Below are 67,058 nucleotides of genomic sequence, written 5' to 3'. Positions count from 1 at the left end.
AGGATTTAGGCTTTGGTTAAATTTATCTGGAGAAGGGACGGAAGGCTTGAAAGATCTTTATGCTTCACATATCCAAAACCCCGCCATCCGCTATTTCCATCGCATTCTAGCAAATACCATCTTTGGACGAACAAATAACCACAAAGTAAATCAAACCGACATGTTCTTTCTAATGTGTGCCCTTTCAAACACACGAGTCAACGCCGCTCCATTCTTCCTTGACCACCTGCAAACTACTGCGCAGACGAAAGGATCCATTCCTTTCATATTTGGTGGTTTAATCACTTCAATAGCTATTGTCTTGGGTCTGAATTACGAGCTAGCAACCATTTCCCACCTAGCCCTACCCGCACAAACTCTCGACCTCGCCTATTGCCGAGACTCTCACTTAGTCTCCCCAAGACCAGATGGTAGGTTTAATTTGGTTGTGAATAAGCGAAAAATTGAAAGTATCATTCTCCCTTGTCCTGAAAAGATTGATGTGAGACAAATGGTCCGCTGGCGTTTTAACCTCGATGCACCTGCCCCTCCTGAAGGACGGGAACAAACTCCTGAAAACCCTCGTCCCTTCCCTCCTCCCCCGCTTAGACCGCTAATTACCATGAACTCCCTTTACGATGCCATCTTAGATCAAAATGTCTTAGCTATGCAAAGGCATAACGAGATGATGCAAATGTTTCAACGGTTGGAGAATCAGAATCGCCAAGACCACCAACTGATGTCTACCCGCATAGGAAGACTAAATTCCGATATACAAGCTTTGTCTGTTCGTATGGATGATGCTCACAACTACGCCCAACAAATTGACGAACAAACTAGCTCTGGTAGGCGTAGGAGGGTTAGAGCAAGAGGGTGAGGAAGGACCAATGAACAAAATGAGGAGTAGAGTTTTTTTTTCCTTTCTACCTTATTGCATTGAGGACAATGCATGTTTTAAGTATAGGGGAAGATCTTTCCTTCTTTTTATTTTTATTTCTTATTTTATCTTCCATGTTGAAAAAAAAATTCCATTTCAATAAAATAACTATGTTAATTAAATCGTACATTTATAGTTTTCATACGCTTATTTAAATTCTCCAAAATCTTGAGCCATAACAAAAAATTTTCACGAAATTAGATGCTTAACTCTACACGCCCGATAGTACGAAGGTTACTTGTTTTTAAGAAATATTAGGCACAAGAGAAGAAATTGAGACAATATTACTACTGTCTCGACACTCTAGAACTTCCGAGTATGCAAAGACCGATTTGGGTACCTGTTATACCAAAACCAAACTTTAGCTTCAAGTAACCTTGAGTAGTTTATCTAACAGTCGGCACCGTCTTGAACACAAACTACGTAGAGGGTCGATGAATATAAGTGAATGATCCTTATAATATGTGAAAATAATATTATAGTAAATGTACTGACTAAGTTAGGTGATCCTTACTCGGTCATTTAGCCCAAAGGGTACAAAGCTTAAAAATATTTATAAACTTATTGTTGGTTGGTTCGGAGTTATCTGGTACTGAACTTGGTAAGGCAAGCTAAGGTTTGATCCCCCACGACCCGCAATTGAGTAAAGAAAAGGAGTATACCACGTAATTGTGCCAGAACTCTATGGTAAAGGATCATAGTCACTAACCGACTACTCTACTATGTGCGTGTTAAGATAATGGGCTTAATGTGATTGCGCGCGAATGAAAATGGGTGAACTAAGCAAAAAGGATAAGGTTGAGCTATGATAGCATGACTCGGATTGGCATGCATATAAGGAAGTTGTCTAGTGTCGTTACCGTATTTTTAGTGTTGAAATTGATCTCATAGTGTCTTGATGAAAAACTTGCCGTAACCGAGTATGACTCGAGTAATGAGTTTGCATTTAATTTATACTGTCCTACTGTTTTAAATGATTATTTGCTTGAGGACAAGCAAAGGTTTAAGTATAGGGGAGTTTGATAACGTGAAAATATAACGTATATTTGATTCGATTAACATAGATTATATCTGCATTTTAGATCATTTATATTATATTATTTCGATATTACGCTGGTATTTTCTCACTTTATTTCAGGTATTAAAATTATCCTGAGTTCGACTAAAAGAAGAAAATCATGACAATTTTCGAGGAATTGTCTGAAGAAGTGAAGAAAAATAAAAAGCCCGCATTGGAAGCCCAAGACCAAAGACCAAAGAAAGAAAAAAAAATGAAAAAAAAAAGAAATAAATATATATGTGAGGGGGCGCCCATCCCCTATTTGGGGCCCCCATTTCCACTCACACGTTCATAAAAGAAAGAAGTTTAGGGGGTGCCCATACCCAGTTTGGGGCCCTCACCCCCACTCACTTATTTTCAACGTGAGAAAATAAGGAAAAATGAGAAAGAAAGCAAAGGGGGGTGCCCATACCAACATTGGGGCCCCCATCCCCACTCACTAGCTTCTCAACGTGGAGAAAAAGAGAAAGAAACAAAGGGGGCGCCCATACCCCTTTCTGGGCCCCCGCCCCGAGTCTTCATCAATGGCCCAAATAGAATTTAGTCTGTAGCTGCAGATGAAAGATGAAGATTCCACTCACCCAGAATTATCTCCACTCCGCAATTTTCTCCTTCAACCGTCCAAGTCGTCCAAGTCCCCGATTCTTCAGCAAAGAAGTGGACTGCTCCGCAATCTCTTCCTTCAACCGTCCAAGGCCTCTACTATATAAAGAAAAAGAAGAACAGAAAGAGGGGTTCGGAAAATTTTACCCATTCAAGAGTTCAGAGTATTGAGTTTCTATTTATTTTTCTCAGCAATCTTGCCATTCCTGTTTCGAATTCCGACACCATTTAAGTACTTAATTTCTACACCGGAAATTAAGTGCATTTGATTTTTATTTTAAGCTTCAGAATTTAGTATTAGATTTAGGGATTTACTGTTCATTTCAAGTTTTCCAGATTCTGCATTTGGCTTGTATCCGAGAAGAACAAGTTTCTGCTACTTCAAGTTTAATTTTAATTCCAGGTTCTTTTATTTATATGCTATTTGGTATTTGTTAGTCCGATATGCATGCTATATTTCTGTACTGGTATTTGCCTGCTGTTTTGATTGTTAGAAATATGTCAAGCTAAATACTACGTACCGGTGTGCTAACCATTAACCGGACGATTTAATAATCATTATTGCATAAGATTATACTGAAATTATTTTCTGGTTCTGATTTCTAAATTAACTGTTAAAAGGATTTTTATTAAAGATAATAGAAATTTAGTTAAGGTACAAAATTAAGATAACGAAAGTTTGAGGTTTTTACCGGATAGTGGAAATCAAACATCAGCTCTAAAAACAGCGAAAGCGCTTTAGAGTCGATTGTATTTTATTTAAATTTCAAAAAGTATTTTCGGTTTGTGATAATTTAGCGAAAGCAAATGTATTAGATCTGTCAGTATAATTAGAGTCAATAGACGCGAAAGCGTGAGGCAAAGATTTTTAATTTAAATAACTTATTCTGAAAATATTTTATGATTCGAACTATGCATAAGATTATTAACTCGATGGTCGATGAAAGCACACCGGTATATTAATTCCCATTACTTAATTAAAACTAAAATTTAATATCCCGTTTCCTAATTAAAACAAATCGATAGCCTTAGCTGACATTAGCAACGAAAACCCGCATTATTTGACCCTCTGTCCTTGTGGGTTCGATAATCTTTTAAAACTTAACGACTAAGCTGTATACTTGCAGTGAAATCCCGATTGACTTATACAAAATCCCGATCAGGTTTCGAAAAAACGGTAGTTTGAAAAACTTTTATCATTATTTTTCAGAGTTTAAAAACATTTTTCTCGTATTCACAAGGAATAAGAGATGCATGAATTGCACCAAAATGTTCTTTTTTCCCGTATAACATTGTGTATGGTTTCTTATGCACCTTTAACTCTTTTAGAATTTGTTGGAGGAAAAATGCATGTTTCTTCTCTCCTATATCAAGCAAAGCTGAAGCAATATGATAACCTTAGTTATCGTCACCCTTAACATATACAATCCTTTCAATGTATTTGCGCATAAAAATTGACATCTCTTCAATGTGTTTGATTTTTCGTAAAGGTGGTAAAGGAGAATGTTTTCTAATGCGAGCACCTTTGAAAACACTTTTTTGAGATTTTGAAGTTGGAGAATATGGAAAATGTGTGTCAACATGTTCGAAATAGGAAGGAGACAACTTTGTTGAATTGTCAATATGTGTTGGTTTGACCTTCTTAGGAGCACCATTTGTTTTTACCAGTTCTTATGATAGTTGTGGTTTCTAGATATGCAATCTTTCTCATCTTCTCTTTGGTGTACAGTTTCATGTTGTCATCAACTTTCAAAAATATCTCTTGAATCACTTCCCCTTCAGCCATGATATATATTCGATTTATCGTCTTTCATCACACCATTATCATCAAACTGAAGTCGTTTCTAGTGTATGTAAACCTCGTCCGTTGGTATGGGTTTATCAAGTTTCATCTTCTTTGAAATTAAACTAGCACACAGAAGACCATACGTCTTCCTAAGTGCACAACCATATTTTGAGTTAATTGAACCTATTTTCGCTGTTCGCTTAGCTCCATGATAAATAAAATTCAATCTCACTCGAGATATATTGCTCACCAACCGTGAATGAAAATTTTTGTCTCTGAATTTATGTTCTAATATTGTAATATTACAACCTAATGATGTTTGTATCTTATTATGCTGATTTTTTATCATTCGGTTCACTAAGTCTCAACCTCTGCATAAATCACTTTTACTATTCATAAACCAATTATTCAATGTTTTGTGGTTTATAGTGATTATCGAAACATAATGATTATCATCTAAAAGCTTCAGCAGTTGTTGCATTTCAGGTCTTGAACCTCTTATTGCCTTGTTGTTTCAGGCATTAACATTATATATTTGCTTAATATTTGTGAGGTATTTTTTGTTTCAAGGTTGCAAGTATGTTTTTGGGTTATACCATGTTCAATGTCATGCTAGAAATAAGATCCTTCTCTTTATAATTAAAGTGACATACAATGGGATGATCGGCTAACTTGCAACACAAATCATGATTATGTATATCACAAACCACATTAAATGTCCATGTATTATTCGCCTTAAGGTACTCACACAACTTAAAAGGACATTCACATTTCCTCAAATCGGTGTCATCCCATTTCAACTTCCAGATAAGTTTTCTTTACTTGTCACTTCTTTCACATCTTATTGTCACAAACGTCAGTCTTATATTAGAATCAAAATCTGACCTCCTGATTACAATGTCAAACCCCAATTTTTGCAGCTTTTGTGCAGATCTATTGGAGCACATGTTCACGAATAACAAACTCCTATTTATTTGTAAATTGTGTACCAACATTTACCCGACATCAACTGTTTAACATACATAGACACAATAGCTTTGGGTACAGCGTCAGGGTGCACCATAGCTACAACCAATTATTATAAAATTAAAAATTAAAAATTAAAATTCAACATAAAACAGTCCAAAATTAAACTTTCGGAAAAACATGCAACATAATCCTGAAGTTATAATCCATATGCAATGTTCATTTTTAATCAGCTCAACCAAATTCTTACAAGCAATGAGGAAGAAAATATTTGTGCATTGCCTTAAATTTCATTTTCTTTTGCTCCTTTTGATGTGAAAAAACAAAAGAATATGGTTTTGAAGTACAAAACTTAATTGAGAATGGATGGCGAGTTTTGTAGGATTTTGGAAGTATGGTGGTATTATATTCATTTTCCCGCTTGGTAATTCCGGAAGTTAACTTACGTAGTATCCACTAATAATGGAAAAATAAACATACTATCATGAGTTCTAAATGTATCCATGGAGTAGTCTGGAACTTAACCTACAAACTCACCATCCACTAATAATGGAAAAATAAACATACTATCATGAGTTCTAAATGTATCCATGGAGTAGTCTGAAACTTAACCTACAAACTCACCTTCATCAGTACCGGAGTTAACTTCAATATTTTTTGGCAAAACAGGAGAGAAAGGGAGGCTCACTTATGAAGTATATTGGTGTGCATGGAGACGTCTGAAAATTAACTTCCATATTATTTCAAAGGCATTTTTGAATTTCATAAGGGTGACTCTTCACCACTAAAGGTGAGAAGAACAACCCCTAAAACTTTGCAAGACTTGTTAAGTGTCGGTTGGTTTTGATCCCACAAGTTCAACTCTTGTAAAAAAAAAAATATGAAAGCTGAGTTGAATGATATTGGATAATATATAAGTAATTATTTAAATCCACTATAAACGGTAGGATTTTCTATGACTAGTGAATCTTATTCATCTAAACTTTTTGGTTAAAAAAAACTTCACAAAACATCAGTGACATTTTACACAGACATTGTACACATACCTATTATACACAGTTCGATTTTTGTTTTCTTCTCTTAAAACCAATTAATTAACTGACATTTTTGTATTTGTGTGTAAGTCATGGTGTTTCAACTGATTATATGAAAACATAACGAGACTACTTACTCAAAAATTGTCTGAACAAAGAAACTTGGACAAGGGGTTATCAGCCTAATAATGCTTTGCCAGCTTATGCCAAACTACAGAATGCTATTGTAGTTACAAATTAAATAATGTAAATGCAAAATCATCATGCTGTTCACTGAGTCAATAAAATCCAGCATGTTAGGCTACAAACATTTCAGTGTAAGTAATCTTTGGACATCCTGTTTTTCGGGCGTAAATGGACTACACCACCGCTCTCATTTGAATATAGGCTCTTGTGCCAACCTTAGTAAAGAAAGATTCTTCTCACAAAACATTGTTGAAGACATAAATAATTGCCCCGTATCATCTCGACTTTGTGTGTAACGAAAACCTGTAATCATCGACCTTTATCCACGTTGAAAGACTGATGATGCCCTTCTGACCTTCCTCTTTCTAAGTAAGTTGGATGTTGATCCCATCCTTCTGAGTGGTAGCCTGGCTGACTGTCTGACTTTCTTAGTTTCTCTGAACTTTGATGAGATTTACCTTTGCTCGACCCTTTTTCGAGTGACTTGGAACTGTCCATGACTCTACCTTTTTCTGGGTTCTGTCTCGGGGAAGGAAGTGCTTGGTGACGTTCAGATCCTTTTCCTTTATCTTGGTTGCGCGAAGAGTGACTCGAGTCTCGGCCTCTATCCGCGTTTTGTAGTTCATTTACAGCTTGACTTCGGCCCACCTTCAAAAAGTTCAGCCTGGATGTCAGTTTTGTGAGTGCAGAAGTATTTGCTCCCTGTTGTGAAAGCATTTAAATAAATAAGTCTATCTACTCCACTAGTCCTATTAAGTTGCATTATGACTTATTAGATTTCTCTTATTGAACTTCGCATAAGTAATTTGATTACTTCATCCCATTACTAAGCAATATTATAAAAGTAAAACTAATGCAACAAGGTTCTGGTTTTTACGTAGATTCATAGCCGAGTTTATGATGCCTACCTCACCCCTTGAAGTAGATCTCTTGGATGTTGGTGGCTGTTTGTTTTGTAAGGGTGTCGACTCTGCCTTTCTCTCAGAATCACTTTCCCCTCCACTAAGATAAGAGTCCTGTCGTGACATTGCCAAATATCCATGGTTTAAGAAAAGTTAGATTGCATGTTACTAATAACCTTTGGTTTTTAACCACGCAAAGCTTGAGAAATTATGATATTTGTTTTCTATCGGCGAGTATAAACCACAGAAATAAACTTGGGAGAGAAAAAGTTTTATCGGATTCTTATAACATTGACACTAAGGAACAAATCCTTATGGGACTTACCTTACTCATTGACCTTTCATATTGTGATGTCGCAGAAACATCAGCATCTCCCTTATGTTTCCTGTCATAAAGATTCCCCAGGAAGAGTCAAATTTAATTACCATAGAAAGAAACAGGAAAAATAAAAGACGCCGAAAGAGGTAATAGAAACGGTAAAAGTTCCAAATGGACTAGTGCATAGATACAGGATGAAACAAAAACAATGTAAGCAATAAAAATCATGAAAACTGATACAATAAACATACATTTTTCTTTCCTGATTTGATAATTGCCGCGATGTCTTCCTGACATTTGAAGTAGATCGATATTTATGCTCGAGTTTAACATTAAGCCGCTGCCCAAGCTCCTCAACCATCCGCTCTAAGTTGGAAAGATCCACTTCTACCAGAGCTAATTCCTGAAGTTCTACCCTGGTCTGTATAACATGTAGAGATTGTGAATTAGTTGAATGATCAAGACACAATATTAACCACCTTTGACTGAATTTGACGACACTTCTCACTCTCGTTGACATTTGCTAAATCAGAAACTCAAGTTTTACCTCAGTTGCCCGAGAACTCTTCTCCTTGTGTAACTGTTCTTGTAGTTTAGCCACCTGTGGAAAGAAAATCTTAGTGACAGAATCTCAAATTTATTTATACGGAGAAAGAGGGAATAACTCATTTCACAATGAACATACATCTTGCTCAAGTGCCAAACGCCGCTCTTGCAAGTCTTTCTTTCGGTCATCTATCTTTGATTGCATCTTTTCGTTTTCCTTCACCTACAACAGAAAGTAAAACTATCTATTGACTTCGAAGAAAATAATTCCAACATATAAACAAAGTTGTTCATAATGGAAATCGACAGATACCTCGTCTGCAATTTGGTTTTGTAGTTCTGTCTTAGCAACTTCAAGTCTTTCGATTTCATCACTATAGTTAAACATAAAATTAGTGGACAGAGAAACATGAAGAAACTAGTATCAGCATTGTACACATAAACGTCAATTACTTACTCCTCTTCAAGAGGAAAGTCAATGGATTCCATAGATAAGTTCTTCCTTGCCTATACAAAATACGAAAGACATAAAACCGCAAACTGTTTAGTACATAGTCAATTGAGCTCTCAAAGAAAAGTAAGAATAACAAACTAATGGCATAAGCTTGAACCAGTTTATGGTAAGTGACAAAGACATAACTGGCAATATAAAAAGTTGCATCGTTAATTTTGAAAAGATGTACTCACAGAGGTGCGCCCCAACATGTTTCGGTGGCGAGGTGCTGGGCCATTGGACATGGTAGCAGATTTTTTCATATGGGATTGGCTAGGGGAATATGAATTATGCATACCGGATAGATCAGGGGAAGTTTCAACAGGCTTATTGGGTATAACTGTATTAGCTGCATTCTTTGGACTCGTGAGATTTTCAATACTTTTGGTATTTTCATGTTCAGTCGGTGAGCCTTCACGTGACTTTGTTATCATTTGATTGACTTTAGCATCATCACTCGCATCTGAGGATTTTGAACTTGAATGAGAATGATCATGATCCTGTCCATCACAAAAATTTAGGATTAGATAGTTTACTCTTCCCCTCTCCTCTCATTCCCGCCCCCAAGTGGCAGTGATTGCAACCTTTAATTCAAATTTAAAATTGCTATTAGAACATCTTTCATTAAACATTTTTTCATCAAAAACCCTGAGTATAATTGTTCATAATTGACAGGAAATAAATATATCTAGTATTAACCTTGTCATCGTAATCATCAGCCTCAGAATCTCCAGTTTCAGTGTAGGATTCGCTGACAAGATCATCTTCATCAGATTCGTGCACTGATTCATCGTCATAATCATCATCATCATCATCATAGGATAGATCATCGTCAGTACCTTCCTCACTCTCAGATCCACTCTCTTCTGAGTCGGTGTATATATCAGGGGACACGGAACCTTCCTGCTACAACACTATCAAGTTAGGTCTCTAAAGAGATAATTATAAAATAACAATAATAGAAAATAATCTCATTCAGATGCATGCAAGATTCTAACAGGTGCATGCGTCATGGTTTCATTTTACGAATGGAAGCCATGCAAAATGTAACATTGTGAGACATAATTACCCCAAATATGCTGGTATATTCTTCTAATAAGGTTATAACAATTGCTTGGGCATGGTTAGCCGCTGCAGCTGCTTGTAGAAGTTGAACAGAACCATCACCACCTACATCAAAATCATTGTCGATCTCACATTCTCCGGCTAGAAGGGGGCGAAGAAGTAATGGTGCCATGCAAGCTGCCACAGCTGAGGAACTCATTCTGTTTACAGCTTTTTGTGAAGCCACAGTTTGCATCATCAACAGTATTCTGGAGAGGAATGAGATCATTACTAAAGATGGTCATCAAAACCCGATTGGAGTAATGGCCATAATATAGATAGCAATCAATAAGTAATCCCAAAAGGAAAGAAATGGGAAAGAGAAAGTTATTACTCAAACACCTTTGCAATAAGCGGCGATTTGGTTCAGGGAAAGTGTCATTTATTGCTGCGCGCATAGAAGCAACTCTAACACCACGTTCGGTTCCTAATAGTTGTGCCAATTTTCAACAATGGAGAGTTAAACTTCAAGAATATAGATAGAAATTTTGAAAACCTTTTCATTTGACAACAATCATGGAAAATGAATTTAAATTAAAAGACATAAGTACTTGGTTGTATGGTCCTAGACTTCTATTAAATTAGAATAATATGGAAACATTAAAATGAAACTTACGGCAAGCTTCTAACAGTGCCTTACAGCAAGATGCAGGGACCGGAGAAGATGGCAATCCCCGAATAACATGCTGCATTATAGAAATAGGAAGTTATTATAATGTATGAGCCGCGTGAAGAAAACAGCACTTTTGTTTATCACGAGTATACCTTTATACAATCACCGATGACATGTGCATCTTCATCCGGAGCAAACTCAGTTTTTCCTGCAACCATGTTGCACATTCGTAAACATGTCGAGTAACTTTGATCAAAAAAAGAGGAAAGAAGAAAGTGCATTTTGAAAACTAGAAAACTTCACAATCTTCAAACATTTAAGGAGATTTCACTAAATGAAAGTTGAGACGTATTCAGATAGCAGCATACAAATTAAAGAGTAGGCAGGAACAGAAGTGCAAACCTTGTTCATATTCCCGAACGCGACGTTCAACATCATCAACATCAGCTGCTTGTCGCAGGATCCCTTCTACGCTAGCTCCTATTTTATAATATTTATTAAATTAGACTTGTATTCCATGTGAAACACATAAGTTAGATGTGTATGTGTAAGAAAAACCACCATGCTCTTCCATAAATTTCAGCGCTTTCTCCAAAAACGATGGAGTTCCATCAGCATCCTCCAAAGCAAGTAAAATTGGTCGGCCAATTACCGTAGATTTGGCTGGTTCTCTATCCTTCACTGTAGAAATCATATCAAATGAAAGAAAATTTGTTGACTTTTACAACAAATGTACTTTGCAAATGTCATAACTGTAAATCAAGGAGAAGAAAAAAACTGGTTTATCACATATCTACAGAAGAGACATTCAATCAGATGGTACAAATTCAAAACATTACCACTCTCAAGTGCTATTATAAAAATGGACAAGTAATACTCATGCAAAGATCAAATCAGAAAAGGCGACAATTTTAAAACTAGTTATTTCAATAACTATTTGCATGCTGATATTTAAGTTGTTACGTGAAGTAATGTATATTGATGATGAACGACATTTATAGTGTATGCACCACTAGGTCCAAACTGTGAGGTCAAGTGACATATGTAAAGCACAATTATAACAAGAGCATACACTGGTCCAAAGAAATATCAATTGGATCAGTCTGATCGTTCCTATAGATACCATTTTGCTCCGACGCATTGGCAGCACTTGGTGCTTGTGCCAAAGCTTTCTCGAGTGCAATCTTCCACTCGTACAAGTCGTCGGTAGTTTCAGCCTATTATATAAACAGATGAAATGATACGTTAGCAGAAAATAACAACTTCCACGTTCTCCATTATGTGTCTATATTTATCTTTAAATTGAGAGATGTATTACGTAAAAGGAGATTATTTAAGCACCTTAAGTGTGAATGCCCGTCCATCATGACCATCGGGAAATTGTACAGTCAAAAGTTTCTTATCTGCTTTAACAATGACGCTACAAAATTCAACAACGCGTGTTACAAGAGGTAATGAAACGTCCCAATCTTGTGAATGATAATAACGCAAAGTAGTTGGGAGAAAACAAGCCAACCTGCCTGAATTGTTGAGATCAATGCCACCAAGGGTCAAATTCACTTCATTTCCCTTTAGAGGGACAGCATTCTGAAAAACATAAAACAAAATGATAAGAATATATGATAACAAGTTCGTAGTTTGCACATCAGATGAAACAAGTAAACACATTAGAGTTATAGGTGCTCGGGTGGGTATGCGTAAGTGTTTCTAAGGTTATGCCAACTCTTTCTGTCAAAAATGCTAATGACGAGTTCATTATTAGATATAATTATAATTAGATATAATTATAATGGTACGAAAAAATCTAGTCCAGACAGGTATAAGGTTATGTTTACTTTCGATCAGATGCCAAAGCAAAATTACTTACCGGATCACTTCTGAAGAAAACAAGTGAAGTTTGTGTTAAAATAAACCATCTTTTCTTCCAGGATGTCCATCCAATTCCTACACATCAAGAAATAGATACAATTCGATAATTATAACATGGGTGAACAGAGTGATTTATTCAACAAATGGGGAAACAAAACCATAGTTAATCACATTCTGTTGATTCGTTGGTTACATTCACATCCATTGTGTTACATATCATTGAAACGCATAGAAAAACACTATATCTACACTTACTCCTCTTTCACTTTGAATTATATAAATAATATATAGTTTCTTCGAGGAAAACACGTGAAGTGATGGAGCGAAACACACCTTTGGAAGATATAAAAAGCGGCCCACTCTTGAAAATCTGCAAGATGTAGAGTTACAGAAATTCAAAATAGAGAGACATGGAAACTATATTAAATAGAAGTTAACTACATTAACATTTAACAATGAAGACTTTCTTATACAATTCGCCTGCCATTTATCATATCAATAAGAATTGAGAACAATTCCCAAAATGGAATTGATCATGATAATGCCACATTGGTCTAGATTAACATAAATTCTCATTTTCGGATGCAAGGGAAAAGAATTATACCGCATTGTTTCCGGAACCACGAGAAGGCTGATGCTCTGGTGGTCCAGGCTGGGAATTAGGAGGGGGAATCGAAGCACCGCCATTATTTCCCTGTAAAATAAACACAACATTTTTTGAAGCACAAGCACATTGATACCGATAATAATGTTAAAAAAACAGAATGATTAAATGTAATCACTATGTGTCAGACACCAGATACGTCTTCAATTCGAACTATCCGTGTTACATACATAGCACATAACATCACAAGATGAAAAAAGTAAGTAAACAATTAAAAACCTGAGACAATTCAGCACTTGTGTTGGTCATATCTGTGATCCAAAAACCACAGAACTATCTGAAACGATTCACCAGAAGAAACCAAAACAGCATTGATCAATTGACCAAACCTACATCACCATATTGATCAAGACAACAATGTAGATGAATGCATGATATCAACCGAAATACATAAACCTAAAAATTTGACATACCTGGTGAAGAAAATGGATCAAAGAGAGAGAAAGGGAAAAGAGAAAGAAAGGAAGAGCATTGGAAGCGTGAAAATTGGAAGAAAAAAAGTGTTTGGGAAATGTTTTGTGTGATGTAGTTTCTCTGTCTTCTCGAAATGGAATGTGATGAGAAATATTAGGGTGGTAAGGAAGAAAATTGAAAATGGATTTAGAGCGGGTCTTGTTCCTTCCTAAGATATGTGTACGTTAAACAACAAAGCACCGTGATGGAGGGAAAGAAAAAAAAACACAACATTAGGTCCAAGGAAGGAACATTTGTCTTTTTAGTCATTTTGTTTCATGACACTTTCTAAAAAACAAGATGCTATATTTTGTGTGGGAACCAATTTTTTTCTTTGCTTATTACAAGCTTTGTTCTTTTGTTTACTACATGCAAACATGTGGCCCTGCTTGTCTAAATTATTACTAATTTCTTTCTAGAATATAAATTTTTTTGTTCAAATTTCATATTTGGGTTTATAGATTTCCTTATACATCGAGTAGAACAACTATTCAATTTTAAAAATAAAAATAAAAATAATATTAATAATCTAATGTATAATATAAATATGAATGATTAGATTATATAATTTAACATTTATAAAAACTTTTTGTGTTTGATCATTATATAGGTTAAATTATTAAAATTCAATGGCTCCACAAGGTTGCATATAGCCATTTTTACACTTGTGAAAGTGTTGGGGTCATCCGGAATGACGGCCTATAATGGAGATACAATGAAGTTTTTGGATGTTGTTCTTTCTGGTAAGAAAGTTTCTTCTCATAGGAGAATATAGTTAGATTATGTCTCATGTAGGTTTGAGGATATGTCTCTTCTTGGTTGCTCGATTGATTTGGTGTGGTAATACTTGCAAACACTTTCACGTTCAAGTCAGCAGACGTCAAAAATAAGAGGCATAAAGTTTTAAGGAACTTTGTGTGTGCCTTGATTTGATGTTTGTGGTCCTTTATATATGGATCTTATACGGGTTTTATGAAGGTTCTCGTCCATTAGCTTCAATCATAGTCGTCTAAGCTGACATCTTCTAACGGACAGATGTCAGTATATACTTTGTTTTCTTATATGACGGATCGACTTTGGTTTCTTGCCCAGATTAAGTACTTTTAGGGTAGGTTTATATCAACAAACCAATATCGAAATAGATATTTTGTCTTCTTGAGTCATTGTCTTGGTGTCACTCTTGTCATAAATATCTTTATCTTTGAACTTTATTACTATATTGGGCTTCTTCTCATTAGGTGAATTTTGGGGTCGGGACTGGGTAGGAGCAATTGCCCTCCAAGCCTACTTTGGTGTAGCTAAGGTAAGGCTTACAATTTTGTACCATTCTTACCTGCTTTTTTTTCTTTTGAAGCTTGGAATTCTCTAGTTCATATTGATCCTTGATTTCCTTTTCTCATCCTAGAGTGTGATGTGGGACAAGTTTCTCTTTCCTGTGTTATATTCTAGTTTTACGTTTCGACCTTAATTATCAATATCATCCTCATAAAAATGAATGTGAGATGAAAAATTGAAAGTGTTCCAAACGTGCATGGCCTTAGGGCAATCTTTAAGAGTGTGTAAAATGGTTTCATTAGTTGCACCACTTCTATAACAAGAGGCATTTGTTGACATGTGAAGAGTGACATGTGTATAGTCGGTAGGTAACTTTTTATGCATGATGATCCAAACAAAATGACAAATATTTTAAATTAACTTGAGGTTCCAAATCCAAGACCTAGTTCTTGTCTGATTTGGTAGAATAAGTGATACTGAAGGTTCCCAAAAAAAAAATCATATAAGTAGTAATTGATAAAGACACTAGTAATATCCATTTTTATGTCTTAAGGAAGATGGGTGAATATTGTAACACCCTGGATTTCCGCTTACCCCGCAGGGCTTCCGACCTACCAAGCATGTCACCAGCTTAATCAATACTCCCCCTAGGTCCGCTTACCGGCTGCCCAGGAAATATTGTTTTTGCCTCCCACAGGAATCGAACCACGTACCTAGGGGTTAATTACGTATTCATAGCAATTTCTGCTACCAATTGAGCTATAATGTCGAAATTTCAAGTACCATAACTGCAGACATCCATGATATGTAGGTGTGTATCCTACTCATCTATCGAAGGAATTTTGTCACAAATCCTATCCTTTGGGAGCCATTTATCATACAAATGGAAATGTCTCATTTACCTTCTCTTATGATAAAATCCAAACCGAGAGTCTCAACTATTTTAGCAATAGAATGTCATGTGTACGATGCTCCATGGTAATTATTCGCCTCTAGGATGCGGGCTACAAAATTATATATAGCTGATAATAATTGAACTCACAACTTATTAGGATTGTGAAAATGCTCCCAAACATGTTTACCCAACATGGAAACATTAATAGGTCTAGTCTTCCAAGTTGACATATGTTCGCATATAATTTGTTTTGTTATCTAACGAGCTTACTTTGGTTTCTTGCTCGGATTAGGTACTTTTTAGAGTAGGTCTATGTTTGCAAATTGATATCAAAACAGATATTTTGCCTTCTGCCGTCATTTTCCTAACGCCACTCTTGTAATAAATATCTTTATCTTTGAACTTTATCATTATATTGTGCCTCTTCTCATTGAGGCCAACTTTGGAGCTAAGATTAGGTAAAAGCAGTTTCCCTCTAATCCCACTCCAGGCAGCTAAGGTAAGGCTTATAATTTTGTATCGCTCTTGCGTGATTTTTTTTCTTTTAAATTTCGGGGTTCTCTGGTTTCTACATGTACATGATTGCCTCTTCTCGTCTCAGAGTGTGGTGTGGATCAAATTTCTTTTTCTAATGTTGTGTATTGGCCTTAATTTTCATATTATTCCATGAACTTCAAGCAGGGTAATTTGTCTTATTTTGGCGTTTATTATGTCATACCTCAATCATTTCCCTAATGATTGTAGGCATGAAACATTTCTCCTATAGGTACTAAACTTAATTATTCCATCGTGGAGAATTTAACTGGTTTACCTCAACAACTAAAAGAGATTTTTTCACTAGGTTTAGCTCAAAACCAAAACAAAATTTCTCCTAATAAGAATTTACAATACTACCCTGACACCGGATCAAAACACTTCACAGATATAAAGATTTCACTCTCAAAAGCACTAAGACAAATTTGAGAAAATAAAGAAAAAAAGAGAAGATTGAGAGAAAGGTTCAAATGTTATTTCTAGTGTGTTAAGAATGAAGGAGAAACCTCTATTTATAGGATAAAATTGGCTTTAAAAGGAAAAGATCCATAGTCATTTTTAATATTGATAATCGATTAGGCCAACCACATAATCAATTATCAAGTCCAAAAATGGAAGATTTTCAAAAGAGTCGTTACTAATTAAATATTAACCCTAATATTTGACTATGAGGCATTACAAAAGGAATAATCGATTATTCCTAAGAGATTATCGATTATACATTGCAAAGTCCCTCTTAAATAACTTTTTGAGCTTTTAATTAATTAGCTAGACACAAAAAAAACATTTTATGGTAATTTTAATAAAAAGAGAGAGGTGTTATAAAAAGGAATAATCAACTATTAATCCTAATAGTTGATTATGAGGCGTTTAAAAAGGAATAATCGATTATGCATAAGGGATAATCGATTATACATTGAAAAATCCTTCATAAACAACTTTTTTAGATTTTAACAAATTAGCTAGGCACAAAAAAAATTTATGGTGATTTTAATAAAAAGAGATAGGTTTTCAAAAAGTTTAAAATGTGTGTGTGATTTAGCTTATAAAATCGAGATCTAGCCTTAGACCTTTACATACACAAATCACTCAACCCTTATTCAGTGAGCTTTCATACTTCCTCTCTTTCAAAACTCTAAAGCTTCGGGTTTCTTACCATATTAATTTTTATTTTAGCACTTCATTTGAACCTTGAATCTTCTTTCAATGATTCTTGAGATAATTGTTCAAGATAAACACCACCATCAAATAACTACTTGGTCACAGATCTTCACCGAATTCACTGAATGTTGCTTGACATAAGGTGTTGTCCTTCACATATAGGTTTTGATATATTGATCTCCAAGCACTTGATCATCACAACTGAGCAACTAAACTTGATCATCACAATAGATGACACCTTGATCTTCAAGCACCGCCATTTTATCACATTAGATATTAATCTTCAAGCACCACCACTTTTTTTTGGTTTATCACCCCTGGTTTAGTCCGGTTCGGGGGTCAGTTATGGCATCAAATGGTTCTAGCCCCCTCCCGATCGTAGTTGCGGGAGATCGAACAGTGGTTCTCTCTACCAAGTCCAACGCCAATCACCACTGGACCAACCAACAATTGGTTCAAACAACTTGATCACATTAGATGATAACTTCACTTGACATCATTTGAACCAAATCACTTCTGATGAAGATTTATCTTAAGAGTGTTGTCAACATCAAAATCAAATAGGTTGTGGCAGATGTCATACCTCCAATTAGGGGTGGGAATAGGCTGGGCCGAGCTAGGCTTTGCCAAGCTTGAGTCTGGCCTGTTAAAAAATTCAAAGTCTAAGTCTGGCATGTAGTCTATCATAGGCTTATTTTTTGCCTGAGCCTAACCTCTTTGAAGGCCTGAGTGGCCTATTAGCCTACTTAAAAACCTATTTTATTTGAACATTTGTAAATAAGTCGTTCAACTCAACTTTATATAGACTAACAAATTAAAAGATCAGTGAGATTAAATGTTTGTTTGCATTGACTTATTTGAGTTTACCTAGTAGCATAAATTTTGTGATACTATTTGTTTGAAAGAACTTATGGAAGCAACTTATGACATTGTTCATAAGATTGTTTTTCATCTTATTTTCATAATTTCTTTAAAATAACTATATTTATTTTTATATTTTAATTCAAAGTACAAAATATAATATAATAATAATAAAATTAATCATATTTATTTAAATAGGCCGGCCTAATAAACTTAAAAGGCTTTTTATATGGCTTGTGGCTTAGCCTTTTTAACTAAATAGGCTTATAAAAAAACCTAGACCTTTTCTATTTATATAAAAAGTCTGGTCTGGCCTAGACCTATGTAAACGGTCGTATGCCCCTGTTAGCCGGACTGCTCTATTCCTATCCCCACTTGCAAACACATTAAATCCACACACATGATCAATATGGAAAATTAAATTAATTAGGACCGTCCATAAAAAATATATCTGAAATTTGAATTAGAAAAACTTTCAATTGATCCCACTATTCAAAATTTCTGGCTCCGTCCCTAATGGCAGTTGAGGAGACTTTTGACATTGCTTCTTGTGAAGATCAAACAATTTGCTAGTTTCCTGCCTCATTTAATTCGACTATTCCTTCAGATCCATCTGCAATACGAGCTCTAATCCCTGAGATGGATTTTTCTTGGGTTGCATATATGGGACCTCTTAGTCCTTAATCTGCCTTAGCTTAGTGCATCCCGTATATGGCTAAATTGATAACTTTGATTGCTCCCAATGGAACTTAGACATTGAGAGAAGGTCCAGATGGATCAATGCATTACACCTCCAGATTGATCAATGCATTACACCTCTTCATTCTGAAAGCATCCTTTCAGATACCCTCTTTACTGTACACTTTTTACGAATAAGCGTGATTATGTAATAATATTCAACCGCCAATCAAATTTACCAATTTATATTTGTCAAAATAACTATATATTTGTAAAAGACTATACAAAACATACAAATAAATGCATCCAATGATTCTTGATACTAGTGAAATCATCTAAATTTATTAAAATTTCAACATTCGACTTTTTTATATTGTATTTCTTTTCTATATCATTCAATTTCTCAAACTCATCCATCTTATTAAAAAAATCTTCCACTATAGATAACCCGACTATCTAGATTTTTTAGAGGGCGACTTCACAACAACAACAAAAATCCGAAAAAATCAAGTCTTGTGAGCTCAACTAAAACTCAATCATATGCATTTGAATTAAGATGGTCCATTTTAAAAAAAGTTGTCTATTTTTCGTTTGTCTTATATATCCACATGTAATCATTTTTATTTTTTAAGTCTTTAATAAGATTAAGAACCAGCTAGTTGAATGTTTTCTATTAACTCGGTTAGCATGAATCAGAACAATTTAATTTTGAATTTTCTATATAAAAAGTGGATTTGTTTCAGAAGGACTTTTTTTTGTCATAACCTTTATCAAATATGACTATCATTGTTAGAATTTGAAATTTAGGGTCCTTGTGTTTGTTTCAATCTTTAATAAAGTGGTATCGTGATTTAAAAGTGTAACAACCAGATTTATCCATAGTCCAGGCATAAGAATCTTCATTTGAAGTAGACAACTGGGATATGTTAAGAATTTGGTTTGGTTCAAAATAAAGAAAAGTTGCATAAGGTCATAAACTTTCAATATCAGAAAAAGTAGGTTTCTTAAGCAGTTTTAAATCAATGTTGAAATGGGAACCAGTTATCATGCCAACTACTATCTTTAGAGCCATCACTAATAGGCCAAAAGTCTCTTTTTCTAAGCACCCAAGTAGAATAATACATGCTATTCTAAATAAAGTTGGGTATGGAATCAAGTAGCATCTAGAGAAGAAATCTCTTAAAGATGATCAGTAAGCGTTACCATTAAATCGAAGACTATTAGATTCCTAGACACTAATTTCAAATCAATAAATCTCCAATAAACTGAATTTTGCATTTCAAAATCGTGAAATATCTGGTTCTGATGTTCAAATTCATAAGTAAATTCAAATCCGTTTTAAATATTTAGATATAATTAAATGGTTATTAACCTGTTTATTTATTAATAATTGTTTATTTATTCATATAATCCGAATATAATTAAATAGTTATTAACCGGTTAAATTATTTTTGGATTTGGTTATAATCCGGTTATTATCCAAAATCTAAAATTAATTCAATATTTTAATTCAATAATTTTTTTTTTTAATTTTCAAAATAAAAAATATTTTTAAAACTGATTTTTTTTAAAAAAACCAATTATATAATCATAACCGGTTTTATAACCATTTTTTATACAAATGTGATTATAGTTATAAATCCAAACCATTTAAATGGTCTGAAAATAGTTATGATATAATTTCTAAAAACAACCAAATGTAAGCAAAACATTCAAAAGAATTCGCATAACCTTAATAATAAAAAAAGAAAGTATAACATTTGATGCATATTAACACATTGAGCATTATAGTATTTTAACATCCAAGACATGTGAATAAAATGCTTATTAATTATTCAATTACAATGTAGATGCACATCATGATGCATAAAAACACAAGATACTCGCATACATTTGACACTTGTATATTCCATGAAACTTTCCAAGACATGCATACTCTTCACAAGATATAACGCAATGCAATGTGACACAAATACATTCACAAGACATATTTTCACACACTTGTGACCATCTATTCCGAAGCACTTGGTGAGGAACATGGTAGTATGATCACTCAGAAGGTGAGCACATTCATCATGCCTTTGTACTCTCTCTCAACTCACCTTGAGGTCTATTTAGGTTACACATCAAAATACATAAGGGTTGTGCGGTAGCTTTCAATAATCATGTGCTTTTTCAAGTCACTTCGAAAATTTATATACATTGTGATCTTACAATTATATCTCCACCATTAAGCTCAATACAAGTTTCAACAGGTCACCAGGCTGGTCACTTCCTCATATATGATGGTGAAACATCACACATGGGTCATAAATCCTAAGATTGTAATGGTTCTAGTGGTAATTATACCACTTATTCACCTATAAAAGGATGAAATCTCAGCCACTAGGCTATTCGACCCGAAAAAAAACACGCATTTTCCAAAGTGTGTTTCTCTGTTGCAGTTCGTCTTTTATTGAGTAATAAAGGTAGACAAAAACATCACTCGACGGTGCAGTCATCAAGAATTTGTTGGTGTTACCAGTTCATCAATTAGCTCAAAAACATACAATAACTTTCTGTCTCTGCAGATTAATTCAATTAAAAGTTCCCAAGAATCAAGTTGTGGCTGGAACCCCATATCCACCAAGTCAAATAGAGCAGTAGCAGCATCGTCAGCCATCCCGTCCTTACAAAGACGAACCAATAATTCATTCGAGGTAGCATAATGGGGTACAAACCCTCTACTTAGCATTAACCCTAATAATTTATTTGCCTTCCTCAACTCACAATTTTGAGTTAAGGAGTTTAGTACAATCCTGTAACTACCTTTGTTCAAATAGACACCTTGGTGTGGAAGTTTCTCAATCATATCCAAAGCCTCGTCAAATCTACCTTCTCTGCACAAGCCTCCAAGTATCACATTGAATGTAACAGTATCAGCATCGCATTCATTTTCCTTCATTTCTTTAAGCAACTCTATAGCCTCGTCAATTTTCCCATTCCTACAGAAGAAATTGATCAAAGAAGTGTAGGTAACCGTATCAGGTTTCAAACCAGAGTTCTTCATCTCAGCCAAAACCCCTTTTGCTTCTTGCGGTTTCCCTGCTTTACATAATCCATCTACTAGGGCTGAGTAATTGAATACATTAGGACAGCATCCATTATTTTTCATAAATTCAATAACATTTCTAGCGCGATCAGGTTTCCCTCTGCGGCAAAACCCATTAATCAAAACATTGTAAGTGAGGGGATCAGGCACAATCTGATCCTTCGAAAGCATTTCCTCAAAAAGATCAAAAGCTTCTTTGAGTCTTCCGTTTCGACAGAGACCATCCATCAGGGTTGAGTAGGTAATAACGTTAGGATAAGAATACTGGGAGTTCCTCATTTCTTTAACAACTTCAAAAGCAGATTCAAGATCCCCTTTTTTGCAATGGTACTTCACCAAGATATTAAAAATGCAGACATTTGGCTTATAAATTAAACTCCTCTTAGCATGCAAAAGTAACTGCCGCGCCAAATCAATCCGGTTCGAATCAACCAAGAGATTAAGACAAGAACTAATAGCTTTGGGAGATGGCTTTTCACGAACAATTGTCTGAATAGCAAAAAAAGTATCAAGCACTTTTTCATGAAAAGAACACTTTGAGTAATGCTTCATAAGGTTGATAAATATACCCTCATGAAATTTACAAGTTTCATAACTCATCTGATGCAGAAGCCGTTCAACAGCTTGAAACTTCTTAAACTGCGCAAGCTTTTGAAGAATGGACGCATAGGTAGCATTGTTGTGATTAAAACCCTTTTGTTCGGATATCATGTTAAATATTTTCAATGCATGTTGCGGATCTTTCTCTCGTTTGATCAAATTGATAGCAACATCATGAGTGATGTATTTGCTCTTCTTCCTCGTTTCGGAGACACTGATTTCAGGAGGTGGGTCTAGTTTAGGTTCTGCAGGTTTTGTAAAGATAAGAGGAGATATCCATGGTAGCAAAGAGGATGAAGTCACGGAGCTATGTTGTCTGTGCCTGCAGCAGTGAATTGCTGAGGTTTTCATGAAATCCAATTCAGTGATTGATTATATGCAAAACCCTGCCATTTCAATTGAATACTAATCATTAATTAAATCATCTTCAGCAATGAATTAGAACAAAGAAAAAGGGATACTTTCATATATTACTCTAACATCTAATTTAAACAAAACATAACAATACAATAGCATAATTTCCACAGGGAACATTTTACAAACATCTTATATGCACCTTAAGAGTAGAAAGTGTAGCAATGCTCACCGTGAACAAAGTAGGAAAAAAATGAAACTTTAGCTCTTATATGTTCTCATTTGTAGGTGGAATTAACTGGAGAATGGTAGTAGTTGGAGGCGCTTTTACATGAGACTGAGAGCGGACAGTGAAATCTGTAATAATATCTAGCTGCAAGAAGGAAAGGTTCGTTTCAGTCTCTGTGTGATTCGAAACGCATCGTTTCACTTTCAATAGGATTTGTATTTGCCGAAGCTGGAATAAACCGGGCCAAAGCTTAACGGGCCAGGTCCAAAGAAAGGTACACTTAGACAAAAACTTGAGGAATTAATATAGCACCCTTAAATTAAACATGGCACCCCACAAATTTAAATATTTTAAGTTTACTCTTGATGAGATACAAACAATTTTTGGACAAAATTTTTGGTACACTCCTATAAAAAGTACCAGAAATTTCAGGTGGAATGTACCGGAATTTTCAAAATTTCCGGTAGAATGTACTGGAAATTTTGAAATTTCCAGTATAAAATACAGGAAATTTCAAAATTTTCGATACAAAATACAGGAAATTTCGAAAAATCCGATAGAAACATTTATTTTTTGAAAATTAGTGATTTTAGGCAAGGGTATAATGGTGAAAGCGTACCCTTAAGGAGGTGGCATGTATAATTTAAGGGGTGGCATGTATAAATCTTCAAAAACTTGAATAATTTTGGGAGGGAAGTTCTTATTCCACCCCATAGTCCTAAGAAAGACCGTGTGCAATTCCGTTTCTACTCCTGTAAAAACCAAAATTATATTTTCTGTACGCATCACATTTGGCACAAATAGGGCAAATTAGGTTTGGCCCCTCAAAATGTAAAAAAAACTCTACTTGAGATATATCAGTGTTTAAGAATCGGAAATATATCATCGGTTAGTAGAGCGGGAAATACTATCACCTTGTTATTTTATATATTACCGGAAGTATACTTCCGGTATTATGACAAATAGATATAGCTCAAAACACTAACCAGCATGGTCACTTTTTGATCACACCGTTTCTTCATATTTCCATAAAACCTCTCAATAATTCTTCCCTACTCAATCCATTTTTTCACTCTAAATCTTCTTTTTTTATGGTTCATCATATCAAAATGAACTCAAGGAAGTGAAATTTAAGGTAAAGTTTATTCTATTCAATCCCCGTTCCATATATTATGTTGTTTTTATTTTAAAAACAGGTCACGCAATAAACCGGAGTTATATTTCTGGTTTGCAGTTGAACAAAACCGGAAGTACATTTCTGGTTTTTTTTGTCTATGTTTATTTTTCAATATAACTGATGATTATGTTGTCTATTACATTTACATTAGGTATGGTGCATCCCGATAACATTCTCAAACCTCAATTATCTCAAGCTGTCTCACCACGAGTTTTTGCTATCGTAACAAAGGTGGTAGATATTCGAGAGCATTTTGAAAATGGAGAAGAGTTTGAATTATGTGACGAAATGTTGCATTGGATTCGAACAGAGGCAACGAAAATAGGATTTGGTGTTGTGATTGGAAGGCCCGATGATGGTACGTCTAGAAGAAATGCATTTGTGACTTTGACATGCGAAAAAAGTGGGAAATATATTCGTTGTATCCAAAAATTGAAACGCGATGACATTGGTTCAAGAAAATGTGAATGCCCATTTAAGTTGCGTGGTTATCATTTGGAAAATAACAAATGGAGATTTAATGTGATATGTGGTTTACACAACCATGATATAAGTCAACAGTTGGTCGGTCATCCAATTGCATGTCGGCTTCTTCTGGATGAGAAAATATGTGTTTTTGACATGACTTTGAACTTAGTACTGCCCAAAAACATTCTTGCTTCCTTGAAGCTCAAAAGTTTACAATAGGCGCTATCAGTCCAAATTAGCGCTTAGGGGGGGATCAAACCGAGATGCAATGCCTCATGAAACTTCTACATGAAAACGATCATGTTTGTAGGCACTGACGAGGTGATGATGGAGTTACGGTATGAGATATTTATTGGACTCATCCCGACTCCATTACTAAACATGTGATAAGTCGGGTTAAACCCGCGGGGGGACAAAATAGATTGTAGGTGAAGATAGAAAACTGGTCAAGGTGGGCGTTATTGTGGAGAAAATTATGGATGCATGGAATGTGGTAGTAAGTGCATCTACAAAAGAGCTATACATTGATGTTGTTTCATAATTCAGGAGTGTTTACGTGAATTATTCCGATCTAGTGAAATATGTCGAAAGCACAATACTTGATTAAGTAAAGGAGAACTTTGTTTGTGCTTGGACCGATGGGATTATGCATATCAGAAATACAACAGCAGACCGAGTTGAGTCTGCTCGTACTTGTCTGAAGAATTGGTTTAGAAATAACAAGGGTGATTTGATTATGGGTTGGGATAACGTGAACCAGATGATACTAAACCAGCATAGCGACATACAGACATCATTTGGTTGAAGTATCACGATGTTGGAACACAGTTTCAAAGACATCACCTTATATTCTCAGTTGGTGTCTGAATTATATTTTTCATGAAGCCAAACATACTTCTAATGTCGGTTCCGACAACTCAAAGTGTGGTTGTACAATTGTGAAAACATATGGTCTCCCTTGTGCTTGTGTCATATTTGAGAAGATGAAAGTTGATTGCTCGATCTGTATGGACGAGGTCTCTAGTCATTAGAAGAGACACAGTTTTGAGGATGATGGTAAAACAAAAGACGGAAGATCAAGTATTTCCAATTGTGAAAAGATATGATCTTCCTATGTTTATGTTATAATTCCTTATGTAATGTTTGCTTATTGTGATAATGGTGTTATTTAATGAATTTTTTCTGGTTTCTGTCTAGAACAAAACTATAGTTATATATCTGATACAAAATCGGAAATACATTCCTGGTTCCAATGTAGAGTTTTTTAGTTTTTGGTGCGCATCGGAAATATACTTTCAGTTTTGAGGGGCATTTATGGAATTTCACATGGTGGGCTAGAAAAGCATAGGGTGGAATAAAAGTTTCCCTTTTGGGAGGTGGTTATTTCAGGTAGCAGTTACATATCTTATAGAAATTTGAAAATAATCTTTGTAAAATTTGGAGATTGAACTATGGACGCATCTATTTTACAACAAAATATTTTATTATAGAGACACTCTCATTTTTGTCAAAAATGTCTGAAATGCAACATACGGATAAACTCTCACCATCCGAAGATTGGAATTTGAAAATTCCAAGCGGAAAAACGATTTATTCATAACCTTGCATGTATGAGTGTCTTCATATCATAACACCAATATTGAAAAAAAATTCTACCAAAATATCCTTGCATTCTCATTCAAAAAATTTACTTGCAAACAACATTCTACTATATGTTGGCATTAAAAAGCGTAAAAGAAGATGGAATTACATATAATGTAAATGTATTTCATTGATAATTGATGATAACATTTGATTTACTTTTGTTTGAAATATGAATGTTGCATCCAGATTTTGAAATTCAGATTCTTTTAGTAATATTTTGAAAATTGAAATTTTGATCGTTTTAATGGTGAACTTAAGTTGTCTTCTTTTTTATCGTTTGTAGTTATGGTGTATCTTGATGTCTTCACCAAAGCGAATGCATCTAAGGATGTTAAACCGGGTGATGTCCAATATGAGTTTACTATACGTGAACATACACTTCAATCGGTCCGTACAAAGGTTGTCAAATTAGTGTTTGACAATGTTATCTAGAGGTTGGATTCTGGTTCTGATAGAGGACATCCATTTGTCATTGTGAGATGCAAAATAAGTGAAAACTATAAAGAAGCTTTCTGGAGTTGAAATGTGATGGCATCGGATCAAGGAAATATGAATGTTCTTTTAAGTTGCGTCGGTACCTCAAGTGTGTTCTAAAAATGGGGTGAATCTGGATTTCAATATCTAGAAAAGCCCCTTTTGTGTTATTTTTGTACATAATAGAGTGAATCCAAAAATTGAAATTTGAATAAACCCCTAAGACATTATTGTTTTTGCTTGATTCACATTGATTTAAAACTTGTATATTTATGCATATGTTGTTAACAAAAACATACCAAAACGGGAAAATATTGATATATCACATTTGTTGACTTCAATAACGTGAGACCTCATTTTGAATTTCGGATCACAAAGGACACCCTTCTTGTAGATTTGAAATCAAAATTAGAGAATCTCTCGCACGACTCATACAATTCAACAATGGTTAAGATTGAGTATCGTTCACTCTTGATTGGTAACAAAAGAAAGATAAAGTTTAGTAAGTTTGAGCTATATATGGATGTAGATAAGTTGTTATGTGGAATATATTTCATTGTTATGCAACTAAGGGTCCAATTTTGGTGGGTGGAGTTGCAAGATTGACCAACGATATTCAAAAGATGTCAAAACGTCTTGAACTATCTATTGATGATGAAATGTCATGTTTGATTTAATTAACAAATATTTATGTTATGTAATGTATTTTGTGTTTATGCTAATTTATGTCAAGTATCAGATTCCATCCATTTAGAGTACATGCAAGTCGCCTCTAAAGTTCGTATCTGATAGTACTCGCCCTATAGGGTGGAACATATATCTTCCTCCATAATGAGATTAATATAATGTTTATAAGGCTCAATCAACAATTTCCCCGTATGTGGATTTATCAAGAAAGCATGAGGAAACTCTTCATCATAGTCAACCATAATCTTCCACTTAACTATTTCAAGAAAATCCTAGAGAATCCATGCCTGAAAATAGTTTAGATAAAATTCATTAGTATCTATATACAATATTTTTCAAATATTTAAAATTAGGGTTAATGAACTTTTTCGTCCCTTTAAATATTTCAAATTTCGTTTTTAGTCCCTCCAAAATTTTCCTTCAAGAAATCGTCCCTACAAAATTTTTCTTCTGAACTATTGGTCCCTAACGTCAAATTTCGTAGCTAATCGGTGGCTAAAGTCGTAGCTAATCTCTAGCAAATTTGACGTTAGGGACCAATAGTTTAGACAAAAAATTTTGAAGGGACGATTTCTTAAAGAAAAATTTTGGAGGGACTAAAAACGAAATCTGCAATATTTAGAGGGACCAAAAAGTTCATTAACCCTTAAAATTAAAATGCTATATGCATGTATATTTTTTGAAAGAGACAGTTGTTTGTGACATTCGTCTTGTCTTTCATTAACTTGCTTCTTCTAGCTTAGAGTATAAGTAAAGCATACAAGATCCACCCCAATTATACTCATGGGTCTTCTTAAGGTCTACAAACTAATTAACATAGACAACATCCATATATGTTACAATTTTTTCTACAAATATGATTGTGCCAACCAAATACAAGAAAAATGTCTTCAGTGCACGATGTCTATGATAATTAACTAATGCCTCTTCACTAGAATCGATAACAATTGCAGACTGCAGTCAAATGACCCTTATATGTTTCCTTAAGAAATGAAAATTCTACATGTGCTCCTTGCGTACTAGTAATCTCCTGCCCGCGCTTAGCTAAGTCATCTCCTAAGTGTGTAATCATTAAGTCTAGTCTCTCGACTCTCTGAATGGTTGAGTGACCAATAATGTGTCCGTGATAGGATGATGCAGAATGTACGACACATCATCAAAAATTATGCTCACACCCCTACAAATCAACTAATACCACCCCGCAATTAGAACACAAAATCCATACATCAATCTAACTCCAACACAACTAGAAAATTCAATTCAGATCAGGAAACCATTTCAATTTTAACATCATAAAATTTATTGCAAAGTTGGATCACATTTCATTTGACTATGCATAATTTTTAAATATCTTCGTTACATCTAACAATACTCCTAATCAACTTTTCGTGAAAATAATTATTCCGAAGGAGATAACTTTTCTCAACCACCACAAGTTATACTCGGTTAAAGTTCAATTACTCTAATATCCCATACCATTTTCGAATACAAAGATCAACCATTATTTTGTTGGAGCCAGCATAAAAAAATACTTATCAGTTGGAGTAGGAAATTGAGTTCGACTTGTCAAACATGCTTATTTTGTCTGCCCCGTTGTTTTGTGGGCATATGTGTTCCGGGATCGGGATTTTTATAGGTCGTGTCCTGAAGAGACGAACTTCCTTGAACGTGCCTCATTGACCTAACCCGACGATAACCTTCGAGGCTGGTCGAGTATATAAGTCGGAGTGAGTAGCCGTGTGAGTCTACCCGGGTTACTATGACCGGAAGTCAAGGAGTCATGAACAAGTATCGTCCGGGTACTGATAAAGGCCGAGTAGGGAAGGAATACGGGGGGTCACAACATAACTCGGTGATAACGCCTGGCAGTTACGCACAAGTCGGTCGTAACTGATGATTAAATACATCATCATTGAGCCTTGCATTCAATGATGAAGCCAACGTCTGTAACGTTGGAAGGCCAAAAGGTGCTTCTTTAATGAGGCATTGAAGGCCAAACATAGCTATAAAAGGGGCTCCCGCAAAAGGGATAAGCAAGACACTCTTCTTGGAGAAGTATTCAGAATACGACCTCCAAATCCCCAAAGTTACGCTAAAAACATCATCCCATTCAAGCTCTCCTCACCTTCGACGAGGATAAACTTCATAGAAATATGATTTTTACACAGGAACAATATGCATTATCATAATTTTGTTGTTGCAATTTTTAATCTTTAAAGGTGTAATATATGTAATTCCGCCCAACACACATTTTTTTTTACGGATAGAGCAAATTTTTTGGTCTGCATTTCGTCCTGCGTGTATTTTTTAGTGCAAAACTAAATGGGACGGACATGCGTGTTTGCCACTCTTACTTATCGGTGAAAACAACACTTATCTCCCACGATATTATTATTATTATTATTATTATTATATTAGAATTATACAATTTTTATTTTTAATATGTTGCTTTTAAATATTAAATAAGATATTTAATATCTATTTGTTCTAATTTATTAAATAAAATATTAATTTTGTTATTTTTCAATTGTATAATAAAATGGAACACATAAAAAATTATTTATTTAAAAAATTCGGAAAATGTATGACACAAGTCATAAAGATGAGATGATAAAGGGACAAGACAGCTCAATCCCACACATCATTACTTTTATTTATTTTTGGTCTGTCCACACATCATAAAATAATACTATTAAATATAATAAAAAAATATTATATTATTTATTCGATTCTGTTCATTCATTCATTCATTCATATCGGTATCGTCTCCAACACAGTCACACAACAAACCTCAGAAAAACAACAAACACACACAACACAAAAAAACCGAACAACAAAAATGGGTGTCACGGTTCCAGAAAACCTAAACAGAGAACAGTACGTGTACCTAGCAAAGCTCGCAGAGCAAGCAGAGCGCTACGAGGAAATGGTATCCTTCATGCAGAAGCTAGTGGTAGTGTCCACACCCTCCTCCGAGCTCAGCGTGGAAGAGAGGAACCTGATATCCGTCGCTTACAAGAACGTGATCGGGTCGCTACGTGCTGCGTGGAGAATCGTTTCGTCGATTGAGCAGAAGGAAGAAGGTAGAAAGAATGATGAGCATGTTGTGCTTGTTAAGGAGTATAGATCTAAAGTTGAAACTGAGTTGACGAATGTTTGTGCTAGTATTTTGGAGCTGTTGGACAAGAATTTGATACCTTCGGGGTCTTCGAGTGAGAGCAAGGTTTTTTATTATAAGATGAAAGGGGATTATCATAGGTATTTGGCTGAGTTTAAGATTGGGGAGGAGAGGAAATCTGCTGCTGAGGATACTATGTTGTCTTACAAGGCTGCACAGGTTTTTGTTTTGTTTGTTTGTTAATGTTTTACTGTTTGGAAGGTTAATTAGTTAATTATTGTTAATTAATTGGTTTATGTTTTGTTTTGAAGGATATTGCTGCTGCTGATCTTCCATCTACTCATCCAATAAGATTGGGTCTGGCTCTCAATTTTTCTGTTTTCTATTATGAAATTCTCAACCAGTCTGACAAAGCTTGTGCCATGGCCAAACAGGTTTGTGTTTATGGATCTTGTTTGTTCTTTGTTTTTTTGATTGGTTTGCAATAGCTTGTTCATGTTTATTTGTTATAATTTAGTTTAGTTAGGAGTGATATTTGTAATGATTTTGACTCATTGACTATGATTTTGACTCTGGATCTTTAGATAGTTCATAGTTCTTTCCTTTTTGTGCCGGTTTTAGCTGATTTGGATGAACAATGAATAAGTGGTAGTCAAGGTTTGTTCATGAATAATATTGACATATGTTATTCCTTATGTGTTTTTCTCTTATCTTCTGTTCATGTTTGGCTTGTAATGTACTGAGTACTGCAGCAGGAACACAGCTTATTGATTCTAAAATCAATTTTCTTTTCCTCTTTTGATAGGCTTTTGAGGAAGCAATTGCTGAGCTGGACACATTGGGGGAAGAATCTTACAAAGACAGCACACTTATAATGCAACTTTTGAGAGACAACCTCACCCTTTGGACTTCTGATGTTCAGGTAAAATATCTCTAATATACAGGACTTACCCTTTCAGAACATTTAACTGTCCTAATATTGCGCCAAATTGATCATAATCTGAGTTAAGCTATATTTTACTTCTTGCAGGACCAGCTAGATGAGCCCTGATTTCCCTTATAGGTTGACGAGTCGTATTCTTCCCTCTGAAGGAGGTGGGCTATGAATGTCATTTATGTGTTGATTAAGAATCGCCCTAGTTTATAAATTTACTGGCAATCTGTGGTATAGTGTCATATGAACCTGTCTTGTGTTTTTTTATGTCTGATATGATTTGGATCTGTTGTCCTAATGGGAGCTCAAATTAAATTATATTAGTTGCAATCTTCTTTTTCTTACGATATCTTGACAATATTATATAGTGCAGCCTTAATGATTAATCCTCATACTTGGTAAAAATGAAATTGTTTGACAAATATTTTGTTAGGAAAACGTGAGTCGGAGAGGTAGATCTACTAGTGTCAAAAGCGAAAGTGTTTGCCAACTTTGACCGAGTCCAAAGTTCACAATATACAGCTCTCCGAGCGTAAGCTCAGAGAAAGACGGTCATTTATGACTCATATTCGTTGCAATCTTCTTTTTCTTATGATATCTTGACAATATTATATAGTGCTGCGTTAAAGATTAATCCTCGAACTTGGTAAAATGAATTTGTTTGACAAATATGCTGTTAGGAAAACATGAGTCGGAGAGGTAGATCAACTAGTGTCGGAAGCGAGAAGTATTTGCCAACTTTGACTGAGTCCAAAGTTCACAATCTACAGCCCTCGGAGCTTGAGCTTGGAGAAAGGCGGTCACCAACTCCAACCTTACGACACAAAATCCACCACTAAAAAGGTTCATTTGTGGCATTAGCCTTATAAGGTTTTGTTCATTTGTGACTCATATTGAGGTTGATTGTTGATGTGAGTGGCCTTTGTGGTGGTGATGAGGGTTTGAGGAGGAATTTTGGCGCTATGATGCCAAAATTAAGTCTCAGTTTAATATGACATGTTTTGGGCTGTCCAAAATAGTTTCACTTTGATTGAGAATTGAGAGAATCGAGGCTAAGAGTACTTTATACTTTCTATACAACACCCATACACGTCAATCCAACGCTTTTTAGGGTGCGGACTTGAGGTTGACCAAAATATTGGCACAGTCTGTGGGAACTCGAAGTTCTCACTATGCCCTTTAACCTTGACTAGGAGGCAACTGTTCTGAGCTGACTAAAATAGTGACACATTGTTTGGTAATCGAGCTTAAGAGTAGTTTGTATACAATATTCATACACCTCAATGCAACAAAACACATTTTCTAAAAGACAAAGTCGTGAGAATTCTCACACCAAAAATGAACAATACCTCATAGCCGCAGTGGCACGGACATGAGGTTGACCATAACAAACATTGAAACGGGAATGGGGTTAATAGGGTAGATGCCATATATATAGTTGCTAAACGGACTGTAGTGGCCATGTTTTTGGTCAAGATAGACTCCATCGAGGATAACCGGCTGACTATTACTTGACCAAGTAGTCGATTGTATCCATAGTGTCTCTACTTGCATATACATTAGACTCATCTGCATATCTTCTACTCGGTCTCACACATAGTTAAACCACTGTACAAATTTGAACAGATTGTTTCCAAAAATGTTACTTCTGAGTTTCTCAATACAAACTACATAGACACAGGATCACAACTAGAAAACCAGCCAACTAGAGTATGTACAAAACAAGTGGTCCTGTTTTAAAGTTTTGGTCAGCCGACATTAAAATAATGTGGTCCTGGAACAAGTGTGGTTATTATTCTCATAGAAGAAACATTATTCATCATAATAATTATGATGGCCAAATCTATATCATCTGTCACCACATGATGATGCTGATGGATGTTTTGTTTGCAAACGTAAAATATCAACTAGTAGTATATATATATGCTATATAGAAACAAACATTAATGAAAAATTCCAAAGAACGCTTGATGTTGTGAATTATTTGTCCACCAATAGTCTTTTGTTTCTTCTGATTGAGAATATTTTCCTACTTGAGGTGAAAATGTGTTGAAGTTTTCCAAACACATAGGAGCATATTAACAGTAATTTATGCTAGTCATTGTTGAAAGTTGTCTTATAACTATTTTTAGAATACATATGTTTAAATATTCATATACTACACCATATATATCGGTAAGATTGAGGTGTATGAATAATGTAAGATCGGGTCACTTGATTGTGACCTGGGTTGACTAACTCAGTCTTGTGTTTACTACATAATCCATCTCTCCCACACATGGCTAGCGAGGTGCTCAAGAGAGTTAGTTTGGATCGTAGCATCAAAAGGAGAAAACTTGTCCCCATATAATAGAGGAAGAACTAGTCTTCATATACTCCCACAAACTCGTTAGAAAAATAGGAGAAAATCATTTCTTCACTATCACCTGACCCAAGAAGCCATTTATTTATGCTCCAGTCCCTTAATTTAGATATTCATTAACAATTTTCATAGATTCATCCTATAATCCCACAAACTCGTTAGGAAAGTAGGAGAAAACCATTTCTTCAGTATCACCTGGTCCAAGAAGCCATTTATTTATACTCCAGTCCTTAAATTTGGAGGTTCATTAACAATTCTCATAGATTCAGGATCTTAAGAGCCTCTTGCATTCAAGGGAAATTAAGGACATAGATCTTGTGCCTAAACATGCTGCACCTACTCAGATTGGGGATATTCTTTCTAATTAAGAAGGGTCGCATCAAATACAATATAAATTGTCACATGGTGCTTACAAGGTTGAAGAATTAGATGGACAACTCATCAATAGAACTTGGAACTCATTGAACTTAGAGCGATGACGTTTATTCTGCCAATGTACGAATTATCAACTCTTATTACAGACGTCGTGATTTAATGATATGTTGCAGGTTTTATTAGACCTTCATTGAAAGATCATTATCGTTTTATCAGACAATAAATTGTTGCACCTTAACTAAAGGATCCTTGTCGCCTTTTTAGTCAACATACTTATGGACCTTCCCTGAAGGATCCTTTCCGCCTTACCAGACAGTAAACTGTTGAACCTTCACTTAAGGATCCTTGCTTCTTTATCAAACAATAAACTATTTAACCTTCACTGAAAGAGCAATGCAACTTTATTAGGCAACATAGTGATGGACCATCACTAAAGGATCTTTGCTCCCTTGTTAGGCAACATACCATTGAACCTTCACTAAATAGTTGTTGTCATCTTATCATGTGATATATCATTGAACCTCTACAAATGGGTCCTCTCCACCAAGGCAAGCTCAGCATCGCCTTAAAGGCACCTTTTTTCAAATGCCAATTGAGAAACATATGCGACCTAAGCAACTTATCTCAAATATTCAATGTGAATGCTTGAATTCCAATGCAGGTTGTGAGCTCCTTATGTAGCATAATTATGGGCTTTTCTTCATGGATATTTGATTGGATTTTATCCAAAATTGATGCAGAATTTGTTGGATATTATTTGTTTCTTAAATCTCTCCAACAACATATGATTTGTTTTAATTTAAATTCAAATTTAAATCTCCATTTAAATTTTAATTAATCTTCATCTAACTGTCAAACAAATCATCTAATCATATTGTTAAATTAATAACAATAAAATCTTTAATAAATCTTCTGTAGGACATTCTCCAAAACACAATTGTTTGACCAGTTGCGCAAAGATCCAAATATTGTACCACATAGTGAGACATCGTGTCCAACACATGTTCTTTCTGAAATTCAATACAACTTAAGAAAATTAGATCAACTTGAACACTTTGAACACTTTTGTTATATCAGAGATATAAGTGTGCTAGTTGGAGTTTGGATTTGCAAAAGATCTTATTCTAGCAAGATTGCATGTGGAATTCCTAATTTGTATCAATCAAAGATTTCAATCTTTCTAATAAAGATTTGATTGATTATGTGAGTTTTTGGAGGATGTAATACGCATCAAATACAACAAGAATAATCAAGAGATTCATATTTATTTAAGGAGACCAATCAAAATAGGAAATCATCATTGTTGAAGATTGATATCATGTGATATTTAGAAGTCCAACCAAATTCATGATGGGATTTTTGAGCTACACCTTTGTGGCTATATAAGGAGCTCATCTCCTTTGTGAAGACTCAAACCTCAAGAGAAAATATCTACTCATTAGGATAATTTTGTTTAGTTAAGTCTTATTTTTGTAGGTTGTAATACTTCATATTTCAACTTTGTTTTAGAATACATTGAAGTCCAGAGTCTCTTTGTATAGAGTCCAGAGTCTGTTTTGTCTAGAGTCCCAAGTCTGCTTTGTCTAGAGTCTAGAGTTTACTTTCATCATCTTGAGATTCTGCACACTTAATGAAACTATTAGTGTACAAAATTGTTCTCTATACTTTGTTATCGTCAGTACTTAAGGATTGTAGATGTAGAACAAAATTTATCCCAACAATAAACACAACTCAACTTAAAGTCGAGGGCATAACTCGACTTCAAATCGAAAACACAACTAATTAGAAAGCTTTGAAATACAAACAACAATGATCATTCTTCAAAAGCTCTTTATCCTTGAGAATTAACTTCCAAATAGGAGAATAATTAGGTATAACAACATTAAGAAAGGAAATATTATGTAGATATTTGTCATGCAACATTAAAATCTAGTACACCTAATAGAAGACAAGGCGATCATTTTATCAACTTTTCTTCTAGGAACACCACCTGAAGAGAGAATTCTAGACTTGGTGCAATTTATTTTTAATCCAGAAGCATTATTGAATCTTTATAAAATACTAGCCACCAACATTCTTGAGCACAAGTAGCTTTAGGCTTTGTTTGGGAGTTTGAAGGAAAAGAGATGAGAAAACTTTGGGAAAAAAGGAAGGATTAGGGGTAAACTAGATGGATTTAGGATCAGAGGGTTTTGGGGATTTATTTTCATTCACAAACTAAACTCCCCCTAATTTGGAGAACTTAAAAATTGTATTAGATTAGGGTTTAGACAAAGTGTTCAAATATAATTTATGTTGTTATAATATTCTAAAATTTGGAAATATGTTAAAGATAAACACTCTTTATCATTCTATAAAAAAATTAAAAAATGTTAAAATTTCTCTATTTTAAAAAAAAAATCATTTTTCAAAACCCTTCTTTCCCCTCCCAAACAAAGGCTTAGAGAAAAGCAAGACATCATCTGCAAAAACAAAGTGAGAATCTAGGTCATACTTGGAGATTTACACTTTAAGAATTTCAATAGAAATTTTTCCATGCATGTCACAAACAAGTAAATTTAGAGGGGACCCACCTTGTCTTAGGCCTATATAAGGATTAAAATTAGGTAGCCGTCTACCATTCCAAATGAGAGAAAGAGACAGGGAAGTTTGACAAGGGAATTTCTTAATGCATCCTATGAGTTACTAGCACAACTCATGAAAATACAATAATATCTCCAAATTCTGGAGATACATCTCTGAACGCATCCCAACTCAATACATTTCTGAATTTGGTCCTAAGTCAATGAAAAAATGTTACAGAGATGCATCTTCGTATACATTACGGAGATGCATCTCCGAATGCTATTTGTTCAAAAACGCGCCAGAACCCTTTCTCCTTTCTCACTTCTAAAAAAACAACATCAAACCACTCAACTTTGTCAAACTCTCTTAACTAACATTCTCTCAATCATTCAACCAACTTCTAAGCTTCTTCCATTAACATCAAGTCCATCAAAGAGCTTATCCAACATTGTTTTGTAATTTTTTAAAAAACTTTTAGTTTTTATATAAATTTGTAGAAATTGGTGATTAAGTTATGAAATAGATAGTTTATACGTGTTTGATAGTTTATACATAATAAGGAAAGGTGTTTGATAGATAGTTTTGTTGATCAATGCACTATTTTTGATGTTTTAGGGGCTACATTTTTGCCATTGACGTTGATGAGTGTTGCAGAAAATTCTGGAGATGCATTTCCAAAATTTATCAACATTTTGATTCCCAGAACTCGAAGATGCATATCTGTAGTTTTTTAGTCTGCTTTTTTATACCTTTTTTTGGCTTGAACTTGTTGTGTAACGCTTGTTGTGTGGTTTACTTACAAGAATTATGGTTGATAGACAAGATTGAATGAAGCACAACAAGATTACACAACATGCATTTATTTCAAGGGAAAAGAGTCAACCATCGCATGCTCTTGTTACCTCTAGCCCGGTTGATGTAGAGGCGTCAGGTTACGAGGCTCATGTATCTCCGCCTTTTTTTTTCTGCAGTAGACGAATGTCACCTATTCATGCACCCCTGCCTCCATCTTCTTGTAGGTGGCAGGTTTCACCTATTCAGCCAGCCGAGGTACCTGAGTCACCGGAGGTACCTTAGACACTTGAGGTACCTGAGGCACCCCGGACCTGGAAGACAATAGGGGTACCAGAGGCATCTTAGGCCCATGATGCAGTAGAGGTACCTGTGGCACCCCAGGCCTAGGAGACACCGCAAGGATTTGGAGGAGGCGTGTTAGACTTGTCAATGCTGCCTCTTTACCCAAACCATACTGTCAGATATGTCTGGGACGGCGAGGTGAAATTAGTTGGATTCATTCTTTTAAAATAATGTTTGTTATAATATTAAAAAAAATTTACGATAATTTTTTTCTGCAGGTCTGTGATCCGCTAAAATTTATCAACCATGGGAAGAATATTACTGGCCTGCATCAACCTAACTTTTAGTGGTTTCAATATGTTTTGCAGCCATCTGGGATTAGAGATTTGTGCAAGACCGGTTATGTTATGGTTAACCGTGGTATGATTAATGCGTTTGTACAGAGATGACACACAAAGACGTCATTATTTCATCTATTACATAGTGAGATGTCTATCACACTGGACGATGTTTCATGTCCGTTGCATCTTCCGATTAGGAGGAAAATTTTAGATCATGGAAAGATTAATAGAGACGAGGCACTGGAGTTGGTGATAAATTATCTTGGATTTGACCTAGAGACTTCCATGACGGTGTTTGAAGCCACCCAAGGGGCTCATACTAGGTTTCGATTCCTGTAGCAGGTGTATAGAGATGAGCTACTTAGAGCAGAGCAGGCTACTAGTGATTATGAGCAGGTTGAGCATCATAGAGCATACACTATGAGAGAATACATGTTGTATTTGGTTGGCATTGTCATTTTTATGGACAAGAGTTCCACTTATATGAATGTCATCTTTCTACGATACTTCGATGACTTTGAGGGAATTCATGAGTACAACTGATGGGCCGCTTGTTTGGTCTACTTGAACTCTAAGTTATTTGAAAGTTGTACGTGGAAGATGAAACAGGTGATAGACAACATCACACTATCGACGATAATATTTCTTTGTCTTTTAGTGTTTATGTATCGTTTTCATAACACTTTTACAACAACATTACTAATGATTTATGTGTTCCAACATTTTTCAGGCTTGGATCCTCCAGCATTTCCCAGGCATCTCCGGCTGGTCATGTGTAACGATCTATATTAAGGATATGCCACGTGCTTCTGCATTCTCTTCACCCTGCTCAGTGGGAACCAGGCGACAAAGCCGTTTTGAATGTATATTGACTGCTTGGTAGTAGAGGATATACATTTCCATTCTGTCGATGATCACCCTGAGACACGTCCCTTTGACGACATAGTCTTATACTCATAATGGTTGGCTTGCAGTTCACGTAGGACGTTTTCTCATATGTCTGAGTGCGTCATGCGCCAGTTCGACTACATGCAGTATATTCTCAGAGACCCTTTTGTGTATGCTCCTCCTACTATGGCACATAGAGATTTGCATGCTATGTTTGAGGATTATTTTAATTATCTGGTACCGGAGGAGGCACTAAGTACCATAGTTGAGAGAGACTAGAGCTACGTGGGCGGTTACATCTAGTGGTTCTTTAGGGTTTCACATCCTTATATGGTACATGTTGCTCCAAGAGATCCACCTATGCCACCTCATCAGGAGATAATAGAGGAGGAACGGGCTAGGACTGATCATGTTGTTGATGTGTTGCTTAGATTTTGTTGTATCATGGAGATTGGGGAGGAATGTATTGACAGATGACTCTTTCAGGATGGTTCTGAGGCGAGGGACGTTGTAAATTTCATGATGGTGGAGGCACTGTAGTACATAATGCAAGTAGGAACTGGGGGTCCCGAGGTCGAGTCCGTTATACGCATTATTTTATAGTATTTGTACTCTAAAGTTATTTTCAATTGTATTTTATTTTGACTTATTTCGACTTCGTTGTGTACTATGGAACTATTATTTTATATATATGTCATTTTTTGCATGTCGGTTGTATGGTCTAATTCATCATATTATACATTTATTATTTCTTCAATTTCATCTGAGCATCAAAACAAATTTAAAATTTACTATCTAGTCTGGTTACCGAGATGCATCTCTAGAACAATATATGATAAAAAGGGACATTTTAGTGAGGGATGAATGAGGTTGATATAGAATTATTCTGAAGATGCATCTTCGGAATAAAATTTGGAAAATATACTGGTGTGACTCAGTTTTAACGTTTTGTTTGAAGAAAAAGGTGTGTCTAGAGATACATCTCTGGAATTTGAGGGGCAATTTTGAATTTTCATAGGATGTTTTTCCATCACATAAGATGTATTAAGAAGTTCCTGTTAAACAATGCATGATCAAAATGACAGTTAGTTCTAAAACTCCTTTACTAAACTCCTTCATACTTCATTATTCCTTAATCATGACCTAAAACAAATCAAATACCATGAAAGGTGACTCATCACATCAAAATAAATATAATAATATAATATTTTTAAAACAAACGATCCCAACCCAATGTTACGTATCAGAGCAAGATACTCTTTATTCGAAATAAAGCACTAAGAACTCCACGAAGATATCCTCTAAGCTTCAACAGATTACTCCTGATTACCTGCGCGTTACCCACGTGGAGGAAACATTCAAACAGAAATGGTGAATATTTCATAATTATTATAAATGGCATAAGGAATAAATATAGTAGTTGTATAACAAGTATCAACAATCACATATATACTGATACATGTGTATCCTCATACTTCAAATGTTTACTCACACATGCACATCACCATCTACTCCCAATGTCATCATATATCACAATAATCATCTAATTCTCATTTACTTACACATAGTCAAACATCACACCATCAAACATTATGCAATGTCACAAACAATGCAATGCAACGTCATTCGACTCATGCATGTGGTACTTGTAACGTCCGTTCATTTAATTAATTATTTTCATGGTGTGTTTGCAAATTATTTTATAAAATTATGAATTATTTAGGATTATTATATTTTGTTAGAAGTTAAGTAATTATTGATAATAATAATAATATAATGAGAATATAAACATTTGGGCCTATTATAGTGTTAGTAGTAGTATTAGTGGGGTGTGAGGTTAAGCCATTAGTAGAATTGGAAATTAGTGAGAATAATAAAATAAGAGAAATTAGGAAAAGAGATTAGAATTTGGAAACTTTAGAAGAACGTAAAAGCATAGAAGAGAAGAGAGCAAGGGCAATCCAATTGGAAGCTTAGAGCAACCTTGAATCCAAGGCAGGGCCGGTCCTGACATTTTAGAGGCCCCGGGCAAATAATTAAAATAGGCCCCTAAATAAAAAAAAAATAACATCATTTATTTAAATTATAAATAGCATCAACAACATCAAAAGTAATCATTAATCCATGTAACTAACATAAAAAACATATTTTAATCAATATTATCAAAATACTTTCTAGCTACTTAAAAAAGTCTCCCTTCTAGCATTTTTTGAAGCAAATTTTTTATGTTATATATTCTCCAACAAATCATTCTCAATTGCTATCAATGCTAACCCATTAAGCCATTCTTGTAACATGGTAGACCGCAAATAAGACTTCAACAACTTCAATTTTGAAAAATTTCTTTCAGCTGAGGCAACAGTCACAGGAATAGTCATAAAATTCTAAAGGCAATGAGTGTATTAGGAAAAAAATTCATGTCTTTCAAAAATCTTAATATATCAATAGGTCCAATATTTCATGCAGGCAACATATCTCTTAATAACCTTAACTCCACACATAATTATTTCCCGTCAATATCACATTGCTCATTATGTTTCAATGTCTCTTCAAAACGCCTACAACAAAACTCTAAAGTTGCATTGTCTAAAGTTGCATTGTCTAAAAACTTATTTTGTACACCTTGATGTTTTCCTTTCATATTTGACCCATTATCATAACATTGTCCCCACACATATAATATGTCAATATCAAGCTTTTTCAAGTCATCTTGTAAAACATCTAAAAGCCCTTGACCAGTTGTATCATTCACATTCAAAAATCCTAAAAAAAATTCTTCAACACTAACAAAATTTGAAGAAACATCCACATATCGTATTATCAAAGATATTTGCTCTTGGTAACTAACATCAGGAGTATAATCAAGTATCATTGAGAAATACTTCGCTTGTTTAACTTTTGTAATTATTTCATTTTTAATTGCAAAAGCAAGCAAAAGTATTAACTCATTTTGAATTTCATGTCCAAGAAAGTGAACATGAACATTATCATCTGTAATACATCTAACATGTTCTTGTACAATTGGATCAAATTCAGCTAACATTTCAATTAAGCCTAAAAAGTTCTCATTGCTATTTTGGTACAATCTCTCATTAGAACCACGAAAGGCCAAATTATGTTTAGCAAGAAATTTAACTATTGAAATAATTCTATTTAAAACATTTTTTCAATGTTCCTTTTCTTTCTCAATTAACCTTTGAGTTCTTTTATCAATAGTTTGAAAATTTTACATTCTTTTATGTAACTCATACCAAGTAGCCATATTATGAACATGTTCCATGCCTATCTCATGCTCCTTAAGTCTTTCACCAACATGTGTCCAAGTAGAAAAACCATCATTTGCTAATTGACCTCTACTAATCCCTCTTTTGAAAATTTTACAACAAAATCAAAATACTCTATCAAGCTTTTTTGAATAAACAAGCCAATCTCTATCGCATTTCTCTCAATTTGGTAAAACTCTAGTATACAAGTTATTCGTAAAACGTCTAGATGATTTATCTTTAGGACCCTTCACTATAGACAAATCTCTTTTAGGACCTTTTGTCGCTAATAAATCAATCATTCTAGACTCAAGAGAATCTCATATTATTGGATAAAATATATCTATTTCCTCACCATTTTTATTAGCATTATCAACATTTTCAGCATCAACAATTTCACTATCAACATTTTCAGCACCTAAATTAACATCAACATTTTCACCATTTTCCTCCATATTTTCTGTTCTGGACCGGCCCAACCACTCCAATTGGGCCAATCCAGCTTGCGGCCCAAGGCACTCTGAACACGCACGCGACAACCTCCCCTGGCCTACTCCGGGAAAACGCCAAACGTAACCGAGCACGAAGGAGCCTCGTGCCCGGTAGCAGCCAGCTCACGCGTCATCTAGATCTGCGCCTTGGAAAGCGGAGCCTATTTAGTTTGGGACAACCCTATAAATAGCCCTCTAGCCTCAGAGGGCAAGGTAATCTTTTTCTTACCCCCAAAACCTCTCACTTTGTTGTACCTTGTTGAACACATACTTACTTTGGCATCGGAGTGCCTTGCAGGTACAACCATTTTCCCCCTCTCAACCGTTTCGGATTCCAAGCCTTCTTTGTTGCTGGCCATCTGATCTGCTCGGTAATATCATTTTCAATAATTCCAACATCAACATTTTGATTTTCAATAGAAATTTGTGGTTCTTTTATAATAAATTTATCAAGAGCTCCTGATTGAGATTGAGTTAACTCATCAAGTCTTTTCTTTTTCTTAAGCTTCTCACATCCAGAATCAAGCTTTCTAATTTTAGGAGGCAATTTAGGAGGCATAGAGAGGAATAATGAAAATAAATTTAGAACCTGAAATTGAAGTTGATCATTTTCACAATGTTGAAGTTGAACCGATAAATCCCATAGCATTGAAGTGGAGCCAGTATTTTTCATAACGTTGAAATTGAATAGATAAATTAAAAAGTTAGGTTTTTCACTTTACTAAAAAAAAATAACATTTAAAAGTTTAACTTAGAAATTTCATAGATACAAAAATTTTATAATAAGAGTTTAACTTAGAAATTTTCTTTTTAAAAAATAATATTAAAAGTTTAAAATCAAAACAATGAACTCCATTTATTTATAAATAAAATAAAAAAATTCAATTAACAAAACAATGAATCACATGTCACTAGTTTTTCTTTTAAAAAAATCTGGTTACAGTGAAACATTAAAACATATGTATCTATTCTCAAACAACAAACAAGTACGCCACCATGTTCTTCCATCTAAATCTAATAATCATCTTCTTCAATTTCTCTCACTCTCTCTCACAGTCAAAACAAACAACAACAAACAATACCCGCTCAAAAATTATAAAAAAAAAACCTATTTCTTCCCTCTCAATCTTATGAATAAAAATTTAAAGGCAACAATATTAAGCAACCAAAACCATCAAGAATCAATCAAGACTTTTAATTTCAGAATCAAGGAAAAAAATGTAACGAAATTATCAATAAATAATTTGTCGAAGCAAATCGCAAATAACAATAGATGAGGTTACCTCGGAGACGGGCACAATGGTGCTGTGGTGGATTCACTGGTTTTTGTGTGTGGTGGCTAGAGCCTAGAGGCGGGGAAGTGAAGATACAAAACTATCGGAAGGTATCGATGAAAACTGAGAAGTTGCAGAGGAATAAAGACTGAAGGAAGAAAATATATTTTTTTGTTGGGTTGCTATTATTTTTGTTGGGCTTATAATTGATTGGGCATGTTGGTTGTTATTTACACCCTTTGAACTGATTCATACAACTACCAAAAATTATAAAAAAAAATGAGGCCCTTGATTTTTGGAGGCCCTGGGTTGTGAGCCTGCTTGCCCTGGCCCAGGGCCGACCCTGATCCAAGGTAAGGGTGAAGTTCTTACAATATAAGGGTTTAATATAAGGGTTTATATGATGATAGCTTATGGTGGGTATTAGATTACATGCTTTTGTATCCATGTTTGTATCAAAATTGAGTTTTGAAATGTGTTTATGGTAATATGAATGATGCATGATTTCTGTGCAATTGATGAAATTGGTGTGTGTATTTGAATAATTACATGATATTAGTGTTGGACCTGAAAAATTATGACTTAAAGTGATTTTCTGGTATGTGAAAGTTGGGTTTTTGGGGTTTTGAGGGATAAAAACCGTAGCAGAAAAATTGCAGGATTTTGGCTCTGGTTCAGTGATGTAACTGGTTACATGATTTAAGATAACCGGTTACATCCTAATAAAAATGGGGTTTTGGGTTACTGTAACTGATGTAACCAGTTACATGATTTGAGGTAACCGGTTACATAGTAATAAAACTAGGATTTTATTTGGCTACTGTAATTGATGTAACTAGTTACATGAATTGAGGTAACTGGTTACATAGTTAAAAATTTGTGTAACAGGGGAAAAGTAGGTGATGTAATCGGATACATCATTTGAGATAACCGTTACCTTACTGAAGCTCACAGATTTTCTAAACTTTGAAAATTCGTATCTTTTGACTCGGGTGTCCGTTTGAACTTCCGGAAAGCAGAAATTATTTCCTATCTGTGAGATATTGGATCGAACTCTAGTGTGGTCGAAGGGTAGCTTCTTGGTTCGACAGTTCGACAGGATTAAGCATGAAGTCGAAGGGTAGCTTCTTGGTTCGACAGTTCGATAGGATTAAGCATGAAGTCGAAGGCTGTTCACATGCTGGTGGCGAAGATGCTAGGGTTATTAGCATGTTAAATTAGGTTTTAGTGTTTAAACCCTAATTTATTAAGTTAGCTTGTTTATTAAGTTGGCTTGTGTAATGGGCCTTGTGGAAAAAGTCCATTAGTTAGTATGTTAGGTTTTATTATAAATAGCATAATAGTCTTTCATCATTGTACACGGCAAATCCTAATTTAGGGTGAGAGAGGTTATTTGTTATTTTTGTAAACTTGTAATCTTGTTTTCAAAGAGAAAGTAAAAGAATAGCAATTATAACCAATTCTTGTGTTCTTCTTCTTCCTTGTTCTTTATTCTTCCCTTGTTTTATACTTTATTCTTGGCACTGCATTCACAACACTATCTAATAAAATTAATTAGAACAACTTTAAAAAAACATTTTGAAATTCGTGTTTGTCCGGTATCGTGTGATAATGTGAAGTGTGAATATTGTTGTATGTTGGTGTACCAAAATGATGTGGTTATAGATTGCGGATTTCTATAGTAATGATGATATTGTTGCTACCACTGATTATTAGCATTTGAGATGGAGGTTAATCGCCGTTTATTTAATTGATGTTGTCGTATTTTGCGAAAGTTGCATTGTTGAGTTGCATTCATTGCATTTTTAAGTTGGTCTGGATTGGCAAACATGTTGGCCTTGATTGGCAAAATTAAGAAGGAGGCTTATGCCTTGTTGATACCTCTATTAATTGGTAATTTGTGAAGGGCGCTTATGTCCTGTTGGTACTACATGCATTTGCACAGTGTCAGTTGCATACATTTTCATAATGACGATACTATGTTGAATTGGTTATAGATGAATACAATATGTTGTTGGCCGATTAAAGATGTATTATGTTGAGAAGTGGTGAATTGTGTGTGATCTTATTTTACTATAATTATTATCATGCATTTTCTTTTATTGTTCGATATCTCACCCCTTCTGTTTGAATGTTACCCCTATGTTTGTAACGTGCAAGTAATCAGAAATGAAGGCTAATTACCTTCGGTAGTCTGAGTCGGTGTCGTCGCTCTGATACGTAACACTCGAGGAGATGAACACTAATTGTTTTACTATTTGTTTCGTTGTTGGATTTTAATTTGTTGGTTGAAGTATTTTTACGGCTTGATGCTGATTATGTTGGATTAAGATGTCATAAAAATAAGTTGAATTATGATGAACTCCGCTGCGTAATTAAAGTTGTTTTTGAAGATTAATTATGATGTATTCGATTCATCCAAGTTAATAGTGTTATGTATCTATTTGCTTAAAAATGTGAGCACTTTGTATGAAGTTTTTAGAATGTAGCATCCCATTTGATGTTGTTTGATGTTTTAATAACTCTAATTGTTTATTTAAATATAACGCATGGGGAAATGGAGTGTTACAATATCAAAACTTCAATGATGACTCAATCATTGTTCTCCAAAGATCCTCACCAATAGGGTCAGTTTCGGCTTGGAACCAGAGCACTTCACAATATCGCACTCAATCCGCACTATGGGATTGAGGCTATCACTGGACCAATTATCCTGCAAACATTACTGAACCAATGTCCTAACATATGGCATGAATGTATGATGTACAACATCATAATAATCAACGACCACGGCTAGTCAAAATGCATCACCATTCATTTATTCATCACATTATGCAAACATCTCATTTACATACAACACATACTTCACATTCGTCACGATATCAATCATCACAACAACGACTCACTACAACAAGCAACACATACACATAGTCACATAATCAAGTTTTACATCATCGACAAATAGCCCTCTAAACCTATTTAAACGTGGCGATTAAATTCCAGGAAATTACTCTGAAATCAGCATAAAATATAAGCTTTCGTAATCCGAAACTGTTTTTCAAAAATAATATTTTTCTTCACTATAACCCGCGCTAAGAAAGCCCTCTTTCGCCCTAAGCGCGTTCCTCTCTGCCTTGAACCGTATCTCATATCCGAAACCGTCCTAAGCAGGTTCTGCGATTCTACAAAATATTCATGTGCGATCAGCATCATACCAGTCAGAGTTTTTAACCCCAAAACATGTTTAAATCAGTATTTTCCTGCAATTTAAGGCATATTAACCTAGTTCTAACAGGTATTATCCATTATAACCATCAAAATACAATTGTTCATTATAACTCCAAGGATCATCATCAAAACAATAGACCTTCAAACCCATATAATGATGGATTTGACTCTAGATCATGTTATTACTCACCAATTCATCAATCATCAACATCATATATCATATTAACAACACAATTCAAACATCAATCATCATAGTTTCATCATAGACATCAACTCATCGCAAAATTCCAAACACAAAGTCAATCTACAATTATCTAAACCTTAGATCAATTATAAGAATTACGATAACTCCCCTTATATTAGATTATTATCTAGCTTGATTCTCTTCCCAAGTTCTACGGTTGGTTCTTCCTTCTCCTCTTCTTGCCCTAACTCTCTCTTTTCACGTTTCTCCCAAATTTTCACGATGGATGAATATTTGCTTCTCTCTTCCCTTTTTACTTAGTTAGCCTTAAGAGTTAGGACTCTTAATATGAATTTTCTATTATGTCCTCACTTACTCTACCTCCCATTATCACCTTTATTTTATTTAATTAAATAATAATGTTAATTAGAAACTCTATTTATTTATTTATCTAACTAGCACTTTAATTCAACTACCCCACATGCATTAACATAAGCATCACATAATCTCAAATCACCATAATGACTCTTATATTCACACCAAATAAATTAAATAAACAATTTAAATAATTAATCTAAATTTCGGGGTGTTACAATTCTATAGGAGAAATCTACTCGGACAGGGACCAATGATCTGACCCAAGAAGGGCCTAATCGTATTCACAATAGTTTTTCGTTATAAGCTTATAGATGGTGTTACATGGATGGGTTGCAAAAGATATGAAATCTATCTGGATAATGATAATGAGTTCTTTGTAGTTAAGTTTAATCTTGCCTCTGACAAAGAACAAGTTGTATCCAATGATGGCTCATAGTTGATATATGATTCTTATTCGGCGGTGTCCCATTGGAGTCTAGAATTTATTCCGCCAAGATTGATATAACACTCTGTGGATTTGATTTATTGGATTGAACCTTATCTATTATGACGAGAGTTTCCTTCTTGGTAAACTTATCAAGAAGGACTCTACAACATTGAATGTAGAACGTGAGAAGTTTACTAGCATTTGTGTGGAAATTGATTTTAATGGGCTTGTGGTTGGAAAGGTTTCGTTGTGGGGTTATTGGTATAAGGTAGCATATAAAGGACTACACACTGTCTGTTCTGTTTGTGGCAGTTAAGGTCACCTTACGAGGAATTGTATACACACACCATTGACGTCACCTGCGCCTACGGTGCAGCGTGCAGCATGCGCAACCTGTAGACAAGGGAGTTAATGCTGTGAGTACCTTTGTGACTTGAATGATACCTTCACATGTCCTTGGTTACTAATTGGAGATTTTAATGATACTTTTAGTTCTTCTGATTAAATAAGGAGACTTTTCTTACCTAGTAGAGCTATCTAAGCTGCTTTAGGTCATGCATAATTACAGTCTTATTGATTTAGATTGTGTTGGAGGAAAATTACTTGGCACAAGAAAACTAGAGGTCACAGAAATATAGTTACGAAGCTTGATATGGGAGCTAGAACTTTTAGATTTGAAGTAGCTTGGATATCTCATTCATGTTATGACCAAGTGGTGGCCAAAGTTTGGGCTGCAGGGAAGCTCAATATTCTGTCTGCTTTTAATCAGGTTAAAACAATTTCACTAGTTTTTAACGAGGTTTTTGGTAATATCTTCAAGAGGAAAAGAGATAGTGATAATAGACTCAAAAGTGTAGAAAGTACATAAGAGATATTTGGTTCTGCCAGACTTGATTTACTAGAAAAGCAACTTTTAAAAGAAATGGATCAGTTACTTCACCATGAAGAAATGGTATGGCATCGGAAATCTTAGAGAGAAGTGGATTCAATTTGGTAACAAAAATTCAAAAAATTTCAATGCACAAACTATAATTAGAAGGAAGAGAACATAAATTTTGGCAAATCTAGAATTCGAACCCCATACCTTTGGTATACTAATGCACTAAAATATCAGTTTGTCCCCTTAGCTTGTCTAGGCATCCAGAATGACTAAAATATCAATTTGTCCCTGCGCTGGCTTCTAGGTGGTGTTTGGATCCTAAATGGTCAAGGTCTGGTTTTGCTGTGTATTTGGAACTGGCAGATACATGGTAGTAGGTATTTGGGATCATTGGGGGTGCTGCTTAATTAATGGTCTTATGCTTAATTGAATTGAGCAATCAACAATTGATTATATGAGGGAGATTCTTGCTATATCAGTTCCCAGGACATGTATAGATTTTGTCAGACTCAGTCCTTTAGCATCAAGCATTGATCCGGTGGTTGGCGTGGAGGGGAAGCGATTTCAGTTTCCAGCAAAGATAGGAGCGGATCAGGAAAAGATAAACGGGTTTCACTGTAGCGCTAGGAATTTTTCCAGGGTATCAAACTCATGGTACTGTTTGATCTGCTGCAACTGTGGTAGGAATTGGTCCGCATAAGGTAACTGAATTAAGGTTATGGCATAGGAAACTTATGATGGCGGTTTATGGTTATGGCATACCTTATGCCTTAACTAGCTTTTTAATATCATTATTTTTTGCCTTTCCAAAAAAAAAGAAGAGAACTTTTTTTTGTTCTTCTAGTGGTCAGCATATTTCTTCTGCAATTGACCATGTGCAGGTCATTGGGCAGGGTCACATTCTTTCTAGGAAAGTCACTAATGATGAAGTCATGCATGTCTTGAACCATATGCATTCCTTCGAGGCCTCCCAACCTGATGCTTTTTAAGGGATTTAAAACATTTGTGATTTGGGGAAAATATTTTTATTCATAGTTGTCCCTTTAAATTGCAAAATTACCCATTTTTTGCAATGTGTCTGTTTGAAAAGATTTGTGCAGAAATGATGAAACAGATAAAAAAAACACTTTATAAAATGTATTTGGTAGACAAATTAATTATGAAAACTAACAAATTTATTTTAAACTTTGTTTTCTCACGAGGAAAAGTCCATTCACATGATCATATTCAGCCCATAACAGCCATCAGCAGTAATGCAAGATCGTTTCTCATTCTCCGTACAGTAATACAATACTCATACACCATTGACTAGTTACATGAATGAAATGTCAGGTTTATTTCACACAAAGGAAGCAGAACTCTCGAGTCTTGAACCCAACCCTCTGGCTATAACTGATAGTCACTCCTTTGTGCTCTCTTTTAACCATTCTAAATATTTGAGATTGCCCCCAGTGATGGGTAAGGAGATCACCTCTGGTACGCTGAAAAAGAATAAAAGGAAGTCGTAAGGAGTATGTGAATGCACTATTGTCCATAGTTACAACTCAATTCACTTCAATGTGGACAACTTAGTGCCGAAGTTCTTGAGTTTTGGCAGGATATATGGTTTAAGCTCAAGTAATAAATGCAGCTCAAACTTAACATGTTAAAAAGAAAATTTAAATTTCATGGCAAGATTATTTTCTACATAAATCAGTCTTACTCGTATTCATGATTTGCTTTGACATGCTCTGTCAGTGCTTCCAAGAGAGATTGCCTGGTCTTGATTATAAGAAGTTCCTCAGAATCAGTTTGGATCTGTCAGTTCACAACATAAAGCTGGCAAAGTCAAGCTAGAACAATACTCTTTCAATTAAAAAAACAACTCCAAAAGAGCCTTAACACACACTAGAAGATAAGAACTTTTAATGGTAGTATGGTGACAATTTTAACCGAAGCTAAGATTCGTATCAGTAATTAGGTCCAAACAACATTCTTCATCAACAGTAATATTGTAGACCGTACCTTTCCCTCCCACAGATACACTGATTCTATACCTGCACAATACATAATACACATGGATTTTAAAAGTCAGACATGGGATGCAATAACTATATAACTTAGTTAGAAAACAAATAAATATTGATTATATAGAACACAAATAAATAAATGTCATGTCAAACTCAGTCCATTTCACCCTACAAGAACGATGGCTGTTGGCACATATGCTTGAGATGGTGATGTCAAAAGTGAAGCAAACAAGTAAATCTCAACAAGAGAGATAGTTATTGAACAAGTATGTTGCGAAAGCCATGACAAAGGATGACAAAGTACTTCGGACAACGCCTGAGGGCGGCTCAGGTTAAATCAGTCTAGACTCCAATTTAACAATTAAATGCTAAGAAATGGTAAAGGGTTGCTCAATGCAGAAGACTTCACCAGGTGGGGAGGTCTGGGGAGAGTTGTGTCCCCCAAGTAGAGTCATGACTTAATGTCACATGGAAGCAATCTAACCATTGCGACAAAGCTCTTCCTCAAATGCTTAACGATGGTAATTAAAAATAAAAAAGATATTTTAATTCCGATAAGTCAGATTAGATGGCAGTTGTGCAGGGACATTGACATTGACAAGAGAAACACGGATTTCAACCGTGACATTCTACTTATTCACCTTTAATGCCGGATATTCCGGACACTTAAACTACTAGACCAAAAATAAAAGTTTTAATTGGAGCAACCAAGTCATATTCATAAGGAATGAATGGGCAAGGACGAATAACACACAAATTATCTGGAAATTTAAGGCGCCACAATAATAGGACAGTAGAGTGATTATAACAAAACAAATTGGGAATAAGAAACTTTTACCCGGTACCCTATTGACACAAGCTGCAAGTTTCTCTTGGACAATGCTCTCGGACAATTTCTTACCTGCATACCCAACAACATGAATCAAATCAAACAAACAACTACAACATTAAATAAGTAACCAGAAAAAAAATGCAACCTACCCGCTTCTTTGTTTGGAACAGTGACATACACAACTATGCTTGGAACAGTGGTGTTACTAGTATTCCCTTCCATTCGGATAAAACTGCTACTCTTTGTTGAAAACCTGCTACCCAATTTGGATCTAAAACAACAGAAGCAATTCAACAAACAGATAGAGGGATAAAAAGGAGTGTTAGGTTGATGCGCATAGAGTACCGTAAAAGAGATTGAACGAACCCCGTTTTGAGGGCAGAAGAGGACAATGGTGTATAGAAATTGGTGAATCCCAAAGTGAGCATGCAAAACGCGCCTACGAAGGGTAAACGACGTCGGAGTACGGAGGTGGAGAGGAAGGGTCTGGAAGTGGTGGAGTTGAGTGTTGTGGTGGAGGAGGAGGACATTTTGGATGAGAGTGTTTTATAAGGTGTTACGCATCTACATCACGATTGATTCTGATCCTTTACTTGATGCGCTGCTTTTGATCTTGGTTATCACCGCAAGCTGCCTATCAAGCCCTTGCTTATGACACGTAATGTAATAATAATCACTTCATGCCAAATCATAAATTATTTTGGAAAATTTATACAAATTAAAGAAAATTAAGAATTTAGAAGATGAGAAAATGAGTGATGCACTGACATTGTAAAAAAAATTTACACTGTCAACCAATCACGACTATGAATCATGATAAATCAGACTGTAAATTTTAAGAAGTTTATATGACATGCCAAAAGAATTTATTTTTATTGGATGACAGTGTAAAACTTTTTAAAACTATCAGTGCACTACCTTTAATATCTTAGAAGAAAATAAAATAATAAACAGTTGTATAATTGAAAAATTAACATCCACCATAACCAAAAGAAAAGAACTATCGATGTTTTGATTTCTTTAAGGAACAATAGAATTAAATGTGAATGCAACTGGTTGCTCTAGGGTTTAATTATTGGTCTAAGTTTCAGTCATTGACTGTAATATTTGAAGTTTGCAGTCTCTTTTATAGAAGATGTTTTGATGTTCTGCTATGGGGATCCGAGAAATTGGATCCACAATTGGTTATAGTGGTTTAGGATCTCTGATGTGGTAAAATGGATGTTGATTTGCATGGTTAGCACTCCAACACCTAAGACAGGAAGATAGTGAGAAATAGAATTTGAGTGGGAAATGAATCATATCTCAAAAGTGATGTGTGTTCTCTTTTTTATATGATAGATGTTTGACAACTGCATATGAGCAAAATACGACTAATCGTTGGATCGTTTATGGGATATGGAACATGGTGGTTTCGTGAGGGAAATTCAATATTATGGAGGGAAAAAATGGGAATGCATATTCTTCCTGTAACAAACGCTTATCTTCATTATTGAACTTTATAGACTAGGCCTCGCGGTCGGTCCAGACCAGTTGCTCCCAAGTATTTGTCCCTGCTAGGTAGAGCGAGAGTTTGTGACGTACATTGTTATCCAACTATGGAACTCCTGGGCGCGGATACCCTTGACGGGGCGCAGCTACTCCTGAGAATGGATGCAGATAAAATTGTTCTTGGAAGTTGCATCGCAACACTGAGAGAAATTGACACGTCTCCTCTAATTGACGATGTCGTCACTTTTTTTCTATAGTCCTTAGGTGCCCCTGGATTGCTTTTCGAGAAGATCTTCGCTGTAACACCCTTCTAAACCCCGCGACAATTAAATAAATAATCAGAGTAACATAAAATAAGGGTGCCACAATTCGATTTAAAACACAAAATAACGTACTTTATTGTCATGCATCAACTAAGAAACATTCATCAATAGTTCACAACATCTCATGTTAACACAGCGGAAAATTAATCAAACGGATAAGCACAACATCTTTGATACCATATCCCATAAAATAAACCAAAGACGAACAATTAAAGTTATAAACTTATAAACTCAAAAACTAGCGTTCCCCAGTGTTACAATATCAGAGCATGACACTTGACGCTACACTAAACACACTGACTTATGAGCTAATCCTCACCAAGTCGAAAGTCGTTGTCCTCAATCTGAAAAATGACAACATGTAAGGGTGAGTCTCATTCACAGTTAATAAATATTATGCATTCATAAGCAACATAACGTCATAGCATACCATTCACCCAAATTGCATTATATTCAGATTTTCATACAATTATCGAGTAATCATACCAACAATTACATCACCAAAATACAACACTGAAACTCATTCAATCATGTTATATCAATATGCATATGGACCAACTGACACTATGCATGTGGTACCAGTAAACTGTGGACTTAACCCACCCGACCGATCTATACATCACCGAGATACGACCCAACCGACACAATTTCCGCACAATGGGAAATATATCCATCATTTGATCCAAACATCACTGGGATCCATCACCGAATGCATATGAATGAATGCACACATATAATATACTTAAAAACATCACCGATCCGATGCGCCGCATCGTCTCACCATAACTCACCATTATCATCACCGACAAAGTATGTACATGTTTGCACAATCATTCAATTATTTACACATTCATCATAACAACCATAACAATAACCACCGTTCATTTGTCATCACACCGAAACATTGTCATATTCACACAATCACACATATGCACAATATTTCATTACGCAAAGCAATTAAACCCTTTTTAAATTGTGTGTTATGTGAAAGCTTTGAGCATGTGATGTGTGCCTAATATCATGGGAATGGCCAAATTTAAATTGGTTATATAGAGGCTTGTATGATATTTTCATATCATCCACAAATTCAAGCTTGTATGGGATTTCACCCTCATAACCAATGCCAGCTCTTTTGTTTCCTGACACAGCATATATCATAGAAGCAAGTTGACTTCTGCCAATACTTCTAGATAAAAACTTTCTGAAACTTAAGTCATATTCTTTCAGAATATTGTTCAGACTTGGAGTAGATTTTTCAGAGACAGAAGGAGATCCAGTATTTTTGGATAAATTTAAAACTTTTTCCTTCAGTTCAGAATTCTCCACTTCAAGCTTCTTAGTTTCAAATTCAAATAGCTTTTTCAGCTTCTTGTATTTGATACTAATCTAAGACTTGAGTTCCAGAAGTTCTGTTAGACTGGAAACTAACTCTTCTCTAGATAGTTCAGAAAATACCTCTTCAGAATCTGATTCTGATGTAGATTCTGATCCGTCGTCCATTGTGGCCATTAGTGCCAGATTTGCCTGCTCATCTTCAGAGTCTGATTCTGATTCTGAATCATCCCATGTTGCCATAAGACCTTTCTTCTTATGAAATTTCTTCTTGAAATTTTCCTTCTGAAGTTTTGGGCACTCACTTTTGAAGTGTCCTGGCTCATTGCATTCATAGCACACGACCTTTTTCTTGTCATTTCTTCTGCCTCCAGAAGATTCTCCTCTTTCAGGCTTCTTTGAGCTTTTGAAACTCCTGAACCTCCTTTGCTTGCTTTTCCAGAGTTGATTGACTCTTCTGGAAATCATGGACAGTTCATCTTCTTCTTCTTCTGATTCTGATTCTTCAGAATCTTCTTCTTCAGCCTGAAAAGCGTTAGTGCATTTTTTAAAATTAGATTTTAATGCAATAGACTTACCTTTCTTCTGAGGTTCATTTGCGTCAAGTTCAATCTCATGACTCCTCAGGGCACTGATCAGCTCTTCCAAAGAAATTTCATTCAGATTCTTCGCAATCTTGAATGCAGTCACCATTGGGCCCCATCTTCTGGGCAAGCTTCTGATGATCTTCTTTACATGATCAGCCTTGGTGTAGCCTTTGTCCAGAACTCTTAATCCAGCAGTCAGAGTTTGAAATCTTGAAAACATCTTCTCAATGTCTTCATCATCCTCCATCTTGAAAGCTTCGTACTTCTGGATTAGTGCAAGAGCTTTGGTCTCCTTGACTTGAGCATTTCCTTCATGAGTCATTTTCAAGGACTCATATATGTCATGAGTCGTTTCCCTGTTAGATATCTTCTCATACTCAGCATGAGAGATAGCATTCAGCAAAACAGTCCTGCATTTGTGATGATTTTTGAATTCTTTCTTTTGATCATCAGTCATTTCGCTTCTTGTGAGCCTTACACCAATAGTTTTAACAGGGTGTTTGTAACCATCCAACAGAAGATCCCATAGATCAGCATCCAGACCAAGAAAGTAACTTTCCAGTTTATCTTTCCAATATTCAAAGTTTTCACCATCGAATACTGGTGGTCTAGTGTAACCATTGTTACCATTGTATTGCTCAACAGAGCCAGATGTAGATGCAGATGTATTTGTTGGAATTTCACCAGCCATCTTTTACTGAAGCATTTTTCTCTTCCTGAATCTTTTCTAAACACGGTTAAGTGCTTGCACCTTAGAACCGGCGCTCTGATGCCAATTGAAGGATAGAAAAACACTTAGGCTATGTTTGGGAGTTTGGAGGGGAGGGGAGGGAAAGGCTTCCAAAAATGAAATTTTAAAAAAATATAGGAAAGTATTTGACATTTTTTGAAAAAATGATTTTGTTTAGAATGATAAAAGAGTCATTATCATTACTAAATTTTTAATTTTCAGAATATTATTACAACCTAGAAGATATTTGGAAAATTTATGTAAGCCCTTCAAAACCCTCCAAAACCCTCCTTCAATACAATTTTTGAGTTCCCCATTTTATGGGGTTTTTGGTGTTATGAATAAACTAAAACCCTCCAAAACCCTCCTACCCAAAATCTTTTTATGCTTTTCACCCAATTCTTTCTATTTTTCAAAGCCCTCCCCTCCCTTCCCCTCCAAACTCCCAAACATAGCCTTAGAAAGGGGGGGTTTGAATAAGTGTAGTTTCAAAAACTCGTAAGATAAAAATAATTTGCACAAATATTTTTATCCTGGTTCGTTGTTAACTAAACTACTCCAGTCCACCCTATACAAGGTGATTTACCTCAACTGAGGATTTAATCCACTAATCACACGAGATTACAATGGTTTTCCACTTAGACAACTTCTAAGTCTTCTAGAGTCTTCTGATCACAACTTGATCACTCTAGGAACAACTGCTTAGAGACCTTCTAAGACTTCTATTGAGTATACTGATCACAACCCGATCACTCTAGTCCTTTACAATTTAATGTAAACAAATTCTAAGAGTATTACAATTGCTTCTTAAAAAGCGATAATCACAAACTGTGATATTTCTCTTACAGATTTAAGCTTAGACTCACTAAAGTATTACAACAGTAATGTAGTGAGGTTGAAGATGAAGTTTGATAGCTTTTGAAGTGAACAGCAAGATAGTATCAGAGATAGTTCAAAATTCGTTCAAAGTGCGTCCAAAATTCGTAACCTTGCTTCTCATCAGAACTTCATATTTATAGGCGTTTTGAGAAGATGACCGTTGGGAGCATTTAATGCTTTGCGTATTCCGTACAGCATTGCATTTAATGTTTCACACTTTTGTCAACTACCTCGAGCCTTGCGTTTGCTGTGAATACTGACGTTGCAGTTAATAGCTTCTAACGTTCCTTTTGTCAGTCAGCGTAGCTTGCCATCTAGTACTTGATTCTGATTTGTTCTTTGTAAATACTACGTTGAATATCATCAGAGTACAAACAGCTTGGTGCAGAGCATCTTCTGATCTTCTGATCTTGATATGCTTCTGAGCGTGATTCCATGACTTCAGTGTTTCTGCTTCTGAACTCAAGTTCTTCTGATGCTTCTAATAGACCATGTTCTGATTCTGCTTAACCATCTTCTGATGTCTTGCCAGACCATGTGCTGAAGTTGCATACTGAACCTTCTGAGTCAAAGCTTCTTAGCGCTGATTTGTGCATACTCTTTATATATTTCCTGAAAAGGAAATTGCATAGGATTAGAGTACCACATTATCTTGAGCAAAGTTCATATACATTGTTATCATCAAAACTAAGATTATTGATCAGAACAATTCTTGTTCTAACAATCTCCCCCTTTTTGATGATGACAAAAACATATATAAATGATATGAATTTGCAATCAGAATAACAGACGGCAAAAGACAATTACACAGTTATAGCATAAGCATATAAACATAATGTGAATGTGTCTCCCCCTGAGATTAACAATCTCCCCCTGAGTTGAATAATCTCCCCCTGAAATTAATACTAGAAGAATTTTATAAATAAAAGACTTCCCTGAGTATTTCAGTAGAGACGTTCACATATGCTTGAACTTCAGAACATTCACTGCTTCTGATTTCTGCTTCCATAGGACAGCTTCAGAACATTGAATTTCTTTAGATCCTCATAACACTCACAGCTTCTGATTTCTGCTTCCATCGGACAGCTTCAGAACTTGAATTTCTTTGATCCTCGGAACATTCACAGCTTCTGATTCTTGCTTCCATCGGACAGCTTCAGAACTTGAATTTCTTTGATCCTCGGAACATTCACAGCTTCTGATTCTTGCTTCCAGCGGACAGCTTCAGAGCTTGAATTTCTTCTTGAATTAATCCATGCTAGATTGTATCAGAACATTGTTGAATGTACTTGAGCATCATCAGAGCATCTTCTACATTCTGAAATGTTACAGAACAAACTCCACAACAAAAGTTGTAGCATGAATAAATCATAACTTATCACATATATATATCAGAACATACACAATGCATCAGATTATATATGATAAGATATAGGATTATCAGAACATGTTAAGGACAAAAAATAAGTTAATGCATATTCTATCAGAATATCATCACACTTCTTTCTTCCTGCTTCTGATTCTGAAGCTTCATAGCACTCAGCTTGCTTCAGTTTCCATGAGCATATTCCTTTTACAGAATTTGCGATTCCTCATGATTTTGCTTCTAATGTTTAGCTTTCAATCCTGCAAAACAACTTAGAAACATATGAGGCTTGCAGCTTCTGTTAGTAATGTGGGGGCTTTCTTCCCAGCAACTGCTAATATAAATCAAATCATTTATCACTATTTCTCCCCCTTTTTGTCATAACATCAAAAAGAATGTAAAAGATTCAGATGTAACCACAGGACAAATGGAAAGAGAAACAAATAGTCATTGATAAAATAAGCAGAAGTACAAGAGTTATGCAGAAAACAGATGCAACGAACAAACAGAAAACAACTAAGACACAAAGACTAAGACCCTAGCTTTGACAAAATCTTGGCTAGTGTCTCATGGATCCCATTGTTGCTCTCAGTCTGCCTTGCCATGAATGCTCTGAACTCTGCATTTGTCTCATCTTGCCTATCCAGACGAGAAGCCAGGTCATTTTGATTCTTCTGCATGGCCTCCAAAGTCCGCACCAGATAGGAGGGTTCACCAGAAGAAGAAACTTCCAGACTTCTGTTGACTGGCATATCATTCTCCACTGCTGCTTCCATGGCAGTCTTTTCAGGGAGATCATCAGAATGTACCACCATATTCTCAGCAGGATGATCTTCTGAACGAGAACAGTCAATCTCTTCAGCATCTTCCATCTCTACATCTGAGTCAGACTTAGAAATAGCTTCAGCATATTTTGGTTCTGGGAACTCAGAATTTCCATCTTCCAGGGCTTGAAGAATGGTTGCAAGATTTGTTGGAGAAGGAGGACCAGCTGCAGCTGCAGGATAGACCACTACTGGAAAGTCCATATCAGGAGCACTTTCAGAAGGGTTCATTCTGAACCAGTTGAACAGCCCCTGAAAGTCACCAGTCAGAACCATGAACTTTGGTCTCCAAACCACAAGAGTTCTGCAGGGATTCCCAGTTAACTCATCTTCAGGCATCCTTTCCTCAAGAATTCTTCTGTTTCTGATGACATGACGATATCTGCCATCATCAAATTCTAACAAGAGTCCAGGAGCACCACGTGCTTCAGCAGTGAATCTTCTCTGCACATTCATAGCTTCAACTTGGAAACTCTGTTTAAGAGCTCTCCAGAGGTTGTGAAGAGAACGCTCATCCATATTATGGCGGTAGGCAGTTTCCAGAAGCTCTAACCAACGGTTCACACGATAGTGTAAGAGCTCAAGAAAGACAGGAGTAGCTGGTGCAGGAGGGCGAAAGGTGAAGTTGTAATCAGGGTAAAGACAGGAGTATGGATTTGGGGTCCTGGTAGGTATGGGATATGAAAGACAAGGGTCAGAAGGAAGAGGGTTAGAAGATGAGGATGGAATATCTGTAGTTTGGTGTGATGAGGATGGAATATTTGTGGTAAGTATAGTAGTTGAGGGAGTAGGGTTCAGAATAATAGGGGATGAGGGTGGTTGCAGGTTAATTTGTGGGGGTGTGATGGGAGTTGATGTTTCAGAAGGAGACAACAAAATGAATGAGGGAGATTCTGAGGGGGTTGGGATGTATTCCTGCCTGGAGTAAATACCTGTCTTCTTAGCTCTAGAAGCATCCACCTTAAGAGGATCAAAGGTGACCTTCTTCTTTTTAGCTTCTTTCTCAGCATCTTCTGCTGCTTTTCTTTTCAGTTTCTTCTCTCTCTTCTTCTGATCCTTCTTCTGAAGGTCAGTTTGAGAGGGAAGCACTCTTCCATGGATCCATGCAGGATCAACAGAAGCTTGCGTCTTCACAGAATCTTCCAGATAGTGCTTAACAGTTTTAACCAGTTCAGCTTGAAACATGGTTGAGAAGCCTTGAACAGGGACTCTTTTGATAGGGATATCAGAGAGAACAGTTGGAACAGAAATTATTTCCTTCACCAGTTTCATTCTTAAAAGATCAAAGCCAGAGAAGACATTGCCTTGATCAATTCTGAAGAAAGAAGGAGTTCCACAAGTCTTAAGAGACTCCAGCAAATCACTTTCAATCAGAATATCTGAGATCATTCTGTCGAAAGGAATAATATTCTTCGGAAGATGAGGATACTTCTCCCGATACTCATCCCTAGATTCTTCAATAGCCAGCTTCAGGTTTTCAAAGAGTATGTTGGAAATATTAAGTTTAATGCTCTTTCCAATACAATAGAGAGTATACTTCTGATCTGGATTGATGAAAGTGGAGGAGAGAGACTTCTTTCTGTGGTGAAGAGAACCCATGATGATCTCAGCCCACACCTGAAATAGAGGTCTCAACGTGCCAGTCTTGTTGGAATTCATACCAGTGACAGTTGAGATAAGTTTCTCAACTTTGTTCCAATCCACCCTTCCAGCAAGAGGGCCAGTTACACCCTCTTCATCATTAAGATTGTACAGTTTTCTGATTAGGGCTTCAGTGACCACCACTTCATGCCCTAGCACGAAAGAGAGAATGGCGGTTGGAGTGACGGTTGCGTGCGCCCAGAAATCTTTCACAAGAGCGGGAAAGACTGGTCCAACCAATCTACCTAAATAGTTAGCCCATCCTTGAGCCATAAACCTAGCTTCTGGCTTGAAAGCATATGCAGCCAAGTCAACAAAGTCCACAGGGGACTCACACAGTACTTCCATTTCCGATGGAGACAAAGAGCAAGTTTTCAGAGGAACAAAGCCAAACTTGTTGAGAACCAGTTGAGATGAAGACATTTCTTCAGACCGAGAGGTACTTGAAGAAGGGTTCATGATGAATGCTAGTTTGAAGATATAAGACTAGGGTTTATGCAACAATGCAGAAGGATAGAGAAAGATGGTGAACGATGAAAAACTGAACGCAAAGAGAGAGAAATGAAAGAGGGAAAAACTGAAACGTTTGAAGAATATAAAACAAAAAAATAAAAGAAATGATGAATGGCATTTAATGTTACGTGACAAGAGGAGAGAGAAACTATGACAAATGAAGTGATAGAACAGTTACCTATGAAAGGCGTCTCCTCAACTGCACGCATGCTTGTCCAAATAGGGTAGACACTTGTTACCAACTGGAATTAGATGACAGCTGTATTTTTCTGAAAAAGCTTTACGCCTTCTAATTCTGATCACTACTCCTGATTGTCATTCTTTAGAAATGATCTTGTTCTGATAGGATCATCTTTCTTTCCAATAATGACATCTTCTGAGTGAGCAGATGTGAGTCTAGATGATCTTCTGATAGTTGGTTCTTCAGAAATTCTCAGATTTTCCAAGGATGCAGCAACTTGATCTTCTGATTCTTTGCTGCTATGGTTTTCAGCTTCTGAAACTTTTCTTCTTGGTTCTTCAACTTCTGAGATATCAATATCAATATCTGCAAAATTTTCAAACTGCTTTGGCTTTTCAAGACCAAGCTTATCATCAAACCTGATATTGATTGATTCTTCTACAACCAATGTTTCAGTATTGTATACTCTGTAGCCTTTAGAGCGTTCAGAATATCCAAGAAGGAAACACTTTTGTGCCTTAGAATCAAACTTACCAAGATGATCTTTAGTGTTCAGAATAAAACAAACACATCCAAAAGGATGAAAATATGAAATGTTGGGCTTTCTGTTCTTCCACAATTCATAAGGAGTCTTATTTAGAATAGGTCTTATAGAGATTCTATTCTGAATATAACATGCAGTGTTTATTGCTTCTGCCCATAAGTGCTTAGCCATATTGGTTTCGTTGATCATGGTTCTGGCCATTTCTTGTAGAGTCCTATTCTTTCGTTCTACAACTCCATTTTGTTGTGGAGTTCTAGGACAAGAGAAATCATGGGCAATACCATTTTCTTTGAAGAACTCCTCAAAGAATTTGTTCTCAAATTCACCACCATGATCACTTCTGACCTTTATGATTTTACACTCCTTCTCAGTTTGGGTCTGAGTGCAGAATTCAAAGAACACTGAATGAGACTCATCCTTGTGTTTCAAGAACTTTACCCATGTCCAGCGGCTATAATCATCAACGATGACTAATCCATATTTCTTCCCTTTGACAGATGCTGTTTTGACTGGGCCAAACAGATCAATGTGCAAGAGTTCTAACGGCCTTGAGGAAGAGACAACATTCTTAGACTTGAATGCAGGTTTGGAGAACTTGCCCTTCTGACATGCTTCACAAAGAGCATCTGATTTGTATTTCAGATTAGGAAGTCCTCTGACAAGATTTAGTTTGTTAATCTGAGAAATCTTTCTCAAACTAGCATGTCCTAATCTTCTGTGCCAGACCCATTGCTCTTCAGAAACAGACATAAGACAAGTCACCTTCTGATTCTTAAGATCTTGAAGATCTGTCTTATAAATGTTGTTCTTTCTCTTGCCTGTAAATAGGATTGAGCCATCCTTCTGACTTACAGCCTTGCAAGACTTTTGATTAAAGATTATGTCATAACCATTGTCACTTAATTGACTTATGGACAATAAGTTATGAGCTAATCCATCTACTAGAAGAACATTAGAAATAGAAGGAGAGTTACCAGACTTTATAGTTCCTGAGCCAATAATTTTGCCCTTCTGATCTCCTCCAAATTTCACTTCTCCAACAGATTTAAGCACCAGGTCTTGGAACATAGACCTTCTTCCTGTCATGTGTCGCGAGCATCCAGAGTCCAGGTACCATGACATGTTGTGCTTGTCCTTCTTTGCAGTCAAGGATATGTGCAATAGGAATAATCTTTTCCTTAGGTACCCACATCTTCTTGGGTCCTTTCTTGTTAGTTTTCCTCAAGTTCTGATTGAACTTGGGTTTAGCATTATATGAAATAGGAGGAACAGAATGATAGTTTATGTTCTGAGTTCCATGATATTTCTTAGGTTTTGTCACATGCTTCTTGGTGTGTGTTATGTGAAAGCTTTGAGCATGTGATGTGTGCCTAATATCATGGGAGTGGCCAAATTTAAATTGGTTATACAGAGGCTTGTATGATATTTTCATATCATCCAAAGATTCAAGCTTGTATGGGATTTCACCCTCATAACCAATGCCAGCTCTTTTGTTTCCTGACACAGCATATATCATAGAAGCAAGTTGACTTCTGCCAATACTTCTAGATAAAAACTTTCTGAAACTTAAGTCATATTCTTTCAGAATATTGTTCAGACTTGGAGTAGATTTTTCAGAGACAGAAGGAGATCCAGTATTTTTGGATAAATTTAAAACTTTTTCCTTCAGTTCAGAATTCTCCACTTCAAGCTTCTTAGTTTCAAATTCAAATAGCTTTTTCAGCTTCTTGTATTTGATACTAATCTGAGACTTGAGTTCCAGAAGTTCTGTTAGACTGGAAACTAACTCTTCTCTAGATAGTTCAGAAAATACCTCTTCAGAATCTGATTCTGATGTAGATTCTGATCCGTCATCCATTGTGGCCATTAGTGCCAGATTTGCCTGCTCATCTTCAGAGTCTGATTCTGATTCTGAATCATCCCATGTTGCCATAAGACATTTCTTCTTATGAAATTTCTTCTTGGGATTTTCCTTCTGAAGTTTTGGGCACTCACTTTTGAAGTGTCCTGGCTCATTGCATTCATAGCACACGACCTTTTTCTTGTCATTTCTTCTGCCTCCAGAAGATTCTCCTCTTTCAGGCTTCTTTGAGCTTTTGAAGCTCCTGAACCTCCTTTGCTTGCTTTTCCAGAGTTGATTGACTCTTCTGGAAATCATGGACAGTTCATCTTCTTCTTCTTCTGATTCTGATTCTTCAGAATCTTCTTCTTCAGCCTGAAAAGCGTTAGTGCATTTTTTAAAATTAGATTTTAATGCAATAGACTTACCTTTCTTCTGAGGTTCATTTGCGTCAAGTTCAATCTCATGACTCCTCGGGGCACTGATCAGCTCTTCCAAAGAAACTTCATTCAGATTCTTCGCAATCTTGAATGCAGTCACCATTGGGCCCCATCTTCTGGGCAAGCTTCTGATGATCTTCTTTACATGATCAGCCTTGGTGTAGCCTTTGTCCAGAACTCTTAATCCAGCAGTCAGAGTTTGAAATCTTGAAAACATCTTCTCAATGTCTTCATCATCCTCCATCTTGAAGGCTTCGTACTTCTGGATTAGTGCAAGAGCTTTGGTCTCCTTGACTTGAGCATTTCCTTCATGAGTCATTTTCAAGGACTCATATATGCCATGAGTCGTTTCCCTGTTAGATATCTTCTCATACTCAGCATGAGAGATAGCATTCAGCAAAACAGTCCTGCATTTGTGATGATTTTTGAATTCTTTCTTTTGATCATCAGTCATTTCGCTTCTTGTGAGCCTTACACCAGTAGTTTTAACAGGATGTTTGTAACCATCCAACAGAAGATCCCATAGATCAGCATCCAGACCAAGAAAGTAACTTTCCAGTTTATCTTTCCAATATTCAAAGTTTTCACCATCGAATACTGGTGGTCTAGTGTAACCATTGTTACCATTGTATTGCTCAGCAGAGCCAGATGTAGATGCAGATGTATTTGTTGGAATTTCACCAGCCATCTTTTACTGAAGCGTTTTTCTCTTCCTGAATCTTTTCTAAACACGGTTAAGTGCTTGCACCTTAGAACCGGCGCTCTGATGCCAATTGAAGGATAGAAAAACACTTAGAAAGGGGGGGTTTGAATAAGTGTAGTTTCAAAAACTCGTAAGATAAAAATAATTTGCACAAGTATTTTTATCCTGGTTCGTTGTTAACTAAACTACTCCAGTCCACCCTATACAAGGTGATTTACCTCAACTGAGGATTTAATCCACTAATCACACGAGATTACAATGGTTTTCCACTTAGACAACTTCTAAGTCTTCTAGAGTCTTCTTATCACAACTTGATCACTCTAGGAACAACTGCTTAGAGACCTTCTAAGACTTCTCTAGAGTATACTGATCACAACCCGATCACTCTAGTCCTTTACAATTTAATGTAAACAAATTCTAAGAGTATTACAATTGCTTCTTAAAAAGCGATAATCACAAACTGTGATATTTCTCTTACAAATTTAAGCTTAGACTCACTAAAGTATTACAACAGTAATGTAGTGAGGTTGAAGATGAAGTTTGATAGCTTTTGAAGTGAACAGCAAGATAGTATCAGAGATAGTTCAGAATTCGTTCAAAGTGCGTCCAAAATTCGTAACCTTGCTTCTCATCAGAACTTCATATTTATAGGCGTTTTGAGAAGATGACCGTTGGGAGCATTTAATGCTTTGCGTATTCCGTACAGCATTGCATTTAATGTTTCACACTTTTGTCAACTACCTCGAGCCTTGCGTTTGCTGTGACTACTGACGTTGCGGTTAATAGCTTCTAACGTTCCTTTTGTCAGTCAGCGTAGCTTGCCATCTAGTACTTGATTCTGATTTGTTCTTTGTAAATACTACGTTGAATATCATCAGAGTACAAACAGCTTGGTGCAGAGCATCTTCTGATCTTCTGATCTTGATATGCTTCTGAGCATGATTCCATGACTTCAGTGCTTCTGCTTCTGAACTCAAGTTCTTCTGATGCTTCTAATAGACCATGTTCTGATTCTGCTTGACCATCTTCTGATGTCTTGCCAGACCATGTGCTGAAGTTGCATACTGAACCTTCTGAGTCAAAGCTTCTTAGCGCTGATTTGTGCATACTCTTTATATATTTCCTGAAAAGGAAATTGCATAGGATTAGAGTACCACATTATCTTGAGCAAAATTCATATACATTGTTATCATCAAAACTAAGATTATTGATCAGAACAATTCTTGTTCTAACATATACATCATTATACATCAAAACAACACATTATCAACCAATAATCTATGCAATTTCATCAATTATAACCTCCCTAAACCTAATAATCCAAATCATAATACAACCAATTGAATCAAACAATATCCTAATCAGTCCTATTACCTTTAATCACATAATAGTTACT

The 67,058-nt window shown here is 35.6% G+C and overlaps 5 protein-coding genes across 10 annotated transcripts; 1 reads left to right on the top strand and 4 right to left on the bottom strand.

The window, feature by feature from the left end:
* Positions 1-6,425: 6,425 nt before the first annotated feature.
* On the bottom strand, positions 6,426-13,774 carry LOC131655355 (rho GTPase-activating protein REN1-like). Of its 5 annotated transcripts, none has more exons than XM_058925236.1 (24): positions 13,475-13,774; positions 13,281-13,390; positions 13,002-13,091; positions 12,731-12,767; positions 12,396-12,472; positions 12,045-12,115; positions 11,870-11,948; positions 11,601-11,745; positions 11,087-11,209; positions 10,931-11,005; positions 10,681-10,736; positions 10,532-10,601; positions 10,258-10,342; positions 9,881-10,124; positions 9,511-9,714; positions 9,006-9,311; positions 8,776-8,825; positions 8,632-8,692; positions 8,458-8,541; positions 8,320-8,373; positions 8,024-8,193; positions 7,779-7,839; positions 7,460-7,567; positions 6,426-7,253 (listed from the first exon to the last, which is right to left on the bottom strand). In XM_058925236.1, exons 2-24 carry the CDS (start codon positions 13,308-13,310, stop codon positions 6,861-6,863), a joined length of 2,673 nt encoding a protein of 890 aa, XP_058781219.1. In that variant the 5' UTR covers positions 13,311-13,390; positions 13,475-13,774; the 3' UTR covers positions 6,426-6,860. The 5 variants fall into 5 exon arrangements, with proteins under 5 accessions (XP_058781219.1, XP_058781218.1, XP_058781221.1 ...); XM_058925235.1 differs by having other exon boundaries at positions 10,931-11,008; positions 11,090-11,209; positions 13,475-13,773; XM_058925238.1 differs by having other exon boundaries at positions 11,652-11,745; positions 13,475-13,772.
* A 6,828-nt stretch (positions 13,775-20,602) lies between these two features.
* Positions 20,603-23,358, bottom strand: LOC131660915 (pentatricopeptide repeat-containing protein At5g18475). The gene is made up of 2 exons (XM_058930274.1): positions 23,196-23,358; positions 20,603-22,995 (listed from the first exon to the last, which is right to left on the bottom strand). Exon 2 carries the CDS (start codon positions 22,958-22,960, stop codon positions 21,419-21,421), a length of 1,542 nt encoding a protein of 513 aa, XP_058786257.1. The 5' UTR covers positions 22,961-22,995; positions 23,196-23,358; the 3' UTR covers positions 20,603-21,418.
* Positions 23,359-30,384: 7,026 nt separating this feature from the next.
* On the top strand, positions 30,385-32,041 carry LOC131660916 (14-3-3-like protein B). Its single transcript, XM_058930275.1, has 4 exons — positions 30,385-30,979; positions 31,072-31,194; positions 31,566-31,682; positions 31,791-32,041. The coding sequence occupies exons 1-4, from the start codon at positions 30,482-30,484 to the stop codon at positions 31,809-31,811; spliced, it is 759 nt and encodes a 252-aa protein (XP_058786258.1). The 5' UTR covers positions 30,385-30,481; the 3' UTR covers positions 31,812-32,041.
* A 9,764-nt stretch (positions 32,042-41,805) lies between these two features.
* LOC131657847 (uncharacterized) lies at positions 41,806-43,020 on the bottom strand. The gene is made up of 2 exons (XM_058927203.1): positions 42,921-43,020; positions 41,806-42,437 (listed from the first exon to the last, which is right to left on the bottom strand). Exons 1-2 carry the CDS (start codon positions 43,018-43,020, stop codon positions 41,806-41,808), a joined length of 732 nt encoding a protein of 243 aa, XP_058783186.1.
* Positions 43,021-50,584: 7,564 nt separating this feature from the next.
* On the bottom strand, positions 50,585-52,891 carry LOC131660914 (protein CutA, chloroplastic). Of its 2 annotated transcripts, none has more exons than XM_058930272.1 (6): positions 52,614-52,891; positions 52,418-52,539; positions 52,275-52,337; positions 51,432-51,463; positions 51,130-51,224; positions 50,585-50,908 (listed from the first exon to the last, which is right to left on the bottom strand). In XM_058930272.1, the coding sequence occupies exons 1-6, from the start codon at positions 52,796-52,798 to the stop codon at positions 50,827-50,829; spliced, it is 579 nt and encodes a 192-aa protein (XP_058786255.1). In that variant the 5' UTR covers positions 52,799-52,891; the 3' UTR covers positions 50,585-50,826. The 2 variants fall into 2 exon arrangements, with proteins under 2 accessions (XP_058786255.1, XP_058786256.1); XM_058930273.1 differs by having other exon boundaries at positions 52,635-52,886.
* Positions 52,892-67,058: the final 14,167 nt, after the last annotated feature.

The sequence above is a fragment of the Vicia villosa genome, linkage group LG3 (genome assembly GCF_029867415.1).
Source record: "Vicia villosa cultivar HV-30 ecotype Madison, WI linkage group LG3, Vvil1.0, whole genome shotgun sequence".
Lineage (NCBI taxonomy): Eukaryota > Viridiplantae > Streptophyta > Magnoliopsida > Fabales > Fabaceae > Vicia > Vicia villosa.
The sequence above is the reverse complement of the archived record's forward strand: the minus strand, read 5'-3'. Positions and strand labels throughout refer to the sequence as shown.

Excerpts from the sequence above, each read along its gene's own strand:
- LOC131655355 (XM_058925236.1), bottom strand. The coding sequence starts at position 13,310 with ATGACCAACACAAGTGCTGAATTGTCTCAG. Across the intron at positions 8,542-8,631 it reads AAAACCAAATTGCAGACGAG|GTGAAGGAAAACGAAAAGAT; the intron begins GTATCTGTCGAT and ends TTTCTGTTGTAG. Across the intron at positions 7,254-7,459 it reads GATCTACTTCAAGGGGTGAG|GGAGCAAATACTTCTGCACT; the intron begins GTAGGCATCATA and ends CTTTCACAACAG.
- LOC131660915 (XM_058930274.1), bottom strand. The coding sequence starts at position 22,960 with ATGAAAACCTCAGCAATTCACTGCTGCAGGCACAGACAACATAGCTCC.
- LOC131660916 (XM_058930275.1), top strand. The coding sequence starts at position 30,482 with ATGGGTGTCACGGTTCCAGAAAACCTAAACAGAGAACAGTACGTGTAC. Across the intron at positions 31,195-31,565 it reads CTTGTGCCATGGCCAAACAG|GCTTTTGAGGAAGCAATTGC; the intron begins GTTTGTGTTTAT and ends CTCTTTTGATAG. Across the intron at positions 31,683-31,790 it reads TTTGGACTTCTGATGTTCAG|GACCAGCTAGATGAGCCCTG; the intron begins GTAAAATATCTC and ends TACTTCTTGCAG.
- LOC131657847 (XM_058927203.1), bottom strand. The coding sequence starts at position 43,020 with ATGGAGGAAAATGGTGAAAATGTTGATGTTAATTTAGGTGCTGAAAAT. Across the intron at positions 42,438-42,920 it reads TGATAATGCTAATAAAAATG|TTAAATTTCTTGCTAAACAT; the intron begins GTGAGGAAATAG and ends TTATTTCAATAG.
- LOC131660914 (XM_058930272.1), bottom strand. The coding sequence starts at position 52,798 with ATGTCCTCCTCCTCCACCACAACACTCAACTCCACCACTTCCAGACCC. Across the intron at positions 52,540-52,613 it reads TTCGTTCAATCTCTTTTACG|ATCCAAATTGGGTAGCAGGT; the intron begins GTACTCTATGCG and ends CTGTTGTTTTAG. Across the intron at positions 52,338-52,417 it reads TGTTCCAAACAAAGAAGCGG|GTAAGAAATTGTCCGAGAGC; the intron begins GTAGGTTGCATT and ends TTGGGTATGCAG.